Here is a 72,089-nt window from a genome sequence, read left to right as displayed (position 1 = left end):
CACACACACACTCAAAGCCAACACATAAGGACAAAACGAACAACACACACGCACACAAAGCCAACACATAAGGACAAAACGAACAAACAAAGGAACACAGTGGGGCACCGCCTTGGAACGGTCAGTGGCAAAAACACCACGGGGGAGCTTAAACCGGTTTATGGTGCACCTAACCTCACTCTTACCCCCACCATGTTCCAAAGACATGGGACAGTGTAAATAAAAGTAATCCCCTCCAGGTGAATCTCTTACACACGTAATGGAAACAAAAAGGCATGGCATGTAAAACACAAAAATGCTCGTGTATAAATATATAAAAAACAAACCTTAAGAACCAAAAACGTATGTACTCAATGCCTTTTCAGAAGACAGAGCAACAAGAGAAACACCCTTAAGGGCCCGACGAAACAGGCCAGAAGACAAATATCAAAACAGTTCAGTCCTGGTAGGATTTAAAAACTGCTTATCAAAGAGTCCTCCCCCTCTTCCGTCAGACGCAATCAAAGAGGGATGCGTAGTGTCCAACTGTAAACGGGTTGAACACTAAACATGCGGTATGTCTCAAAACAGTTGGGTCGTAACCTCTTTTAATAAAACGTTTGATAATCTTTCCAAATACATTTGGAAAATTACCATGACCCAAGATCTTACGAAGTTTGTAAACCACATCCCCATAAAAAATGGGTTTAGAAATACCTTCTCGCAGAAGTGTCTTTAAATTACTATTGAATTTTAAAACTAAATCAGAACTACGATAATAAAATTTAGCAAAATATTTACGCAATTTGTAATAACGGTAGCCTTGCTGAAGAAGTTTACCTGTAATATATTGATTACGTTCATTGAAATGCTTGACATGACTACACGCTCTGGCAAACCGAATTAATTGAGAAATATAGTCAGATTGTATAAAGAATATCATAACCATTGCAACAATATTTTTAAAACATTCAGCATATATGAAATTAAATTAATTCTGACATTCGCAAGCTTTTCCTAACAATGGTTTATTGCCTCATTTGGATCCGTTAACAATGTTATGACTTTAATCTTTTACATGCCCCTGGCAGATAGTTAACTACTGTTTGAATCAACATGTGAAGCACAACTGTCTTGAATGCAGATTATTTACCAGTTTAAAAGTATATTCTGTGGTTCATATTCATATACGAATACGTACAAATCATCTATCAGCTGAGAAATATATATCACTGACATATGCAAACAACAATAAAGAAGAACGTCTTTTATTAACTAATGAATAAAACCAATGTATGTAAATGAGAAAACAAAAGAATTTGACGGATTAAATGTTCAGAAAAACAATTGATTATATTATCTAAAGTAATTTATAAGTTTCCGTGGTTAATTTACATAATGGCTATCGTTCACATTTTAAGTGAAATGGAGGGAAATCATAGTTTCGCTGAGATTTCCTTAATTCACGAGATCATTTAAATCTGATTTTATAGACTTGTTACAAAATTTGACGTTAACACCAATCCTTTATGGTTAAAGATGATAATGTTTGAAACGATTCAGATTTTTCACGGTTATCGTTTCTTTTCTCGCTACGCAGGCGCAGTAAATTCTCGTTTCACAGCTCTCGTTTAATGCAGCGCATGCGTATTTTATTTACACGTTTCACGGTTATCGTTTCATGAACACTTACCTAACGAATATCGTATTTTTTTACCGAAATCACGAAAATTTATCACAAGCGCCACTGTCGGGCACAGCCGCTAACTTATCCTATAATGATTTGACATTTAAGGAGTTTCATAACGGACTACCCGAAATCATAGAGGTAAGAATCTCCAATTTCAAACATTCTAAAGAGCGATCAATGGTCATTATGGTAATCAAAGCTAAGATAGAAAATGAGCAGTTTAACTCAGCCTCAAATTTGTGGCATCATGTGTCCCTATAGATATGTTTGTCTACCGACCGGTTTCGTGTGCAATCATCAGGGCTGACATATAAAAAAAGTCAATGGATATTTTTGTTTTTTATATATTATATACTTGTCCAGGAGTAATATAATTCTTGAAAACTACGTATTACACACGCTTCACGTTTAACAGTAAGTTCTATCTGATGACGCATATTCGAGCTATTATGGTAGGACATACATAAGTTGGCCAGAACTGCTACAGACGGCAATGTATACAGAAAACAATAAGGTTAAAGTGACCACTTTCTCTACCATTCTTTTATTATACCATCTTGGTAGATAAGCGCCCGAGAATATATTTCTTATAAATGAGATGAGCAATTAAGAAGATGCTGCTTGAAGATCTTCCGTGTTCTATCAGGACGGCAATGCCATTAAAAGATATCTGTCGGGCTTTATAAAGGGTTACCGATGTAACATTTCTATCATATTTTCAGCAGTTCTATTGTTAACATCTGAATATATTCTATTACTCAATCGAAGCAATGTTTTAACAGAAGCAGAATTACCTGGTAGACTTTGTGGGAGGGCCATGAAAAACATCTGCACAATTATTTCTAAATCAGCTATTTCTGACGAAACTCCTTATTTTGTTGGCTATAGACATATCGGGAAAATGTTCAACGCACTCTGGTGGCAATGCTTTTAAAAGTAGTGATATCGTAAGAATAGTTTTGATAAATGGTCTTCAAAGGAATATTTCATGAACTTATTCTGAAACGGTTTCTTACCAGAAGAATTTCAAAACTTTCACTTTGATACATTGTATACTCATATGATTGAACACACAGTGTCCCACGAAGAAAAAGTATATTAATGCACCAAAAAACGTGACTGCAATATTTCTGTAAAAATCTTTTAAATTTGGCCATAAAAATCAGTCAAGAAGCGTCTTAAATTTTTAAATATATAAAAGGATACCCGCCCCATCATCTGTTGGCTATGTGTCGATTACCAGAAATGTAAAGTGATGAAATAGACTGGAACGAGTATAAATCTCGACTACCTGAAGAAACATATCTGTAAACTTTAGTTCAAACTGGTATTGTGCATAGAAGCAGATATACTTAGAATAGATCGTGGACAACGATGGACGGGAGGCACGTCGAACATCCAATGATCCTAAAGGTGTTATGCTTATGTTAGCAACACAGCTAAACGCCGAACATCATGAATATTATGAAAGCGTTGATCTTGACCTTTAAGATTTAAGTTTTATGTATGAAGCATCATCATATTGAAAATAAGTGTGCCAAGTTTCATAATTTAACTTTAACTTTGGTGCAAAAATACTGATGGATAACGTTTTGACTTTTATATGCTAAATCTTAACTGCATTTTTTATTTCCTGTACCATTTTATTCGAAATAGATTTAAATTCACGTTTTACAAAGTAACTGAAAGAAGTTTGACAAACAAATCAAAGCCCTTAACGGACTGATAGCCAGAGCTTATTGAGTGATATTTCTAATGTGAATATAAAATTCATAATTACTCTAGAATTCGTTGCTGCTTATTTTTGTTGTTTAAAACAGTAGTCCTCAGTTGCTCACACACTCACACAATACCAGTATTATGATAAATAAGTGTGGGACTTCTTTTCACGTCCAGAATATATTTGTGTGAATATGTGGTCACATAGAAATAGAAGGAAATCTCAAACGACACGAGGTTGAAAGTTGGTAGTAGATACAGAGCTGTAGCCAGTTGATAAAGCACTGTCTTAAAACTGCTATTCATGAAATAACACCTCAAACGTTACAATTTTTACACTCTGCTGTCCACTAAAAATTTGAGCGTGGATTTTGAATTAATTATCAGTCCGAAGAAATACAACATCTGCATAATGTCTAAGGTAGGATATAAAAAGACAAACAGTCTGACTTACAAAGTATACTTCTACTGGTTTTTAACGTTGGATGCCAATGCAATTTCCTCTCAACTCTATATGTTAAACGAAAAAGGAACCGGGGAAGAATGTGTTGTTCAAGTAAAGACAACAATAAACGAGAATTAACTTATTGATCAAAGTTGACGAATGTACTAAGCTCAGTAATATTCTTGTTTTTCAGGAGTTATTTCTTCACAATTTAAAGTGAAAGAGAAATTCGCCGTATTACATGAATTGTGTCATTCTCACATACCAGAGGTCTACCATTGTTTCCTTTCATCTCATATTTTACCGATATTTTGTTTTACATCGGTTACATTGCAGGTAATTCAAATTAGCCTTGAAAAGCGTGACCGCATCCTTTCCTATATCGATGAATGTTATTATTTCTTGAAATAAATTTCTAAACATTCGAATGCAGGGATAAATCTTTATTTAATTAAAGTCAGGCAATATCATCTTAATTCATTATTAGCAATTAATTGCTTAGATGTTTTATATTTTTTTTTTCGGCGATGGGAATTTGGCGGAAACCTAACGCTGCAGTAATTAAAAGGAAATGCAAATTGAATGCTGTTCTGATGTGAAATCCGTCTGCTAGCATTTCGTAAATTAAGTGTAAGAATTTTTAAAACCAGCTTAAAAATGAAAAAGATATGACCAATTAATATATAAATGTTTGCCATTTGTTTCCATGGCAACAAGAAAGCAAAATGACTTTATTTTAATTTCTAGATTCATATTTGAATTGTATTTACTTATTTCTGCAAGATTGCTCTAATGCTTCCCAATTTCGCACTTAAGAAACATATGAAATTTATCTATTTAAGAAGAGATTTGCTACATAAAGAATTCTTTGACCTTGAGTTGTGACCTTGACCTTGACTTGACATGGCTCACTCATGAGCTCTTGATGAGGTGATCATTTGGCCCAATTTTGAAGAAAATCCTTGGGTTGAGGAGATACAGAGTGGACAAGAAAATGGAAGGCACAAACATTTGGCCTAAGTTGTGACCTTGCCATTGAGCCGGAATGACTGAGTCATGGGTTATGCACATTGCCTTGATGAGATGATCATCTGACCCAAGTTTCATGAACATCCTTGAAGGGGTTTAGGAGATATGGAGCGGACACGAAAGTGTTACGGATAAACGGAAGGAAGAAACGGCGGAGACCACTCCTATAACCCTCACCACTCGTGGCGGGGGATTAAAAACGGTCCGATTTTAAAAATTCCTTCAGCGTTATGCAAGGCTTGGGAATGGTTTTCGTATAGACTTCTTTGCGCTGAACGAATGCGCATTTTCATTATATAAACAAAACAAAATAAATGAGATATTCGTCTAGAATTTTGACAAAGAAAGGAACTGTATTGGTAACAACCTAAACAAACAAATGAACAAACTTGTGAAATGCAAGTTCACTGGTAACATTTGCTATTAAAACAACAAAATTAGAGCAACTGAAAGTTCATTAATTATCTTTCATGATACTTGACTTTTCACTGTTCTCATTTTATACTAGTTGTTACTAGTTTAATCCAACAGAGATTACTGTAATTGAAATACTAAAAATCACATCATTGAAAAAACCGATGCAGCGGTAAGGTTCTATTCTCTGTTTGTTGCAATTCCTTATTTACTTTCATTATTACCTCCACATTCTAGCATAGAAGATTATAAGTGTAATAAATTCTACTGATATTCACCTTACAATTTGTTTTTTCTTTGTCCTTTCTCTTTTAGGCTCAAATGTCTCTGTATGACAAAGACAGAATGGGAAGGCAAACTCGTAGTTTATCTTATCAATAATTGCCGTCGACTGATATGGAAAGCGGCATGTACTTGTCACCTGAAACATAATAGTGTATGATTTACATAGCATTCAAGACTTATCAGACGCCACGTACAATGTTTTGTAACAAAAGGTCGAGAATCTTTTTTTTTCATTATTCATACATTATATTTGCATCAGTCGGTCTTTGATATTTATGGACGTTAATGAAAAATAACACATGTTAAACATTATGCACATGATTTATAACCTCAAAAGTAGTTTTCTAGATTGGCACTGACAGATGTCCGAAACAATCCATCCATTTCGAAGATGCATTATTGTGAGACTTCTTATCCCGTTATGATAATGTCGTCATTTTTAAAATGTTTCAACGTGTATTGTTCCATTCTTTTTAAGTACTTATCATTTTTTGCCTCAACTTCCTCATACTTGAGTAATAATTGTCTTGAAACACCCCCCTTTCACTGGGGAATATATAATATTTACATATCGGCTATTTTGGCAATGATTTTAAATAAATCCGTAAAAAGAATAAGTATGAGCAATAAACGATCTTAGATATTTAATTAAAGAATTATTTGAGATGTTCTGTATCATCTAACTAGTGTCATTCGTTCATATATATGAACTTAGGCATGAGAAGTGGGAACTTGGGCATTTCCTAATCGATTTTCACTTCTGCTGCTAGTTTTGAAGGGCATTAATTTTTCTATACTTCTCTTTTTACACTCATAGTACAAACATTGATTAAGATACAATATATTTACTGAACACAGCATTTACAAAATGCAACGTCAACGTCCGATTGACGCTTCTTCAGAACCTTGCAATCGTCCAGTAATCTAAAACTTTGTACGTTTATTATTGTACATAACAAACTGATTTTATTCATGTGAAAATAGCATATTTTAGAACTTACAAAATGGTCTACGAAGAAAAGGAAGCAAAATGAAGTTATTAAACAAATTAGATAACAAAATATCAACACATATCTTTCGTGTTTAACATTTTTCCATTTCCATTTAACGTGTGTATAATATTTGTTATTTTTCTTATGTATTGTGTCATACAAATATATTATGTCCATCATTTCATTAAAGTTATTACAGCGTGATTAGTGTGAGTCTCGTTTATTTGTTAACTACTGATACAACTTACCTCTAGTAAACAATTGTATTTGCTTCTATATATCAAGCTGTGAACCTCGTAACTCAGTACCAGCGGCACATAATATGATTTCTGAGACCTTGTGTACAATACATCTCCTGCAACATTCACATCTATATCCCGAACTTGGAATGCTAATCTACCAGGTGCAGCACCCATCGATGAGAAGTCACAGAACACATATAATCCACTCGCCCAAGTTTTAAATCCTAAAATATGGCCGAACCTTGCAAACTTTAGTAGAAACCTAAGATAATACATTTCTAATCACATACCAGAACATAATTCCTGGATGTGGAAGACTCAAATCAGTTAATCATAAAAATATGGCAAACTGTTTTATGACGTTTTCATTAAGACATATGACCTTGTAAAAATATTTTAATCAGGTTCAGCAACATAAAAAATCTGAATTTCTAATTATCTTTGTGACAAACCAGTTGGGCTAAGTAGAGCTTCTCAAAGTTATTTAGTTTTAAGAAATATTAAAGAAAGGTTACTAATAATCTACATGAAAAGGGATAAATAATCTAAAACAAGGTATTTTACACCACTCTGCTTTTAAACAAAGACAAATTTTTAATAAGATAGTGTCATAAAAAACTAGAAGCATGTATTTATGATTTATTAGATCAAATCTATTTAAATTTTTTTGACTATAAATGCCTTTTTGGTCATTTTAAACTTGTCCACACATACAGGTTAGATCCCTCATTTTTTACACTTTCTAAAATGTGATATATCACTTTCTTGTGGACGTATCGATATAGTAATCAATATACGTAGATCTTAATTCAAATAAAAAAAGTCTTTATACTTGTGAAAAAGTCAAGGAAAGGTAGATAAAACTGTAAAGAAAATATATTCCCTTAACGAATACTTGTAGAGATATTTCAGAGATATTTTATTTATACTTTGATGTTGCATACAGCTACATGCAATTAACAAAATTAATCTGATAGCGTAATACTTAGACTGTTTCAACTACATGCCAAATTACTAAATGCACATTTTTTACTAATTTAGAAAAGTATATTAGAGATACAATGTCAAAACTACAGTTAATTAAAATTCGCAAACTCATATACTTTTATTTATATAAAAGTTTTAATCCATCTAGCAGCGGCCGTAAACTAACGAATCAGTAATTAGGTAGCTAGCATTATTGAACATTGTAGTAATTTAAATCTATTCTTCATTTCTTTAAAGTTGCATGTGAGATAATGTTTTGATGTAAACCAATGCTAGAATTGGCCCCTATAGAGTAAAATATTCAAAAAAGGTGGAAGGGGTTGGGGTGGGGAGGCGTAACCTACTCGAATATACTTTTTGACTGTTGAAAAGAACTGAACATTACGTATATTTGAACCGATTACCTTACAGAATGTCGGTGTTTGGTTTCTACCTTTCAGAGATTTGTTGATACTTCCTTTTCTCAAAGCTATGCTGATAAGATTTACACGTCTGTATAACTTTGTCAAAACAATGGGGTTATTGCATATTTCATGGTTTGTTTTTGTATTAAAGTTTTAAAATGTATTTCTGCAACATGTTTCTTTGACTTTAAAACACAAGGATTAGGTATAATAAAAAATGTACGGCGGCTTGAATTTGTTTTAATGGAATATCTGTATGGCATTAACACTACTAACTGTTTAAACGTTTGTCATCTTTTAGTAACGTTTAAGATATTTGCAAACATTAGTTGTTGTATAGAAGATGTATTAGAATGCCATGCCTTAGACAATGCCCTTATAATCGCTGTACATCGTTGTATTACCACACCATGTTCTTCATGAATAGCACAATTATAAATCTGAATACGAATATGTTATTTTGTACTTAATTATTATAGAAGAAATGCTTGAAAATTAATAATTTTCTTGTAGAGTTGCGACTTTTATATAACCTTTTTATACCAAACTGTAGTTCCCCTGTTAGATGATATACCGTGCTAGTATGTCGTATGACTGTCGTTATCCTTTAAGTTGGCATTGTATCGATATAGGATGATATACTACAGCTTGCATTGAAAGTGTAACTGTAGCTTACTATGTATAAAAATGAAACTTAAAACGGGGGAGAGGACCGATTCCTCTGTCATCCACAAGTGACGAAAATAACCTTGCTGAGCTGTTGAAAGCCACAGAATGCATCCCTTTCGCTAGAAATGCCATTTTGTTCAAACTCTAGTTTGATATGGACGACATAATGGAAAAATCAAAGCAAATTAAACGGAAAATATGTAAAGTCACTTACCTTGACACCCTTGTTATTTAGCGTTTTTCACTTTTCGGCTTTTGAAAATCATACGGGTCACAATAGCGGTAAAATAATATTATATGTTGCGGAGAATATAGTGCTACATAGTGTCACTTCCGGACGGTTTAAGATTCAGTGAGCCTTGATTTCGGACAAATTGAAATGTACTCCTTTTGTTTTAGCGTCGAAAAGTAATCTTTATGTCGCGCCGTAATGCTGTTGATTGGGAGTTACCTATTTTCGGTCAATACAGATGACGTTATAAAAGAACTTTAGAGAAATTAAGAACTTTACTTATCAAATATTTTCCTGATGTGTGATATCCTCTTTCCCACCAATCTTCGCAAGACGTCCCTTCCTTCATACCACAAAATGTTTCATCACTGCCGTCGTCACAGTCCGGAAAGTTGTCACATACAAGTCGATGCGGGATACATTTGTCAATATCGCAGTGAAATGAATGTCTACACATGTCTTAAAACAAAAATAATTCCATGGTGATTTTAAGAGCAGAATTAGCTTTCATCTTTTTTTATTTTTGACAATATATTTCAAACAATTTACTTTTTATCTTGATTTAATTTGTCCGAAAAATGTCAAAAATATATGAAAATGCAAGCCGTTTAATTTGCTTATTCGCCAACTTTGATTTTATTTTATCAAGCTATTAAAGAGACTGTTTTTATGAATTAAAAGTAAATATATAATATATTCAGCGCTCCGATCATTAACTTTAGTTTGGTCAAATGTATTACAGTATTTCATGAATAGATTTTTGTTTTTGTTAATCGAAGCGATATCAGAAATCAAAACAAATACATATTGTCAAACATCAAATGTTTGTCCGTTTTGGCACTTTTGAATGTTTTGTAGGCATTTAGAACCTGTAGGTAGCAAAGCGAGGTTGTTGATAGGAAAACTGGTTAAGAGAACTGTTTGTTCCTTGAAATGAAAGTGTAACTAAGTTCGGATGAGCAGTTTGTTTCGGCCAGTTGTTTTAAAAGATCTCATATATTTTGACATAAAATAGTGTACTGTAGAAAAATGTTTGAGATGCCTGAAGAGGCTGATAAGGGCTATGAAGATGAATCTAAACTGCTTTATAGTATGTACAGAAAAGAATGCTTTAAAGTATGTTAACGGGATACCACAGGCGGATCGCAAGGTATGGTGAAAAGGAGTCTCTGGAACAGTTAAGATCATGGATGACTCGAGAAAGTCAATTATATACAGTTGCATCTGAGACTATAGATGGACTTGAGTCTCAAAAAAAAGTTTTTTAAAGTTGCTGAAAAAGCAAGGCTCTATCAAACTAGCCCGCAAACTTAGAATGAAAAAGCATGTGGTGTATGTGACCGAGAACATGAAACTTATTAGTGTTAAGTATTTAAAGCCTGGGATATCCAAAGTCGATAGTTAAAAACAAGAGAACAAAATGCGTTTTAAATTTCTGTGGGATACTAAGAGAGGAAGGCTTTGTTCAGTTCAGAAAATGTAACATAAATAGGTTAAAAATACACACATGATAAACTCCTGCATACATATGGTGAAGATAAAGAGAATTTTGATTTAAATGTAAACCAGGTAACGAATTCAGTTCAAAAATAAATGAACGAGCGTTCACATACATACACAGAAATAGTAGAATTGCACTGAGAACAGCACCTGTAATATCAACAAGAAAGAAACATTCGAAAATAAATGGATTGTTGGATGACGGTATCTCTAAAGGTTATTTAAATGAAATTATCGCGCAACTAGGGTTTGACAGGGAAATTGAAACTGTAAAACTGAATCTATTGTATAGTGGAATTGAGGGTTTCACAACTGAAGTAGTAGAATTTAGCATAAATGTCAGTTGAAAATAAATATTTAAGAGAACACTTTAAGAAATGTAACAGAGTCTTTGACAGCTGTAGACTGTAAAGTGCTTAAGTTTGTGATAAATGGGAATATTTCGATGAAATAACATTTCCTTAAACGTCTGATTGGATTCACACCTACATAGAGCATTAAAAGAAGTGAAGGAGCTCCGGGGGGAAACAAATGCACTGTTGACACCACTAGGACATACCTGAATCAGCATTTTCGGAGAGTGTTAAAGAAAATATTAATTTCTTCTCATTCTTTGGTACAAGACTAGATGATACCTTAAACAGTTTTATGAAATCGAAAAATTAATGTGAAAAAGTCGAGAAATTGGAACTATCCAAAGATGAATATACCGCCGTTGTACAAAAAAACTATACATTATTACGGAAGCCTATTAGGGACATTTTGTCTTAGTTTTTATGCATTACCTCTTCTATGTGATGTATTATGCGTTACGTATTATTTATTACCTCTTAGATTACTGTACCACACGTAAGATAGAGGGGAAGCGGGAAAGCCTGATCTAATGTACTTTGTTACCAAAGTAGTTGATCGGTATGATTTTGGCAAGAAAGTACGCTAAGAAGATTTCAATATATGTTGTGAAAACTGTAGTTCCTGTAGGAAGATATATAGTCAGGTCTCAGAATGTCTAGTAAGACTGCTCAAGTCAATAGTGTTCAAATTTCCATACATGTACAATATGCTAAATAAAGAGCTATTGACACTGATTGAAGAAAATTTGATTTAATAGACTACTAACATAATGAAAAGATATTTCATTTCATTATATTATTTTTCCATGTATCTGGGAAAATAAAGGTACTATTGAATATGATACGAATCAATTCCTTTGCCTCAGGGAAAACTGTATGTAAATTTATGTTGGGCTTACGCTAAGCTTTGATTTGTAGCAAAAAGCGCACATACGTTTTAAGAATATTTTAATCGAAATTCCTTGTTGAAAAAGGAACACTAAACTGCCGAAGTAATGTATGTTTTGTTTTTAAATGTTTTCGTAAGGTGTTAAATAGCGTTTAATATTGGCGAAGTTATAAATACGCTTGAAGAAAACTTCAGTCCTTAGTGTGGCTCGAACTGCGAATTCCAACTTAAGTCTAATTAATCAGCTCTTGCATATTTAAAATGTACATAATTTTACATTAGGTATTTCATCTTATATCTAAGATATTAGGCATTAGGTATTTCATCTTATATCAAATGTATTAGGAATCAGGTATTTCACCTTATGTCAAAGGCATTAGGAGACTTGTATACTCTCTATTGTGGCTATCGTACTTTATAATAAATAAAGTATATAGTTTGTATGAATATAGTTTTCAGTTACAGACATAAGTTTGTTCAGAGAACACTAACTTCGCAGTTAACAAAAGGCGACGCACAAGATGTCAGGGCCCTATAAGTACAACTACGCATTTGGCGTTTGCACAGCCTTTAGCATTTATCTTTGTACTATCCTTGAAGTCTCCCTTAATGGCAGAGTGAAGGAGTCGTAAGCACCGAAAAGCCTTGGCAAATATCATTTCCTATGTGTATCGTAAGAGGCGACAAAACGGGCTGTAACAATTGAAATATGTCCTACACTAGATTCAGGCAGGAGGGCAGTTTTGATCCCGGGTATTGTATTGTCCAAAATCCTCCTCCTGTAAAACAAGGTGTCAGTTACTTTTACAACTGGTACTGATGTGTTAGTTTACCCAGGAAAGGTGTATAAACTGAATGCCTTAGCATGAGTGAAAGCGACGTAAAACCCAACATTAACTGGCCGGGAAACTAGTGCAATTTGAATGGAAACGTCGGTAAAGAAAAGAAACTAACACATTTTTATTGTAATATTAAGAATATTACATCACTATTGACCTAGGTCAAAATGAAACCAGACCGGCTAAAATCTTCTTCGTTTTGTTTTAAGTGTCTATTTATAGACAGTTATGAAATATATAATGCAACAAGACAACAAACCGGGAAAAAATATAAAAAAAACATAAAAAGTAAAGGCAGAAAATAAGAAATGAGTTATATTTAGTCTGTTTATGGGCAGTAATGAAATATATAATGCATCAGACTAGAAACTGAAATAACTCACTAGGAAGTAAGAAATGGGTTTTATCGAGTCTGTTTATGGACAGTAATGAAATATACATAATGCTGCATATGCCCTTTTGCACCAGTTTAAGCCATCCTCTATTTTTAGGAATAGCCAAACCCCAAATTCCTTTTACAATAAATATATTTTAACTAATATATATGGAAACGTAACTAATTTCTATGCCAAAAGAAAACGCTATGACTGAGCTAAAGGCCTTGACCTGGTTAAGTAGTCTTGCCTACATATGTGTACTAGGATGGTAAACAAGTGGTCATCAGAAAAAGTTGTTTAAAGGTATTTCTATTTCTGTCTCTGATGGCTTCAGAAAGGGATTAAATGCCCCGTGTTTACACTACAGACAAAGTTTGATGAAAATTCAGCAAAAGATTTCATGAACAAAAAAGGTATTTCTGTGTTTAGCTCTAGAGCGTCCTATAAGGGGACAATTGCGCGTTTTGAAACAAATTTGGAAATGACCTTATAATGGCGGTACAGACCAATTTTGATCAAGATCAATCATGCTGTTCACAGCAGAAGTCGTTTAAAGCTTTTTTTCAAGTTTTAGCTCTAGTGGTCATCAAAAGGGGTAAAGTGCCGCAAGCAGTAATCGTTAAGGTCCGCCAATATTGTTTCCCTACTGAGAACTAGGCAAATCTAACTTTTGATAAGTAACACACAAGATATAACACCTTAGAGGTAATGCGTAACATATAAGAGGTAACTGATAACAGGTAACACATAATATGTCATACATAAGAGGCTATGCTAACAAACTAAAACAAAACGTCCCTAATAGGCTTCCGTACTTTGTTGTATAAAGAAAATACGAAAGACCGGTGATGACTTTCGACTTCTGACTTCCGACTTCTAACTTCTGACTTCCAACTTCCGATTCCGACTTCTGACTGCCGACTTCCGAGTTCCGAGTTACGACTTTCGACTTCTGATAATCTGAGTTCGCACTTCAGACTTTTCATTCTGTACGCATACGGAAGTACTAATTTAAAACCTTTGGAAAATGCATTCGAGTTATAAAACGAGATGTCTGCAAGACAGCCAAATCTCGACTAATCGAATTATTGTCCCAGCATCATGGATATTGCGACTAGTTTGTTTTATAAAAGGGGCAAAAATACATTTCAAAGTTATGGAACTTGAACCAGTGAGGTAGGTACTTGATCTAGAAAAAGAAAATGTAAGTTTCAAATCTATTTGCCTGTAAGTAATAGCTATATGTACTTCCACGCAAAACCATAACAAGGAAGTCCAAAAGGGGGCATAATTTTACCAAAATGCAATTCAGAGTTACGGGACTCGATGCTATAATATAGTTTCATAACCCAAAAGACACAAGTTTTGATTTAATATCTGCATTAGTTTTGGTGATATTGACTTGCATGTAAGAATTTAACCAGAATTCAAGAAGTCCAAAAGGGAGCATAATTTGGCCAAAATAAATGTAAGACTTATGGGACTTGGCCCAGTGTAGTTTGTAATTGACTTTTAAAGTAAAAAATAAGCTTCAAAGCTATATATCTATAAATGATAGCCATATGTTCTTGCAAAACATTAACCACGCCGGGAAGTAGAATAGCTAGACTATTCTTTAAATAGTTGAGTAAAAATGATTTTTTCAAAGCAATATGCCTGAAATAGTTATGATACTTGTAGTTACATGCAAAACTTTAATCGGGTATTCTCTATGTCCAAAAGGGCGCATAATTTGGCAAAAGTGCAAGTCAGAGTTATGGCACTTGAGGCTATCATCTAGTTTTATAACCCCCAAAACACATGTGAAGTATCTGCATTAGTTTTGGAGATATTATTCCTACTGTACACAATCATGGAAAGCATACTTCCAAATTCTGACTTCCGATTTTTGACTGAATGATGTTGTCCTTGTCGGCCCGAAATTTCAGAATGATGTGTGAGACACTAATAATGTTTCGGAAGAAAGCCAGTGGCTATTTTTGCGATATTGCTGAAACGTCCTTTTAACAGGGCATTCTTCAAACTGATTCTCGTTTCCGTGGATTTCTTTGGAATTTAAAAATCTGAGCCACCAAAACAGTATGCATTCAATCAATTAGTGCTTGGGGTTAATGTTACCCCATTTTTAGCACAATTTTTAGCTCAAAAGAATGCAAGATACTTTAAAGGCAGCAGTGGAGTCTACATATATTGACGACACGATGTATTCAGTAGAAAATGAGATTGTTCCGATTTAACGTTATTACGAACTGACAAAACTATGGACTAGCGGGCATAAATCAAAGAAAGTGGATGACTTATTCAGCAACAATGCTGAAATACCCAATCATGAAAGGGCGAACTTTGCTAAAGTTAAGGCAAATAGTGAGATAGCAGCAATAAATACACAGAGTTTAAAATGAGACCCCTAAGAGGATGAGTGTTCTTTTTGTAACACTTTACCGCTTCTGTCAGGAGGAAAGTTAACTAAACAAAATCGCTAAATAATTTTATCCTTTGTGATTTTTCACTCCATTCACAGCACGTGTAAAAAGGACCATGCAGTAGGCATTGCAAATACAAATTTCAAGTAGGAGCTATCTCTATTAAATATAAGGAATATGTAGTTAACTGCACCAAAATACAAGGACTGAAAAAAAAGTAAAATATCATTTCCTGAAAAAGAGTTATTTGAGCTGTAAAAATGATCCCGGGTGAAATAGTTGGAAAAAAATGGAGACAACTCTGCAAAGACTTTATGATAGGCTTAGGTGATTATTGACCTAGAACCCCATGCCAACTATGCACATTTTACCTCTAATCATGAAATGGCATGCATACTTGCCACATGGATTAGCAGCCTGAATACAAAACATATCAAATAATTGATTGCCCTGGGGAAAGTAGGACATTTTTGGGTGAAATGTGTCAATAAACAGACGATTTTTTTAAAAGGCAAAACCCACAGAATTTCACAAGGTAAAAATAGGTTGAAAAGGCTACTGCTGGAAAGAGAACAATCTTTACCCATACATATGCGTCAAAATATGGGAAAAATATCTAGAACTATGAGAAAATCGAAGAAATCAATTTCAAGACTGTTAGATGCATAACTGTGTAATCATACATGGCATGTATCATAGATAGGTTACTTTTCCTTTGCACTGATATAACATGGGAAGTATTAGGATTAAGAAACGGTGTTCACTTAACAATTTCACTATACAAACGGATTGTTTTCCATATGTAAAGAAGGCTTAGGGTAAGTCTCTACATGCAGGATATATGGGTAGCTGGTGTGAATTGTGATGATGAACTTCCTGAATAGTTGTCAGAAAAAGACAAAACAAAATGGTTTGCAGTATTAAATCGTTTGTCTTGATTCGGGGTGGTCAAACCTATTAGCACTTAAGTGATAAAAGTGTGGTGTTTTGTTTAAAAAACGTAAACAATTAATTTTGTTTACCAAAGTGATATAGTTTTCTTAATTCAAGTTCAATTCATTCCATAAATGAGAATTTGAACGAGTTCACCCTGTTTAGAGCCTCATCTATGTCTTTTTTTTCAATATCTTATATATAAAATGCTTATATTAAAACTTAACTGAATAAATATTGTGTGAAAAATGACAAACGATTAGGAGAATTGTTTCAAGCAATACTAGTACTTAATTGAAATGAATAGAATTAAGGTTCTCGTTTGCGGCTTCATTTAATTGGCTAAATAATGTCAACGAATCGCGTATCTCTTTTAGCGTATTAAAACATACATGTTACATACATATAGGTTTCTTCTCGAGTATTTTCCCGTAAAACCGATGCATTAATGATGGTCTGTATTACAACAAAGTATCAAAAATAGCTATTTACTAATTCATTAGAATATCACATCGGCTTTGTTTTGCATTTCAAAACAAAGATTTAAAATCATTATAAAAAGGCTCAATACAGTTTTTAGCTTTTTAATCAAACACGGTGATCATTTTAGATTTAAATGTTCTGTCAGTGGTGTTGTAGATTTTAAAAATCATAAAAACATACCACAATCCGTTTCATCGCTATTATCTATGCAGTCTGCAACAGCGTTACATCTCTGGGCTATCGGAATGCATTGCTTGTTGTCACAGGAATATTCATCAAAGCTGCATGGTTGAAATTCTGTTAATAGCATTGACATGTAATAATAAACAGTTAAAGAATGTGTCTATCAGACAAAACTGATGCATGTATAAATGATCACGATGTCAAAATTCATGTATAGTTACCCCTGATTGTTCTTCATAAGATGTAACGGCAATTTGTACGAAGCTCAAACTAATCAACTACGTAAGCGATATTAACAATTATATATTTAACACTGTCAGGTACATAATAAGTCATTATTTAACTGGCACAAATGACAGTTCGAAAGAACCTAGATTTTAATAGCGAAATTATATTACATTACTTTTCAAAAATATATTTATTATAAACATAATTCTTTATTTTTAATTTTATTTTGATTATAAAGAAAATAATGTTCTGATGAAAACAGTAGCACCGTGTGCAGTCAGGCGAATTAAGTTAATGGTAGTGTGCAATTTTAGCTAGAAAGAGAAACACTGTTTCATCGACATCCGCTTCGAAAAAAGAAACAATTGTGTTCATGTTGATGGGCTGTTAACTTAATGTAAAAATAGTAGGCCGGTGTTTGTGCGTCCTTGCGTCCGTCCGTTTGGTCGTGCTTCCGATTTTGTTCGGACCATTACTTTGACATGCACGAACCAATCTTGCTTATATTTGGCACGAATGTTTATTTTAATGAGCAAGCGAGCCATGCGCAAACAATATTCCTATTTCAAAGGTCAAGGTCACAGTTGGAGGTCAAATGTCAAATTGAAGTTTGTCCGGAGCATAACTTTGACATGCATGGGCAATATTTGTTTATATTTGGCATGAATGTTTACCTCTATGAGAAGGAGTGTCATGCGCAAACTCCGTGTTCATTTCTCAAAAGTCAAGCTCACAGTCGGAGGTCAAAGGTCAATATGAAGCTTGTCCGGAGCATCTCTTCTTCTTCATACATGGTTGGATTTTGATGTAACTTGGCATAAATGTTCACCTTTATAATGCGTAGGAACCAGGTACCTAGGTCAAAGTTCAAGGTCAAACTTAGAGACCAAAGGTCAGATACAAGAATAACATTGTCTGGAGCATGCCTTCTTCATGCATAATGTGATTTTGATGTAACTTGTTGACGGCATTCTGGGTACACTCCTTTTATCCCTTGCGTGACATCATGACTCATTGTTTTTATTCATATTCACCTCAATTCTTAGTCTATTCACTGTAACATACTTTACACTTTATACTTTGAATAACAATGATTAAGATGTTATAATATCTTTTACATCAAAATGTAAACGTAATGATCTAAAGTTTTGTGAAAATTCCATTTAATAACTACTCTTACTTATTTACATTTGAAGCAAAATGCTATGTTTTTACCTTAAAATAATGTATTTTGACTTGAAAAATGTAATGTAGAGAGAAACTGTCAAGGTTTCGATTTCTTTCGTACACTATTATATAAGCAGTGCACGAATCGTTTGTTGTATTAACAACACATGAGTCATCTGGCATGAGGTGCCAGATGGGTTTTGCCGACATTGATAAAACCACTGTAAACGGAAGTCTAGTGAAAGAACAGTATTGTATAGGAGGGTCTTAGAGACCATACCCTCTAGAGGGTTCGTTATTGTTTTTAGTGGTCTATGACATGTTGTATGTTTTGTCATAAACTAGTTGTTTTTATAGACGCAATAAAATAGCATATTTTCCGTCAAAATTAAGAATTTTGTCAGTCGTTTGTGGCCCTGCACACCCCGTAACCAAAGAATATAGAAACATTAGGCAGCTATAGTCCATTTATGGTAGCAGAGCGAGATTATTCTCTAGTTTGGTCAACTTACGCGGTGTGGGGACTCTGTAATTAAATTAGAAAATAACTGACATAGTATTCGGATAGTGGTGAAGGATAGACAAAATGAGTGATAAAGATGAACAAGCGGAGAGTGGAGCGATGCATGCTGCAGAGACAAAAATAATGGAACTGAAAATGCGTAAATCTAGATGTAAGGCAGCCTTTACGCGAGCAAGAAACAGGCTGAGGGACGCTTGCACGGATGAGGTTGATAAGTATTAATGTAAGGAATCGATAGACCAATATGAAATAGCGATGGACAATGAATCGGCAGCAATAGATGAATTAGCTACATTTTATAGTGAACTTGGTCGTACAGCTGAGATGTCGGAAACTATGAAAGAAATAAGTGTGATGGAAAAACAGTACGATGAATCAATGGCGGAGTACCATAAAGTTATGGTGGTCCTACAAGTCATGAAGCAAAGTCAAGCGGTAGTACTATAGAGACAGATTTGTGGAAACAACTGAAACGCATTTTCCATTCCGAATTTTAATGGGTCTCGCTGAACGATGGAATAAGGCAAAAGAAGCAAGATTGTGTTATAGGTGGTTAGTGGAAAATCATGTCGGAAATGATTGCAAGTTCAGGGGTAGATGCGGAATAGGCGGATGTCAAAAAACGCACAATAGAATGTTACATAAAGAAACACCAGAATCAAATGTTAGTGCACAAGAATATAGACCCCAGTCATTTAGTGCAAATCAGACACATTCGTATGTTGTAGGTTTGAGGACAGTTCCAGTAATTTTAAAAGGCAACAAAGAACTGAGAGTGAATGCATTACTGGATGACGGCAGTACGAAATCTTACATAAATCAGGATGTGTCAGCTGAATAAGGAATCACTGGTACAAAACAAAAGGTTAAAGTTCATGTTCTAAATGGAAAGATAGAAACATTCGAAACAATGCCAGTCAGATTAGAAATCAAAAGTCTAAACGGTTATGTGAACATGTCTATTGATTTACATACAACAGCGAATGTAACTGGAAATTTAGAAGTGGTGGACTGGAATAAACATGGTCACAACTGGGAGCATCTAAAGGGAATTGACTTTCCGAAACTTGATCGCACGCGAAAGGTAGATCTACTAATAGGTGTCGATTACGCAGAATTACATAGTGCACTTCATGAAATTAACGGAAAACCAGGTGAACCAGTAGCTAGGCTTACACCGTTGGGATGAACGTGCACTGGGAACCCAGACAGGAATAAGAACTTAGATTCTACACTCTTTGAATCATATTTCCTAAATGGCAGTTGTGAAAAAGAGGAAATGGGTAAATTGATAAAGAAATTTTGGGAAATTGATACGGTAGGGGCTGGTGTTAATGAAGGTCAAGGTGAATATTCATTGAAGGACAGACAAATATTGGACAAGACAAAAGAATCGGTTCAGTACAAAGATGGTCGGTATGAATTTTCCATTCCATGGAAAGACAGTCAAGAAAATGCGCGTCTACCAGACAATTATGAAATGGCATTCAAACGTCTTCAGAACACTGAAAAGAAATTGAAGAATAATCCTGAAGTTGCCGAACTATATAGAAAATGTATTGAAAACTACCAGAAAAAGGATATATTGAAAAGTGTACAGAAAAGGACAATGGTGATAGGTGGTTATTACCGCATTTTCCGGTTATCAATATGTCGAAAGAAACAACCAAAGTAAGAATAGTGTGTGACTCTTCGGCGCGGTACGATGGAATTTCGCTAAATGATGCAATGGAACACGGACCAAGTTTGCAGAACAGTCTGTTTGATGTACTCCTGCGATTTAGGAAAAATAGAATAGCTATAGCTTGTGACATAGAAGAAATGTATCTCCAAGTAGGTATAGTACCACAGGATAGAAGATTTCATCGATTTCTTTGGAGAACATCAGAAGATCTAGAGCCAGAAGAATATCAGTTCAACAGACTTGTGTTCGGGGTCAATTGTTCTCCTTTCCTTGCCCAGTTAGTTTCACAGGAAAACGCTGAATTGTATGAAAACCAGTATCCGTTAGCGGCAGAAACAATAATGAAATCAACATATATGGACGACAGTATAGATTCGTTAAAAACTGTCAGTGAAGCAATAGAACTGTACTCTGAACTATCTGTGTTGTGGAGAAAAGCAAGTATGCATGCGCGTAAATGGCTTTCAAATTCAACCGAGGTGCTGAATAGAATACCAGTAGAAGATCATGCCTCTGAAATCAATCTTAGCGCGGAATATCTACCAACTACAAAAACTCTTGGTGTACTGTGGATAGCTGAAAAGGACTGTTTTTCGTTTCGGTTACCAAAAAAAAATATTGAAGAAAGTTAAACAAAACGCAGTGTTCCGAGAAATATTGCCAGACTATTTGATCCGATGGGTTTTTTGTCACCTTACACGATCGTTGGTAAAGTCTATTTGCAGTATATCTGGTCAGGTGGATATGATTGGGACGAGGAGCTAGACTTAGAACTTGAAGAAAAAACCGTTAAGTGGAAATCTGAAATGACATTCCTGAATGATATACAAATTCCAAGAAGTTTGGATTTTACAGACGGCTATCAGACTACCATTCACACCTTTATCGATGCATCATCGAAAGCATACAGAGTAGTAGTTTACGCAAGACATGAATTAAAAGATGGACAGATATTTGTGCGTTTCATAACAGGTAAAGCGAAAGTAGTTCCGTTAAAATCGGTCTCTATTCCGCGTCTGGAATTGATAGCTGGAACTTTGGGACTGAGATTAACAAAAACAGTTGTAAAAGCTCTTAATATTCCCTTGAAACAAGTCACATTTGGTCGGATAGTATGAATGTTTTGTGGTGGCATCACGGACAGAGTCGAAAGTTCAAGCCATTTGTGGCCAACAGAGCTGGTGAAATCCAAGAGCATACCAATCCAAAGCAGTGGCGATATGTACCAACAGCGCAGAATCCAGCTGATTCAGCTACAAGGGGAATTAGCGCGATGGAACTTATGGTGGTTGGAACCGGCTGAAATACCAGAAGAATGGCCGCAAAACCAGTTTCAAATATCAGAAGAAGCTACCGTAGAACTTAAACGGAAATCAGACAGTGTCAGTAGGTGCTTTAGTGTTCTAACGAATAAAACACAAGATGAAATTCAAGATGCTGAAAACAGATTGAATCCAGAACACTTCTCAGATTGGAACCGGCTAGTTCGACTTCGAGCATGGGTAAACAGGTTTATAGACAATTGTCGGTTACCACCAAACAGTAGAGTATGCAGTACTGACCTCCATGTTGAGGAGATAAAGAATGCTGAGAATTCTGTCATTCGATCAGCTCAGATAGAAAGTTTCAGAGAAGAGTATAGCTGTTTGAAAAAATGACAGGACGTTTCAAAATCTAGTAAGTTGTTAGCACTATATCCGATATTAGACTAAAACGGAGTTATGCGATCAGACAGTCGGTTGGAGTTTGTGGAATATTTAGCCTACGATTCAAGATTTCCTATAATTTTGCCGCGGAAGAATCAGATAACAAGATTGATAGTAAAGCATTACCACGAGTCGCAAAACTACGGAGGGACTAATCAGACTTTGGCAGCGTTAAGTGCTCATTCATTACTGGATAATGTCGGCACGCGAAGAGATAAGAAGCTTTGAAAATGAGTCCAGAATGTGTAGAAGAAGAAAAGCAAAAGCTGGACAGCAAATCATGAGTACAATTCCAGAATATAGATTAGGAAAGTCAATGCGAGCTTTCAGTCAAACAGCAGTGGACTACGCAGGACCCTTCATAACGAAGCAACGAAGCAAGGCCGTGTTAAAACAAAGTTGAAACATTACATTTGTGTTTTTACTTGTATGTCGACGCGAGCAGTGCATTTAGAATTAGCGTATGCGATGGACACGGACCCATTCATCAATACCTTTTACAGGTTTGTAAATCGTAGAGGTTTACCAGAAGTCATTGTTTCTGATAATGGTTCGAACTTTGTCGGAGCGGTTAATGAATTCCAGGCACTTTATGATCAACTAGACAAAGACAGTGTATGTCATAGTGCGGCAAATAAAGGTATTAAGTGGAGTTTCATTCCCCCAGGAGCTCCTCATTTCGGTGGCATCCATGAATCCATGGTGAAATGTGCAAAAAAAAGCATTGTTCGCAAGCTTACACAAAGCTGATATAACAGACGAAGAGTTCATAACGGCAATAACCGGAGCTGAAGATCTGATAAACAGTCGCCCGCTTACTTACCAAACGTCACATCCAGAAGATGACTGTTCTGACTCCTTTTTTTTATTACATGGTCAGATTGGTGGTCAGTTTGCTTCAGAAACAATTAATACAACAGACTTCAGTGTTCGGAAACGTTGGCGTCGTGTACAAGAACTTGTTAGACATTTCTGGAAACGTTGGTTTCAAGAATATTTGCCAACTTAAGTTCTCGTAAAAGTGGCAGATCACCGCACGGGATTTCAAGATAGGGGACGTCGTGTTAGTCACCGAACCAGACGCTTCACGGGGACATTGGCCGCTAGGTCGAGTGGTGACTGTATTTCGAGCCAAGGATGGTCATGTGAGAGTCGTTAGTGTCAAAATTGGCAATAAAATCATTAAAAGACCTGTTACGCGTCTGTGTCTGATAGAAGAAGATCAATCTTAAGTGTGGAGCCATAATAATGCTCAAAGTAGTCGAGCCATAATAATGCTCATAAAATCAACAGACGCTAAGGAGAAATTCGTTAGACATTCGTTGGACGTATATACAGACGAAGAAAAAAGAAGACTGATGTATAACTGTTATACATTGTACATTTTTATAAAATTGTTGTTATTGATGAAAGATCAATGTTGTAATCAGCTAATATTGACTGATAGAAAATATATTTTAATTGTTTCTAGACAGAATCAATTCATAATAGTAAATACTGTAAAATTTATATGGGAAAATGTAAGGTTTTTACATGATATTTACACAGGTTTATAGTAAATGGCAGTTTCAGATTGAAATATAATGTACATGTATTATATTTATGTCATTAATAGAAAGAAATACAGTAACTCAAAGTTAAAGTTTAAAGGTGGTTTATAGCTATTTAAAGTTTGAGTCTACAAATAGTGAATTTGACGTTCAAGAATAGAGTTACTTGAATTTTCAGAATGGGATAAATAGCCAATTGATTACAATGTAATAGTAAAATACTGAGTATTTTGTACATCATACATGTATAATACTTTATCATGTTTGGTACATTAATTATTAAATACATCAAATGTTTAATAGAATTTGAACGAAAACAACTATTTGTTGAACTATATATATGTATTTGTGTAACTATTTTACACTTGTTTGTAAGCTAGGTACTAGTACATGAATAGTCTGCTGTGTACTTTTTAGGCTAAGAGACAGTTAGTATATATGTCAAGAATTACTTGTTTATTGACTTACTTTGTTTAAGTAATTTACACGTACATGTATCTTGTTGAAAATAGCAGATTTATAGTTTTTCGACAAAATTTGTAGTAAACTTTTTGTCGTAAAGGAGAAAATTGTCAAGGAAGGGAGAATGTACAGGAGGGTCTTAGAGACCATACCATCTAGAGGGTTCGTTGTTGTTTTTAGTGGTCTATGACCTAACATGTTGTATGTTTTGTCATGAACTAGTTGTTCTTATAGACGCAATAAAATAGCACATTTTTCGTCAAAATTAAGAATGTTGTCAGTCATTTGTGACCCTGCACACCCCGTAACCAAAGAAAATAGAAACATTAGGCAGCTATAGTCCAAGTATTTCATTGAGAATTTTTTCAAGGGGTATCATCAAATCAGAAGATGCCTTACAATGTTAATTTCATTGGCTGTTGAGAGCTTCTCGACATCCGGACAGAAGCTGTGCCAAAACAAATGTATGTCAAACTATCAGAAAAAAGAATGATTTTGAAGGAAGCGCATTTCTCCCTAGCTATTTGAGCAACACTTGAGATTGAGAAAAAATAATTTCGAACAACGACGGACGACGGAGATGATACAATCAAGGACGTCGTACTTACATGAGCTGAAACATTTACTCCCTTTTGGTGCATAATAAAAGACAGGCTCAAATATTAATCGCTGCTACGTTCAGTCAGGAAAAATACGACCTCACTTATTATAAATCTAATACCGGCGAAATATAACAAACCATATATTTTGTAGCTCTGAACAGATACAGTTTGGAAATATAGTCAAACCATTAAAAGCTTACCACAAAACTCGTCGTTTCCCTCTGCACAGTCAGATATAAAGTCGCAGACTTGACTGAGTTGAATACAGTGACCGTCACCACATGCAAACTCGTTTTCCTGACATTCTGTTTTACATGACAAACATAATTACATCAGTAGATATGTAATATCCCAAACTTTTAGTGTAATGTTGTATCTATTGTGTGTTATACAGTTACACGCACTGAATTTTTTTTATGACATTTGTCTTTAAAATGACACTATTAAATTCTGTCTTAGCTGTTACTGATTAATTTTCAATTTCTGTTACCGTCACATTTCGAAATGAATATTCTTCTCTTATTTCTGCGAGAACTACCTATACGGTTTATATATATTATGGGTCTCGTTGCCTGCCAACAAGAACTTTTTAAAATTAAAATATCTGGATTTTGTTCGAACAGGTTGAAGACTCCGTGATAGGTGCTAAACTCCGCACAGGATATTTATGTACTAGCTGATAACTATTCAATATGTGAACCAGCTGGCTCATTGACGGTCGGTGAATTTACCCAGGTAAATACTCATGTCTTAATCAATAACAAGGGTACATTGGGTCATTCCACACCATCAAAAGCTAAGAAAGACACCATATTGTCTAAATTATGGCGATGTGACTATAAACCTAAACTAAAAATTGATGTGACATCCATAATATAGAGAGTACATGTGCAGAAAATGCGTTCAAGATTGCTTTTTATACAACACATATACACGAGTATTTTATATATTTACATATTACGCATTGTATATGCAGCTGATACATTCTCTCGAAAGGGAAAAGTTTTATTTACTCCGTCTCGTAACTCTACAGCATGGTTTTGATTTATAATGGCAAATGGTGTACCATTAACCAGTCAAAACTCACTATTAATGTTTTGGTGTCCAACCTTTATTAGTTCGTTCCGCCTTCGTTGTCTAAATGTTTTATTCAGTGTATTAAGTTTTGTTGCGTATATAGTAATTATGAACATCCAATGTATGATTTGAGGATGATGTGTTCTTAAAATGCGACGTTTTATACAGGATTTCATGGAACAAAACATCTATGTGAAAATTTTCAAATGTTGTAGAACTCAAATTGTAAATTATAAAAAATAGATACATTAAAGGGTATTCATTTTCATCCAATTTATATAGTTTTATACTTAACCTATGTGGTCATAAGAACAATGAACCTCATCCGAAGCATCTAGACAGTCGATTACGCTATCACATTTGGCTAAAATAGATATCCATTCTTTGCTTCTTTCACAAAGATGATAGGCCCCTTCGTCAAGCCTTGTAGATGAAACTGATGTAGATGCCGATCTACTGAAGTTTGTAAGGCTATGATCTAAAAGTTCGATATAAAGATGTTTCAATAAAATCAAATTTCGGATGCGTTTAGAACAAAAGCAACAGTTTTTATATAAATGCAAGTACAAAATTCACCTTCCTGCTGTTTCTTTATTTAATATTATCATTTTGAAGATATACGTTAAGCTTTTTTAGACAATGATGTAGCTTAGGGTAAATGTGTTCATACATCAAACTTGTCACAACAGCCTAGGCCAATTTCGACGGTAACATATTTTGATAGGATGAGATAGTTTGAAAGTTTATAACGGAAACTTATACTTTTATTATCTTTTTCCTTATGTGTATTGTCAGAATATCACATAACGTCAGAATGGTGAAAGGCGAACAGTCAGTATATACTGATAGAATATTCTTTCAAAGGTTGTAGGTGCAGATGGGAATCATCGCCAGTTACCGCGTAAACATGTACCCGAGAGCTAGATATTCCAATCCGCAACTACAGCCAGTGATAGAATCTACACATGCCATACACAACAAACAATAGAAAAACAAATGTAAACGAATGACAGTCTTTACATCATAACCTAAATAAACAAATAACGGGTAAACCGTAAACTGAAAAGAACATATGCATAAAGATGAAAGCTCCGGTTTTGTTTTATCATTTGCAGTGAAACGTCATGAAGGATTCATTTAAAACGTTAGCTTTTTTATTTTTAAAAGGAGAAATGAACGATGAGGAACAAAAAGAATTATTAAGGTATTTGACTTTTATCACGTTATATAAATATAAATCTATAATACAAATGACTGCACGAATCTTCTACACAGATGCAGTTTTTTATATATCATTAAAGCTTGAGAATTATCTTACACTTCTGGGGAGCTAAATGGAGGTTTCCATCACCGGTGGAATCACCGGAAAAACACAATCTGGTATGCAAGAACAATTAATATGATCTAATAAATTACATCTGAAGTTACTATAGTTTCTATAAATGATACAAAATGGCACTGACTCTCAAATGTTTAATAGTTTATAAAACCTTTAATTTCCTCCATGCAGGAAAGCTCATCCGAAAAGTCCAGACAGTCAAATGTTTTGTCACACTTATTAACCGCTGGTATTGTAGTTCCACTCGAGCAATTAAAAACATCAGCACTTGTTTGTTCTGAGATGCTAGAAACGATGTCTGAAAAACAGAAATGTATCAATGATTCTAATTGTGAACTTTTATAGAAAGCAATTCTACTCGGCTAAAAATGATATATCTGATATAAAAGAAAGTAGTCTTCAATGTAAAGCTGCTTTGGAAATTAGTTACAACGAATAATATATTCTGTAGCTATATACTATAAATTTTTCATAACAATTTACATAATATACAAAAGAATTGTCATCGATTTTCTATATATCTAGAATCAAAGTGTGTGTAACTTTAAACTAAAGTATATGCAAACACCGCATTGGCACATTGGTGTGTAGATAATAGTTCTTTGATTAGTATCATTGTAAGTATTGCACCATAAACCAGTTTAAGCTCCCCAGTGGTGTTTTTGCCACTGACCGTTCCAAGGCGGTGCTCCACTGTGTTCCTTTGTTTGCTCGTTTTGTCCTAATATGTTGGCTTTGTGTGTGTGCGTGCGTGTAAGTGTGTGTGTTTGTGGTGCACGCGTCTGCGTGCTGTGGGTTTCGTTTTGGTAGGCTGCGTTTTTGGTACGTGGCACTCCCTGTTTGATATTTGTCTTTGTTTTCTTTGTGTCATCAAAGAGGGACAGCCGATATTTCCAGGAACGTCAATTAGAAATAAATACATCTCAGTAGTATAAGGAATACAGCATAAAGCATATTTTTGATCCCCGACCCCATACCCTTGGCCATAGGTCTAAAGAAATCAGAGAGCAAATAAAGTTATATAAAACTAACAACCACACAATGCATGGTATTACAAACAACGCATTGTGTATTTCCAAAAAAAAAAGAAAAAAAGATAACATGTCCGATGTGTGACAAAAGACCACAGGATCGGGCAATGTTAACCTCATTGCACCACCTCGCCTCTCGTACACAATTATCCTTGCGGCCCTTTTAACCTGCCCGGCACAGCAAGTGCCGGTTGCAGGTTCAATTTCAATCTATCGCATCTACACCTTTTGGCGGACCTTCTTTAGTTTTTTTAACTTTATGGAAGGTCAACCTGAAGTAGTGAAATATATGATTTGAACCTTGATCAGAGCACTAATACCCAGGTCACAAGAACGCTACGAGCTACATACAAGTAGGTTTTCAGTCGAATTTGGCAAACACGTACGGCGTCCGTACGGATATCATTGACTCTTACGGGTGTTGTATGGGCTTTGACTCGGGAACTCGGTGAAAATATTTAAACGGTGAAATCACTAATTAATATTTGTTGTTAACAAACTGAAAGCTGGAGATAAGAAGTTTTTCAAAACTGCATAATCACACAGACAAGTCGCACAGATATAAGTATAGGTCTTATATATGGCGACTTTTCAGCTTTGACAGTGGATGAAGATACCAGTGCTTCTCCTTGCATCATTTCATCACGGGCAGGTACCTGAGTAGAACCACCGACCTCCCGTTAACCAGCTGGATGGCTTCCGCACATGAAGAATGAAACGCCCTGAGTGAGACACGCACTCATATCTATGAGGAGCAAGTGATCTGAAGTCAACGACCTCAACAATTCGGCCATTGAGGTCCCCAAAACTTATATTGAACGTGTAAAAGAAGAAAACAGTAATGTTGTTTAAGAATTGTTACAGCACTTTTAGAAATACAGAAAAATAATATCCAATGCTTTCTGAAATTGAAGAAATTTAAGTTGAATGGATACAGTGAAAGTAGTTAGGATAGGAAACCCTGAGAGTTAATTATCGTAATATGTTTTTTTTTTTTTTTAAACAATTATGTTTTCATTTACTTTGATATATAGAGATGGTTAACAGATGTATTGATTTCATGACTTTAACAAAATTGACGTGAATTTAGCTGAAATAAGGATATGAACAATGAAAAATCATTTATAAAGATATGAAGAAATAGAAACATTATTAAATCTACACTATTAAGCGATGAAATTAAAGAACTTGTTATTGATCAATTTCAAAATGCTATAGATTCATATTTTTTTAATTAAGACTATTTCAATGAAGTTTCTGTTGTTTTTTACCAGAACAAGAAAATAAAAATAGGATATGTGATCAAACAGATGAAAAACGATAAGTTAAGAAGAAACAGTTCCAAAGTAAGCATTGCAACAGAGTGTGGAAATCGACAAATGAAGAAAAAAATGGAAGCTCTTATTCAACAACAAATGACCTTAGAATATATTCAGGCTTAATAAAAATGTGCATTGATGGTAAAAATCGAGTAAAATGAGGAATAATATTAATTGATGGAAAAAAGATAAAATTCAGTTCTACTTTAATTTGTCAATTTACTTTAATTATTTTATACATGTATCAGCAAAATGAGTTTTGCTCAGATATTTGTTAAATTACGTACTGTAGTATCTGGTAAATAAGAGCATATTCGAATATTAGCGCATATCAAAAGTAAGCGCATACGGCCATTCCATATGGGATAATAAGCGCATGTCATACCCTTATCATAATTTTGTCTCGAAGTAGGCGCATATCCGATTACTGGTAAACAAACAACGGATGCAGAAAAAAAGACGTAATTAAAGGTATTATACCGTGATAATTGTTTATCAAAAATACAGGTGACAAGTTTTCTTAACTGTTGAATAGCCGATAGGTGTTAAAAGATTATAATCTCTATTGTCTGATAAAATATAACTGTTTACGATAATCATGCTTTTCGAATTGAAATGTTTTCAGTAAATTAAAGTAAAAGTTTGAATACCAGAAAAGTTGTTTGCATTGTCATAACAGTTTGTCATTCTTTTGTAAATTTTTGAAAAGGGTATGGATAAAATGCTAGAGTCTTAGTGTTAAACAATTATTAAATGGTCTGAGAGATTGGCCATATTTTACAAATTATGAAGTTTATTATGCTTTCATTATGTATAAATACTGAAGGCATATGCAATAAAAGGAAGTAGTTCACTGCGCACGTCCATGACCATGTTTTATTTTCGTTTTCTCAACCAAGGTATGCACTTTCAATATTTCTAATATATCAAAATATAGGCACACATGGCCTGTCTATGAGCGCATATCAAAAATAAGCGCATAGTTTTGGCTTAGGTATAAGCGCATATCAAAAATAGGCGCATAAAAGTGCCACTAAAATTATTATCAGCGTATACGCTTATTTACCAGATTTTATAGTATATCATATATAGATCTTGTGAGAAAACTGAGGAATCTTCAAGACGATACTTAAAAATGAAATTTAAATTGATATAGATATGAAGTCAATAACTATAAATAAATCAAGTTATTTTCAATCAGTCATTTGATGCAATAATAAGTAGAATTGGTAACTGATATGCAAAAGGTAGAAGATGAAGGATAAAGTTTTATTATATAGAGAAAATAAAGCTTTCTTGAAATGATTAGTACCACGGATTTCCGCCAAAACATGCCCGACACAGTTATGTAAAGAATGTACTGGAAGCAGTTGCTAGTGAACTATCCCATTATGCAATGATCATGTCCAACATGCATGTGTAATAACTATAAACGCAACTTTCTTGCAAAGTGTGCGCCGTTTACGAGTTAAAACTCCAGCAATCATTTGATGACTAAAACTTGGAAAGAGTTTAACAATATGCCTTGTTTAATTTGGCCGAGTCAGTCATCTAGCATTAACATTATAGCAAACCTGTGGGGGACAATTAAGTGTTGCCTTGAAAAGATACTCGACGAGGTAAAAACAGGTCTGACCTCATTCGAGTTGTGAAGAATATTTGGTACCACATTGATCCAAATGCAAACGGATCTATTACAAATCATTAACAATTAAGATACTTTGATTGACAAAGGTTTGAGTTATCGTAGTTCATATGTTACGTTATTAAAACGTTAACATCGAAGTTAAGTCGATTTTGAATACTTTAATATGGTCACACGCTGTAGTTCTTAATATTATTTAAATATCAAGTGTTTATGAATCTTCAGTGTGATTTGATGTATCAATGATAACTTTAAATGTTTGACTAATGAACAATATTAACATGCATTGATATAAAATTTAGGAATTAAAATTTAAACGGACAAACAGGTTTCAACTAGTTTTAAGAAAATAACTTAAAGTTTAATTAGCTGATTTAAATATAGCTCACTTTGCAAGAAACATGGCTCCCACATATCCTGCTCAGGTTCTTGCACATAACACCACAAGAGACCAATTGAAGAAGGATCTGCACAATGATTTGGCGCATTCGTTGGAAGTGGAATGTCAGATAATTCCTCATGAAAATGACGCATAGCGTCTTCGCTAAGATTATTCCAACTCTGGCATTTCTTTCCGGAGTATGAAGTAAATACCATCTGTTTCTCCTTGGGAACAACACTCTCACAAATGTCAATTTCTTTTATTTCGGCTAAAAAAATATGTTGAAATTTAATTTCAAACATTAAATTTTAATCTATCTTGTAACTTGATATATCAAAATCGCAGTGACAACACAAAATGTGTAATGCTAGTCATATATTCAAAACTTTATATTACCTCTTTATTTGTACTCAGTTGTTTCTTTATATCAAGAATAATTACAATGGTTTTATCCTCGATACCAAATTTGAAAAACTGAAATGTTGTGTTTATATATATATATCGAGGGTAGTGGGTAATTGGGCTGAGAAGCAATTCAGAGTTGCAAAAAAAAAAAATAAGTTTTAAAGTTAGTTATAATAGTAATTTAGTTTAAAACTACTCAAATTTACGTTGCGTTTCATTTCCCTCTTTTATCTGTCTTTGACAGATAAAGTATTGTGCTAATCCAGTTGTACAGTCCTCTGATTCCCAAGTATTGTCGGTATTGAAAGGCTGAAAGTATGTTTGAGTGCAGTCCCCAAATGAAGGGTATCCACCTTTCCTGAAATAAAAAGTGATGAACTAGAAGATAATTATGTGTTTAATATAGTTAAACTTTATTATCATTATATCAAATAAAAACATTGAAGTTTGAATATCAACAAAAAATGCCTTTAAGCTGTAAAACTACCATTAATAAAGCCAGAAATTGTAATAATTCATCCAAGGAACATGACTATTATTATGTGTTTCAATATGCATTTACCGATGTTGGATATTATAATCCAGTGACAATTTTTAAGCTAAATAGCTATTTAATTGTATTGAATAACCGCGTTTATGTTGTCTAAAGAGTTTTAAAACACCTGTAAAGTAGAACGCAATAGATCAATTGTCAGCAGTTGTCAAAACAATGGAACAATGGACTGTTGAACATGTTGATACGTTTTCGGACGCATCTGAGTTCGTCTGGAATAGCTGTCGTATTTCAGTCGTTCATTTTTTCGTCTTCATTTAAGCTATTTTAATCAATCAGCATAAACGATGCAAAGTACATATAGTTCTTATACGATCACGTGTAGTTTAGTTACACAAACAATCCAGTAAAGGCGGAATTACATTCCACGAAAACTTCTTGCTGTCGACGATGTCAATCAATTGCCGCTTCGTGGAAATTACATACGAGGAATGAACGCTTCAGTTACAATACTGATATTCCGTATCAAATACACTTAACATGTGAACGTGACAAGCAGTTAATTTCAAATAATTTTATCGCCATTTAAATAGATTTTAACGTGTGAGAGAAGAATGAGACGATTTTCACAAGAACTTTCAGAAACATTGTATTTTACAAGTTAAACAAACCAACAACATAAGTTTGAACAAAATAAAAATGGCATGATAATTTACAGTCAGCCCGAAAGACAATAGTATAATTAAGATATACAATTATCTATTACCATGCTGTAAAAGTAACGTCAATGTTGTTCATCCAAATGTATTTTTTTCTTCTATGTTTGTCTGTAAAACGTTTCAGGCCTGAATAAGTAAAACCAAACAACAGAAAAAGAACTAAATATACTGGCTGGTTGGCGAGGGGGTCGGCGCATAGATAAAATTGGTACTTCATAAAATAATCTGTAAAACATTCTCTCTCTTATAATCATGTTCAACATCGACTAGAAGCATTTCAGCTTTACAACTACTGTAAATGTTGTAGTGAGTAATGTAATTATGATTACCATTTTTTATTTTGTATACAATATTAACTGCCAAAATTTCTAGGTAAACCATTACAAAACAGTTATAGTTCGACACTGCGTACTGAGCCGTGACGGTACTGTTTCTGGTTATGACAGAGTTTGGTGCTGTTAAACATATATAAAAATGTAATCATCTGATGGAAGCGCTTCATATCTCAGACGATATGTTATAATCTCATAACATGCAAGCTAGAATTGTCGATCCAGGGTTCGAAACCCCCTCTGCGTCGTTCCTTTTCAATATTTGTGTTTAAGTTTTGACTTATTGACTTTTCTGTTTTGTTTTCGAGATGCTTTATAATGAACCAGCGCTGCAGAATGGGGAAAATAGGTTGAACATATTTGCATTCAAGTTGTTGAAAACAAATACAACATGGAAGAAATTTCTGCATACCAAGTTTCAGAGTCCATTATCATCTGTCTAACAGACGTTACAGAGTTAAAGCACTATAGAGCTATCCGTCGTTTCATATATAAATATTTACAGAAAAGAAAACAAATAATGAAATAGCAAAAACCTCATAATCTAAATAGACTGAACATGATAATGAATACTGTATTTCTTGAAAGTACTCAAACATGAAAATGTCAAGTACATTTCACTAGACTGTGTTTCGAACCTTTTTGTATAGATCCAAAAGCTTATCATTTAAGTTACTATGCTATAAAGTCATGTTCGAAATATTACCTGATAATTTAAGAGATTTTTCATACATCAGTGCGCATAACTGACTACTATTTAAAATAGAATCGTCTAAAGGTCAAGCTGCTCAGAGGTCAGAGCGAACCATACCCAGCGGATTGTTATAGAGCAAGTCAATAAGTACGCGGACCCAAGCATTAAATTATTAAGGATTGAATGCTATTTCTTGTGCGTTTATGCTGATATAAACAAAACTAGCTTTTAAATATAAATCTCTTTCTAGGTCCCTTTACAGAACATGCCAATTTTCAAAATACAAGTTTTATGGTGTCATGGGACAAGCAAAAGACTAAAAATGCAAGGATAAATATCAATAATGGAATGCCACGTTCCAAAAACGCAGCCTCCAAAACAAAACTCATAGCACGCAGATGTGCATACTACCAACACACACACTAACATACAAAGCAATCACATGAGGACAAAACAAACAAATAAAGAAACACAGTGTCAAAACAACCAGTTTATGGTGCGCGCCAAACCTCACTCTTACCACCACTATGTTCTAAAGTCACGCGATAGTATAAATAAAAGTATTCCCCGCAATGGAACCACAAAACATGACAAAAATGCTGTATATCAATACAAAAAGCAAATTTTAAGAACCAAAAACGCATGTACTCAATGCTTTTGCAGAAGACAGAGCACCAAAAGAAACACCCTTGGCGCTAGGGATCTGGACCTTGCGCATGACAAATCAATTCATTATAGAAAACATTTTTTTTAAGTAACTCCACTCGTGATGAATGGCAGTTTTATTGACTAGACAAGAAACACACCATATTAACATTTAACCTCTTAGTGTGACATTGACCTTAAAGCTAGTGGTCTGAATTTTTCACATGACAGGTCGTCTCATTATGGTGAACATTTGTGCCAAGTAATTTCAAAATCCCTTTATGAATGGCAGAGTAACGGACCGGTCACGAAATATACCTTGTTTACTTTTGACCTCTAGGTTTGACCTTACCCATAAAGCTAGGGGTCTGGTCTTGTGCACGATACATTGTCTTATTACGGGAAACATTTAAGTTATTGTAAAATCCCTTTATAGATGGTGTTATAGACCGGATACGAAGTGCGAATTTTGTTCAATAAAAAGGAAAAAGCTTTGCAAACTTCTCCACAGGTCCACATTTTATAATGTTTTAGAACGCAGCTAGTTAAAAAAGGCTTTTTTATAGTATATATATGCTCCTGAAGCTTGTTCTTTGTGCAGAAACGTATTTTTAAACATGTCAGAAATGCATTCCCACACTAGTGCATTTCAGTATCGAATTTATCAAACAGCGGTTAAAAACAGCGGCTATTTAATAAAGCAAACAATTTTTGACTTTATTTGTTTGATGCGTTGTTATAAAATTGTTGCCTGAAATTTTTTTATGTTCAATTTCGAAAGGAATAACGTTTGAAATTTTTAAGGATGGCTACCCGTAATAGGCCTCAGTTTCACCAAATGTAAGCTTTGAAAATCTCAAACGATAGAAAAATTTCCCTTAGATCCTTTAGATTACCTCCCCTGAAAATGTTTTGTTTTTCGTGAGTTATCTCCCCTGAAAACTATAAAAAATAGGAATTTTCTCCTTTTCCCTACGAGGAATTTTAGATTTCTTTTTGACATTTGTATCAGAATCATATAATGCAGTTTCCTACCGCAATATTTTTTCGAAACTCAAGCTCAGATTCTCATAATCAAAGAAATTATATATTTTCCGTAGGCACCAATGTAAACTTACCGATTATCCGCCCCAATCCCCCCCCCCCCCCCCCCCCCCCCGCCCACCACCAAAAAAAGATAAAATTCGAAAGATCTATCGGTGAAACCTTTTTAATTTTAAAGTGACCAAATTTCATTTAAATATTTCCATCCAGTTACAAGATATGAAATATGGCTATTACACCATGTTATCCTTAAGGGGCAAAAGAAGCGAAAATATAATAACTTTGTATGGTAGATACTGAAAGTAGCTTTGCATTACTAATAATATATTGGAATTAGCAGCATGGACCCAATTAAAAAGATGTTGGCGTATTTTCTTAGGAATAACTACCCTTTAAAATTGATTTTTTAAGTTTTTGTCTCACATTTTCTCATCAATTTCAAAAAAAAATGTTATCAAAATTGAAATTAAATACGTTTTTATATTTATAGATGTTATGAAACCATCAACAAACGTAGGTTTTTTATATGCATATTTTAATCCAAGTGTTTTGTTTAAACATGATATTGTATATATAGTACAATATGTTTTATACAGCATTGACAGATATCAATTCATTATTTTTTACTACAGTAGAAAAAAATAGGTGCCTTCCAGTAGGGGACTTTGTATTGCATGGAAAGTCTTCATTCACTTCTTTATCAGTTCTATTTCATCCATTGATGACAAGAAAGCTGATTCACTAGAAGTTAAACACAAAAAAAACCCCCAAAATTTAAGCACCATTACTGTTACATAACAAGATATGGTAGATGTTTTATGAAATCTGATCATTAATAATAATAATAATAATAATACCAGACCGGACAAAATTGGCCATAGAAAGCTTAAAGAAACTTCTCATTCGAATCGCAAGCCTTTAACAGCCTTTAACGATACTTTTTAAAAGATCCATTCAGCAAAATGTATTTCCGGGACACTACAGTTTACCAGCATATAGATATTTATAATTAAATTAAAATGTTGCAAAATATTTGAAGATTAGTTAGCAAGTTATATAGTTTTCTGTGATATACGCAAAACATTCGATAGAGTATGGTATAAAGGTCTCATTTTCAACTTAAACAATATGGATTTTCTTGTAATGTTTAAACTGGTTTTCAAATTATTATATATTATAAAAAAAAAGTAGGAAACAAACAGCTGTTGTCGGTTCCTCATATTCAGATGAGAAGTGCATAACGGCCGGTGTGCCACAAGGCCCAGTATTAGGGCTTCTGCTATTTTTGATATACGTAAATGATATAGCTGATTCACTGACAAGTGTCACACGTTTATTTGCAGATGATAGTTTACCAGCTGTAAGTTCTCATGATATGTACAATTAACTGTGATCTTGAAAAATATCTATCTGTGCAACGCAATGGTTGGTGCAGTTCAACGCTGCTAAAACTAAAGTAACGTACTTTTAACTATCTAGAAATCATGGCGATTCTCCTAATATATATTTTCAAAACACAAAACTAATTTTCGTTCACTTACATAAGCATATGGATGTGACATTTAAAGATGATGGAACATTGGATAAACACATTTCAGATATAGCACAGTCAGCCTAAAACATCTTGGAACAATATAAATGCTGAAGATTAAATTAAAATGAAATACGCTTTATCAAATTTACATATCGTATTTAAGACCGGTTATTAAATATGCCTCCTTAGGCTGTACTTTGTACGAAAAAATATTCTTGAAAGTATTCAGTATGACGCTGCGCGAAAAGCGACTGGTTTAACTAGAACTGATTTTATAGATAAACATCTCCGCAAAACTGAATGGTCTCATCTCATTGTCGGACAGGCGGAAAATGCATAAATAATTTTAGTTTATAAATTCAGTCATGGCGGATTGCCTGATTGCTTGAATGATATCTTTCAAAAAAAACAGCTCGTGGTACTTATCCATATTTGTTAAGAAATAATGACAACTATGCCACAGGTGCTCGATTTTTCGAAATTTATTCTACATTAGTTTTACCATCATCAACTGAAATGTGGAACAATTTAGATATGGACACACATAATACTTAAACACAGCGAGAATCAGAACAAGTGTAGCAATATAAATACGGACTTGCATTACAATTACTTACGGGATAATTCAACATTTAACTGCGAATTTCATTTTAAAAAATGCAGACCATTACTTTTTCAAACGTCCGTTGTACAAGGACCAGAGGCGAATCTTATTTACAAACTCTCGTGTATATCATCCTCCCAATGCTAATAAAGTACCCTTTAGAAAAAACCATTGTAGTAATGAAGAAAATAAAAGACACTCATCATTCTTCGCTAATAATTTCGGACGTTTTCGTTACTTTACGCAGTATTGTATCCTGAAAAGATCTAAAATTACACAAATAACCTTTATAGTTAACTGTCTGACTTCCACGCACGTTACCACGGGTACGAAATTACCGCAGACCATTTTGTAAATTCAATATAATTAAGTATTACCGTATTTGTTTTTATTCTTACAATATCTTTTGCGACGATTTTTACGAATACTAATTGTTTTCTCTTATAGTTTCTATTTTCGGGAGTAATTTGTCTTTTTATCTAAGATACCTTTAAATATTTTACTCGACACTTGCTACAAAATATCTTGAATACAAGTATATTTCTTTCAATAAATGAACTATAAAAATAAATAGATAAGTGTATTAATTTTCCGTCCTGTAAAATTTGAAGATAAAATTTGAAAAGAAAGATGTTAGACTGAGGACTACAACACAACAACTCCGAGATTGATGGCTAATCGTTTTGTCCCCGCAGCTACTTGCACATGCGATATTATTTTTCAGTCGTATAAAGAATACTTACGCAGTAGTTATTTCTCTACTGAGGGCCATTTCAATACTTATGGACAATATATCCACTTTTACTATACATTTGTTATTTCTATTGATAGTTTCAAAATGCAGATTCAACGCTTGAAGAATAGATGTTAATAATCTTCTCAGTCTAAGACAAAATGCTAATTTAGCTTTGTAAAAAAGCTAGTATTCGGTCAGTTGATGATTTAATTTCGTAAAAATAGGTACTTAAGTATGAGTAGTATAGGCGTCACTTTGTGTCTAAACAAACGGGCGTCATCTTGGATGACCTAGTTACTATAATTAGTTACTCATTTGCATATAAGAATTCGTAATAAGTGCGCGTGTGCGGCGGCCATTTTGAATTCTAATGACGTATTTATGAAAATGCTTAGGAATGTCTTGTATACTTATCTAGGGCGTGTTCGCGCATATCGAGGGTCAGCCCTACAGGTCACAATAGCCTAAATAGTTTTCCCTATATATTCTATATAAAACTGACCTTTTTTCAAAGAGCTAGCAAACGTAGCTTGACCCATTTCAGAGAACAAATCCTTTCCTCATTTTAAAGAGTTATGATAAAACTGATATAAAATGAAGAGAAAAGTAGGGGTCATGTATCTTCTAAGACAGATGTCTCTGGTCACATTACTGTAAACTGACATCAAAATCACACTTCTGTGACCCGGAAGTACTACTCATACTAAAATTGAGCTTGACTTCACCGAATACGACCTGCTCTCCCACGTTTCCTATCAAAATGTCAACAATACATCCACAGTGAAATTTAAACAAAAACTAGCCTCAATTTAGACCTCTGTTAAGCGAAAAATTAGTATTCAAATACTTGACAGCCATTACGCGACTAGACCAGATGGCTCACACGCTGGTTCCTTTTAGTTTAGTTAGGCCGGGAGATAACACGAAAACAAAGCTATACGCATGCGTTATAAAGAACCTCTAGTATAAAAATCATTCGAAAGAAAATGTATAATATAATTACGTACTGCTGACCAGTCATTAAAACTATACGAGAATACCTATTTATAAAATGAAATTAAAAGACAAACTATTACGCACTCAACGGATGTAAACCCGTCGATATCCCATGCTAAAATGAACCAACACTCTTTATCCGTTTAGAATACAGAATATTACCGTCGTTTCTAAACATAAAATAGCCAATCAGAAGGCAGGAAAACGAACCAATGTAACATCTCCAATAAAGTCGTTTTGACCAATGAAAACGTCGAAATTTTAACCAATCGGACGCTCAATATTATTAACGAATGACATCGCGAATTCAGAAAGCGAATCGTATATAAGAGAGTGCACAGCCGTCATCCATTGGAATTCATACGGGTGCCAGAAAGTTATTATAAGAACCTCACAAGAAAGAATCTTAAGCAACAACAACAATTAGCAATAGCCATTAGTCAATTGGCAGGAGTTTCTTTGGACAGACCAGCGAGTTTAGAAGATTTATCGGCGTTTGAAGAAGTCCTTGGAGTACGAGTGATGGTGGTTAGCGCCGCGCTGGCCAATAAAATCATAACAAGCCCCAGTTCCGACGAGCGGCCATGCATTTACATATACTTAGTGGATGACAGTCACTTTCACGCCATAGCAAGTATCACCGGTTTCTTTAGCGCCATGTATTTTTGCGAAAAATGCCTCAAACATTACGACCACAAAGAAAGACACCATTGCGAAACACACTGTATCATCTGTAAAAGAGACCAATGTCCCAAAACTGAAAATGAAGTGACTTGCGGAGATTGTAATATGGACTGTAGATCAGAAGAGTGTTATCAAAAACACAAACAAATACCAATACATAAGAAAGGAAAAAACAAAGGAAAACCCAGCGGAACCTCACAATGCGACAAATGGTGGAAGTGCCCTTCATGCTATAAAGTAATTAGGTTAGATCAACGCAAGAAAGATGAACACCAGTGCGGAGAGTATATGTGTAGTTCGTGTAACGACTTTGTATTAGAAGGACATTTGTGTTATTTAAGAGCCACCCCGGCGAAAGAAGATCACATTCCGAAGTTTATTTTTTTTTGATTTCGAGTGTAGCCAGGATGAAATATCAGTGTGTGAAAATGGATATGTACCTAATAGAAAAATTGATTGTAAAGACTGCCAATCGCAACAGGTATGTAAATCTTGCTCCAAATGTCAAAATTGTAAAACGTCATGGTGCGGTAAAACCACGCATCGTCCCAATTTTGTAGTGGCCCATACGGTGTGTCCCGAATGCATTGATAAAAAATTAACGCCCGATTCTGTATGTTAAAAATGCGGTACCCGTTGGGACGAATGTGACAACTCAGAGTTGCCTGCTAACGAAGATGAAGGGCCATGCCCCGGAACATGCGGGTTTAGAGAAGTCACGTTTGAAGGAAGGGATACCGCGGAAAAATTTGGTCAATGGTTGTTTTCTGAACAGCATCATATTTTTAAAGTTGTTCCCCACAATATGAAAGGCTACGACGGCTATTTCCTTTTAGAATATCTTATAGACCAATCCCTTAGACCAGACAAAATCATTTATAGCGGATCTAAAATTATGTACATGACGTTGGAGCGAGATTTACATATTAAAGTGATTGACAGTCTCAATTTTTTACCCATGAAATTATCTGCGTTACCGAAAGTCTTTGGATTAGATGAATTGAAAAAGGGGTGGTTCCCTCATTATTTTAATACGAAAGAAAACCAAAATTATATAGGGTCATACCCAGAGGCTAAATATTACGGGCATGATTTTATGAGTGAGAGAGAGAGATCTGATTTGTTAGCATGGTTGAGTGAGAGAAAGAATGATACGTTCAATTTTAAAAAAGAAATGTTGGAATATTGTAGAAGCGATGTTGATATTTTGAGACAAGCGTGTTTAAAATTTAGAGAATTATTGATGAATGCTACGGGTGAAAGAGAGTTTGAAATAAATGATAAAGGGCAGGAAGAAGAAAAGTTAGTACGGGCCGTAGATCCATTCGATTCCGTGACCATAGCTTCCGTCTGCATGAACGTATTTAGAACCAAATTTTTAGAAGATGAATGGAAAGTAAAATTAGAGGGCGAAAATGATTGGGTACCCGCAAAATTAGTAGACGGAAAGCTGTATGTATTTGACAAAAACGAATGGATCCGCGAAACTGAACTGACGGAAAAGGAAGTGAGATAGAAAAAGTTTGTACGTACATTGATAGCGAAAATTCCTCCCGGTGGTTACAATGATCAATACAGTAAAATCTCTATCGAATGGTTAGAATGGTTGGCGCATACGAAAAATATCAAAATTCAACACGCGCTAAATATTGGCGAAAAATCTTTACCAGGTACACGATATAAATTAGATGTGTATTGCGAAGAAACAAACACCGCGTATGAGTACCACAGTTGCATCTATCACGGATGTAGAGATTGTTTCACCGATAATCGCGAAAATACGTGTCATCCGCTCACCAATCAATCATTAGACGAACTATTCGCGTTGACAATGAAAAAGAAAGCTTACATAGAACAATTAGGAATGAAATACGTTTGTATTTGGGACCACGAATTCAGAAAACGAAAGAATCAAAATTCTGAGATGAAGCGTTTTATTGATAATTTAGATTTAACAGACAGATTAGATCCTAGGGAAAGTTTCTTCGGGGGACGCACCAATGCCAGTAAACTCTACTACAAAGTTGATGAAAGTGAACGAATCAAGTACGTTAATTTCACTAGTTTGTATCCTTGGGTCAACAAGTATTGCCAGTATCCTGTAGGTCAGCCCGTCATAATAACGAAAGATTTCAGTGACATAAATGAGTACTTTGGCATCGCCAAAGTTAAAATTGTACCACCAAGAGGTCTATACCATCCCGTCCTTCCTTATAGGTCAAATGGCAAACTGAAATTTCCTTTATGTAGAACCTGCGCGGATACTGAAAACCAAAACAGTTGCGATTGCCCGATGATTATAGAGCGTTAACTGGCACGTGGTATACTCCGGAGATTCAGACCGCTTTAAGACTAGGTTATACCATTAAGAAAATATACGAAGTATACCACTGGGAGGAAACTACTCAATATGACCCTAAAACCAGCAAAGGGGGACTGTTTGCCAATTAAATAAACACGTTTTTAAAGTTTAAGCAAGAGGCAAGCGGCTCCCCTGACTGGATACAAAGTGAACAAGACATGATGAATTACATAACTCAATATATGGAGAAAGAGGGTGTTTCGTTGGATCGGTCAAACATAAGGAAGAATCCGGGTTTAAGAGCGCTGGCTAAACTATGTCTCAATAGCTTTTGGGGTAATTTTGGTCAACGTCTCAATATGCGCCAGACAGAGTTCTTTCACGAAACGCAGGCAAACCTTTTCTTCCAATTGTTTTCCGATCCGACGAAAGAACCGCTTAATTTTCATATCCTTTCCAATGACATGTTACAAGTAGAATGGCATTCAAACGAGACTGTAAACCCGAAGATAATAAAACGAATATCTATTTAGCTACGTTTACAACTTGTTGGGCCAGACTTAAACTTTACAGTGTGCTCGAAAAGCTCGATAGGAGGGTACTGTATTATGATACGGACAGTGTGATATATGTAAGTCGCCCGGGACAGTATGATCCTCCATTAGGTGATTACTTGGGAGAACTTACGGATGAGCTGGACGGTGGGGAGTACATTGTAGAGTTTGTGTCTGGTGGCCCTAAAAATTACGCTTATAAAACTAGTAAAAACAAAGAGACGTGTAAGGTTAGGGGTTTTACTTTAAATTATAAAAATAGTCAGTTGATCAATTTTGAAAGTGTGAAAGACATTGTTGTCGATCCAAAAGCTTGTCCGAGCATTACAGTAACAAATCCGCGTAAAATTTGTAGAGATAAGAGAAAAAGGAAAATAGTCAATCGTGAAGAAAACAAAAAATATCAAGAGGTGTATACAAAACGTAGAAAAATTGCAGATTTTGACACTGAACCGTACGGGTATTAAGTTAGATTGATGTTCATACGTTTTAAAATTAAATTTCTGTGTTATAGTTTTTGACATCGATATTTTAGTTTCTGTTATCTACGTTTCAGCTTTTGCACTTTAACATGTAATTTTCCATAGGGTCTGTTCACGTTTTTGTCAATGCTGTTTAAAAAAGTGTAACAGCCGTTTTAAAAAATGTTACGGGCGTTTAGATATTTGTCAAAGGTGATTCGATTTTTGCACTTTAACATGTAATTTTCCATAGGGTCCGTTCACGTTTTTGTCAATGCTGTTTAAAAAAGTGTAACATCCGTTTTAAAAAATGTTACGGGCGTTTAAATATTTGTCAAAGGTGATTCCATTTTTTGTACATTAATGCGTAATTTTCCATAGGGTCTGTTATAGATTTTAACATCTGTGTTACTGTTTCTGTGATCTAAATTTTAAGTTTTATCTACACTGTTTCAATTTTTGATTCAAAGAATTGTATAACTTTGTTATTGTCTCATGTCATGAATAAAAATATGTAAGAATATGATGCGTTTGTCATTTCATGGTAAGAACTCCCATTCTCGCCTTAATCAACGTAAGAATATGAATCCCGCAGGTACTCACACCCCGGAAAGGGAAACGTTTATACGTTATCCACATTCTAATGAAGAAGAAAACAGGTCCCTTAGTGACCGTTGGCATTTATTAGGCACTCGAGTACCTCAAGCTGACATCGTATATTTTTGTCAAATGATCATTGTTTATGTGATTATCATTACCTCCATCATTAACCTATCTCTTCAAAACGGTGCTAGCGAATTGTGGATCAGTCTACTCAGTAGTTGTATCGGATACGCCTTACCAAGTCCAAAGCTCAAGAAATAATGAAAACATCATTACCTTTTGAACCTTGCTCCAGTATGTGTATTAGTGGTCAAACCGGAAGCGGTAAAACGCAATGGGTGTACAGGTTTTTGAAAAATGTGAAAGATATGTATTCGAGAGAACCGCCTTCGCACATATTATACTGTTACGGTATACATCAAGACTTGTTTGACGACATGGAAAGGTCTATTCCAAACTTTTATAGTAAACAAGGACTGCCAACGGGTGAAGAAGTGGACGACTTTACCCGTGACAAGAGGCACAAGTTGATTATTATCGATGATCTCATGCACGAAGTAATGCGAAACAAAGACATGGAGTTGCTATTTACGCAGGGCTGTCACCATAGGAGAGTATCTGTCATACTAATTACACAAAACTTGTATCCGGGAGGTAAACACGCCAGGACTATTGCCTTGAATACGTGGTATATGGTACTCATGAAAAATTTGAGAGATGTATCGCAAGTAGGAATATTGGGACGACAACTCTACCCTGGTAAAACAAAAGGATTCATGAAAGCTTATGAAGACGCATTAAGCACGAAACACGGTTATTTTTTGGTGGATATGAGCCCACACGCCAATGATAAATACCGTTTAAGAACCCTTATTTTTCCGGGGGAAGACCCTATAGTCTACAGATTAACGATTAAAGAAGGAAGACCAAAGCGGCGTAAGAGTAACCATGGTTGAACTAATCAAACAGCAACGTCATTTCTTAAATCTTCTTAAAAGCACTACAGCCGCGCAAAGGAAAGCATTGTTGAGTACAATTACCAGACATCAACTGAGAGCTCTCACCCAGATTGCCTACAATATTCTCAGGTTTAAAATACGCCTTACACCTTCTGAAAAAAATAGGCTTAAGCGACAGACACGTTTTATTCATCTACTGGGAAACAGAAAAATTGGATTCAATCAAAAGAGAGAAGCCATCCAACATAAGCCACGAGTGATCTACATCTTAGTGAAAATTGCGTTTGTGTATCTAGAACCCGTATTGCTATAATGGAAAAGTTTATTTTGGTTCCCTACGAAAAATATCAGCGTATGCAGCAGTTCAAGTATACAGGATCTGGAGAAACAAAAGATGATGAGTCCATACCTCCTAAAGTGGCCAGAGCCTCATTAACTCCACCGGGGGAACGCGTGATCAAGAAAGAGAAAAAAACTAAAAAGACTCATAAAGCAAATATAGACTGGATCTCGTTTTAAAACAAAGACAATATTTTCTTTTGATTTCTATTTTATTGTTATATACATACAAAATAAATAAATATAAACAGATTCTATAGTTTGTTTTTGTTTACAATTCTGTCAATACAGATATCATTCCATTTTCTATTATACGCATTAAAAGGTCTGACAATGTCTTTTAAAGTCATTCCTGTACATCTAGTCATGACGTAATACACGCAATAAAGTCCACAGGTATCCGATTTAGAGTCTTGAATAGGATCACCAATCATCCAGTACTCGTTCGTTAATACGTTTTCAAAGCCGGCATCGTAGTCGTTTGGCATTTTTCCTAGCGAATCAAAGAATTCGTAAGGTCCTTGTATCGGAAAGAAAAAGGTCACCCAATGCTTCCCAGTTCCATCACTGGTATCCGTGTTAGAAATAACAAACTGTCCCTTTTGAACTTTCATTTGATCAGAGGCGCACACTGTTACTGGATATCTTTTGAGTAAACGTTCAAGTTCTAAATTATTCATTTGAAATAGACGCCCCTGGCACTGTTGATATGCAGTACTTCCGGGAAGGTGGCGTACATAATCAGTGTCACACTCTCTGGTAATGCCTCAGCAAATTTGATTTCTAGTCGACAATGTCCCTTCCTTTTAGTGCTAAACGAGTAGTAAGGATCTACATCAATAACGTACAGACAATATCCCTTCTTATAATCTTGGACCGAAATGTTCATGTCGTTCCTAAACAGAGTCAATGTTCTGTAACACTCCGTGTATTGATCCGCCGAATAATTTGGTTGCATCGGTTGTGAGGGCACCGATTGTCCATCGACGTATAGGCCTATGGAACTACAGTTATAATGCTTGAAGTTGAATGGGTTTTGTGCGCGTAATCGCCATTAAATGCCGCACTAGGAACCAGGCCTACTATCAGTTTACATGGAACCAGTCCTTTAAATATATCGTCAGCGCTGTAACTAAATTGACCCGAAGCAATGGACGTTGTCTTGATCTCTGTGCGTAGGTAAGGGTAAATGGCTGACATGTCTTGAATGAGATTATCGTGCGCTACTAATACGTCACTTTTCAGCCGCTGAATACAGAGTTTGAAATGAGCGTCCGCTATTTTCACGCGATAGTCAGGAGACGGGCTGTCAGTGATTAATGTGAAGGCGTCGCGGTTAAGATGTAGTTTAATGCCTACAGCGACTCCATTGATGAGTAACTTGGGTTGTTGAAACAAATCGATATGTAAGGGTCCTTCCATTTCCACAATTTTACTGCCTTTAAATAGCGCACATCTGTAAAGCAACCCGTAATTATTTCCTGTTTTACCATCATTGGTGTCAACGTTTCCTGTATCTTTATAATAAAGTTGACTCGTTAACAGATTTTCCTGTATGTCTCGGTTTGACTGTAAAATCGTGTCTATGTAAGCTTTATAGGGATAATTGATTCCTGTATGCGACAAAGGGGTCTGCTGTAAAGATACATCAACCTGGCTGAAAACGGTGTGAAATGTTAGATTGATTGGACCAACTATTTCGTCGGCGCTAACAGGGGCGCCATCGCCTTTCACAATTTGCAGTTTAAGGTTCAACACGCTTCTTTTCAGATCCAAATACGTTGCAGACTGACCGGGTATGTTAAATTCGAGTGCCGATAAGGTGGTGACTTGATTTACTGGACGGTAAGTGATCCACTCTCTCGATTGTACTGACGTGGCTGCTGGGGGTGAAATGAACAAAGACAACTCTTCTTTATGAAAATCTTCCATGTTTCTTTATAGCTGAAAGTCGGGATTGATAAACCTTGGTCTCTTTGGTTTAGTATACGCTATTGGCGACGTATTCTTACGTTTTTTAGTGTTTCCACTGCCCTTCTTACGACTTTCACCCTCTTCTTCCTTCTTACGTTTTACTTCTGACTTTGCGATTTCGGTCGCTTGTGCTACGGGAGATACCAGCTGTACTGTTGGCTGCTTTTTCATTTCGGCCATTTTCCTAAGATGAGCACCGCTACCCACGATGTAACGGCCCATATGATCAGGTCGTACGTATCCGTCCCTCAGGTCTTTGAAATGTTGTATCCATTTTTCCGGGTCCGGTTTATCCGGTACCCATTTTTCTTGTTTATAATCGTATACTTCTATGGAGCCCATACCTTTTTAAAATGCAAAACGCAGTGAAGATCGTTTGCTTTAAATTCCACAGGTTGTAAGTCTTGGTCTTTCAAATACAATCTCACCGAATTAAAGTAATTCACAGTCACAGGCAAATACACCGGACGACTATATTCTATAACTTTAAGTTTCTTGTATCTGGTTTCTATTTCTATGTTCCTTAGAACGGGCAACAAAGTGTCTCTAACGTAAGACTCTTGTACAATATCGCAGCACAAATACAGTCTTTTACTTCTCGGCGTAAAATCGCAGGTAAGAGTAACTTCAGTCACAGCGCAGGTCCAACGATCCTCTAAAGCGTATGACTGGGAAACTGAATGTAAAAATCTGAGGGATTGTTGTTCTTACGTTTGATTTGCGAATCGTTACTGCTAAGATAAAAGGTAAAAGTCGGTCATGATTCGTATTCGTTTGATATTTGGCTTCTTACGCTTCTCTGTTCGTCCTGACTTCGTCCAGAATAGTGTCAAAAAGATGGGGAGCTCTCAACAATACGGGTATAAGTGAGTTATGGCGTCTTAAAAATGTTTTCTTTCTAGATAATGATACGTTTCCAGAAGCCAGAGACCGTAGCAAAAGTCTTTTCCTTTCAAGTAGCTGTGCATATCTTCTTGCTGGATTAATCGTTCCATTGATCACTCTTTTGGCTACTTGAGCTATAGCCTGCATTTGACTCGACGTCATATTTATGATCATGTTTTTTCTAACTGCTACAGTAGCATCTTTCAGTTGGAGAAGATAGTTGAGTTTAAGGTACACTTGAGACTGATTCATGTTTGTTTATTGGTTTCTTTACTTTCACTCCTTCTTACGCGTGTAGAGTTTCAGTTCAATTAAGACTGGGTAGACCGCTTCATCTAGTTGAGCGTGATCTTTGATTCCAGTTATGACCACTTTACCGCTCTGAAAACAACAAAAATTGACTCCATCATATTTCAAATTCACCGCTGAAAATAGTTCAGGTTCATACACGATCTGTCTTTCTTTTACCAACTGATTTAAGTCTAAGGCGGTACTTAAGGTGTGACTTGCTGACACTGTTAAGCATTTGATATCTTTCAGACACACTGTGTACCCTAATCGCTGTATACGTCTGGCATAACGTCGTAGTCTTTGACGTCCCTGCTGAATACTGGTCGCTTTTCCATTACAGTTGATAACTCCGTTGGAGAAGACTAAGCAATTTCCTCCTATGGTCTTGTGTTGCCAGATCAGTCCTGGAAATGTTCTAGGATCGTAACGAGCGTTTGATATACGATAACACAAACGCCTCAAGTCAATAGCGCAGTCCAAATGGGTACTGAACACAACGTTTGTGATAATCATAGTGTTGACTTTTCAATCGCCCGGCTATAAATGAAGATAAATAAACTCTTATCTGTCATATGAATACATGTCAGGTCACGTGGTCTAGGAGTACTGCGTCACGTCTTGTTCGGGTATCCAACTATCGTATTTCGCTGGCCAGTGTAACCACCTTACAAGGACTTGTCTTTGTTTGTTTCGAACTCTTTTCTTTAGTATTTTTTCAACATGGTACTCTGTCGTCTCGTCCACGTTGACCGCTTGTAATTCCTGTTAATAAAATGTCCCGTCTACCTGGTCGTTATTATCCCAATCAGCTATAGTGTACACAGGTACGCCTTCTCTTTTGAAACGCGTTTTAATCTTAAAGATTTCACCCGTCCACTTTTGCGAGTATTCCCTATCGAACACACTTTTCACGTGAGATACGCGTACCGTTTGACCTATTTTGAATTTGTAGCTTTTTCTCTTGATTAGTTTCGTTTTACCCCCTTTGGTTCTTAGTAAATATTGCTGAAGCCTACTCTCTCCTTCGTTCTCTGTCGTTATGTCTATGGGTTTCTTTCCTAGACTGCTATGAATTGTGCGGTTATATCCTCGTACTATTTTTCCAGGATATTAATGTATCGTTGTGTTCTCTTTTTAACATGTACCTGAACAGTCTTCTTTTCAGATTCTTAATTAGTATTTCGAATAGTTAGCCTTTGTCTCAGTGTTTAGGGCGTAGAAATGATGAATTCCTTCATGCTGAAGATACTTATTGACCTCCTTGCTTCTAAATTCCATACCCCTGTCGGTTCTCACCGTATTAGGTTTTCTCGTTCCTGATAGTATTCGCTCTAACGCGTTCACTATTTCCGTACCTTTTTTACTTTTGATGGGTTGACAAAAAGCGAAACGGGGAGAAAATGTCTATGGCCACCAACACGTATTTGTAGCCTTCATTTGCTCGGCTAAGTCGACCATGTCCATCAGATCCATATCCCATTGACTGTCAATGCCTCGGACAATCACGCGAGATCGGAGGAAATCGACGTCTGGCCCCTCTAGTCAAGGAATAAGACTGTTGACTTTGAAGCCATTTCCTTATTCTATGCCTACCAATTTTATATTTACCCTGAGACTTGATATATTGGTACACTTTTTCAACTCCAGCAAAACTAACCGGACAATTTGGGTCAAAATAAAAAAGAAGACAAATACTGCTTCCAGTTAGACATTATTTTATTGATAACACATAACAAGTATATTCGTACAAATGTATAACATGTTCTTACAAATTACAATACAGTAGAATACAAAGCAGGTGTTGTTCTAGAGTTTTCTAAAAACTGTTCCAAAATATCGAGTAAATGTTCTGTAGCTTCGCGATATTCTCTTCTAAACTGATACCGCCTAATCCAGTCATTTATTAATGTCACAGTCATATACACAAAAGCAAACATATCTTGTTTTTTTATAAGTTTGGTAGGTTATTTGTACTACATCTATTATTGACAAACAAATTTGCCCCCGTAGTAGTTGAACTGAACGCTCCAAAACCCACCAGATGGTCTCGTTGCAGTTATTGTTCCAAAGCCACTATTCTGTATTTGTTGAGGGCTCCCACTATTCTTATGTATTCGCAGTTTGGAGACCATTTAAAGTGTTCCCTCAAAGCGCAGTCCGATCTTTCCCAAGCGCTCAACTTCACGTGACATCTAAAACATTCGCATACGTCCGATTTTCCGCTGTAAAACAGTCCGGCACTTGCCAGCTCATACTTATTTGGAAGCATTTGTTTCGGGTATGTTTCGAAAGTCTTCAGTCTGTTTTCGTAATATTCCATGTTTCGGTTCATTGGTGTGCAGTCTGAAACGTTCATTTTGTTATTGATACAGATTTCTAGTACATTCGTTTATATACCTTCAAACCCATTTCTGATTGGTATCTATTTTAGACCTTTTGTCCCATTGGTTGCTATTTTTAGACATCATTGTAATTTTTAGAATATGGCCTCAGTAACTCCCACATTCATTTGGATTACATTCTGTGCACTGAAGCGCGCCTAACTGATTCATGTGATCACTTTGTAAATAACAGGGTACCACCGCGTCTAATTCAGGGAGTGATGTTCCTATCTGTGACACAACTTCTTTCAAACAGACATACTCTTTCGGTCGTAAACATATGCCTTTCTTTGTCGGTACCACTTCTTTTTCTGGCTTCCAATACTGTCTTATGTCCACGCACACACTGTTTTCTGTAATGTTACAATAAACATTACCTCCAAGGTGACTCCAATAGGACTGCTTATCTTGTAACGCCTTATCCGCATAGGTTAGTTGGTCTACAAAATTCTTCCATCGCATTAACGTTAAACTGATACCTTTCTTCGTTGGTTTGTCGCCTTGCCACTCTCTAATATCCGACTCTCATATCTCCTTTCCACTCGTTGACCTGCACATAACGATCATTTCCCAGAGCGAAATAACATCTGGAAGTTGCCATGTTTCTTGTTCGAGTATCAAAACTCTAATGACGGGAAGAAATATTCGAGCGTATTATATACAATGAGCTCGCATTTGATTGGTCCATAAATACGAGTATTTGATTAGTTGTCTATCTATAGGTTCCGTTCATTCATTGGTGGATATCTTTAGAAACAGATGTCATATCTATTTATAAAATGACAAGTTTAAACAGGTCCTGACAATAAAATCAGACAATGGGATAGGCCGTAATGACAAAAAGTACCTTCTTTGTTTTGGTGTACACAACTTTTATTTTGTGAGTTGGCTCATGAGTGTATCCCCGAATTCCAATATCATAATCGAACCTTTTTGTTAGTTCAAAACGTTTACCACACTGTGTCACTTCATCGGGTTCATCCAAACATTTCTGAATAGATTTATTCATTATGTCCCTGTTAAAGAACACAGAAGCGTCGAGATTGCTAGCATCTAAGTGCTTTTCCATAGCGTGAGAAGACAGAACAGTTTTCATCTTGTAGAGCAAACGTCCGTTTAATCACCCACAGACCCATATCAGCGATTAAGTAGATCGAATACCCAATCAGAAATAGACATTCGTGTCACGTTTTGATAAACCAATCAGAAAGGAGCATTTCATTCAGTCGACATATAGTAAGTATACGTGTTACAACGAGTATTATTAAAGAACGTTACTAATCATGAATTTATCAGTTGAGCTATAAGAGATAAAAGTTGTACTTTACTCATGAGGATTCCACTTTAGTTTTAACACCGCGAGCTGATAGACGTTGTCAAACCATTGCGTACGATACCAAACACGGGTATATTCGGTTGAGTAATTAAGGAGATACTCGATATTTTACGCACGAGTGTTTTCATTTCCGGTCGAATGTCTGTAACGGTTAGTTCTTGTCAAACGTAAGTATAGCTTTGTTTTCGTGTTATCTCCTAGTGTAGGGTTGACCCTCGATGTGCGCGAACACGCCCTAGATAAGTATAAAGGACATTCCTAAGCATTTTCATAAATACGTCATTAGAATTCAAAATGGCCGCCGCACACGCGCACTTATTACGAATTCTTATATGCAAATGAGTTACTAATTATAGTAACTAGGTCATCCAAGATGGCGCCCGTTTGTTTAGACACAAAGTGACGCCTATACTACTAATATGTTTTAAACATTTAGAACTTTCGTTCTTACGTAATATTATGATATGAGGGTTTGCCTGATTTTACCAGAAATATTCATCTACGCATGTCGGAATGTTGCTCTATTTCAGATGTGTTATCAGCACGAAAACAGTATACCAGATCCTATATCTGATATTAAATTAATATTTTTACACGGATTAATTTATTGTAAATCATGAAACAAATTCTACCAATTTAGACATCAGATTACGAGTTGAGAGAAGAGTCTGTTCCATACGCATAATGCTGAGCAACTGGTATCATTTTTATATCCTTGGTATACGACTAGCGATCAAAGCCCCGACCTTCCGCACGAGAAAGACAAAGAGACAAAGACAGTGAGGTCATAGTAAGGCAGAGTAGCTAGTCCAGCGAACAGACTTTATTCTTAAAGAAAGATCTTCAAATGACTATGACGTATTGCAGCTGGTCAGACGCAGAAAATTTATTCTTGAGACGGTGTTTTTTTTTTATTACAATCAAGCACAACTGCAGGTCCGATGCAAATATTTTTTTTCTTGGTGGGAGTCTTCTGAACAAGTGCAAATACAAACTCTTAATAATGAATACTAGAAAATATTTCATAAAACCCTCACCAGTTGCAGCTTTCAGATTTAAGAAGTAGAGAAAAAGTGAAAGCCATTTCTGTTTCTCCAGATACCCTTGATATAGATGTAGAAACTGTAGTTTCGTGTTCACAATCACTTTAATCTAAATAATTATAAGTCATTTCAAGGAATCAACACACAGAATACATGTTGATTAACCAATGATCAAAAGTCGTTTTCGATAATATCCTTAGATGGGAAATGTCATTTACATAATTTACACCCTTTATCAAATATCTCATTGAGATATTTCAGGTCCGTAATCACTTGAATGTTAATACATGTTTTAAAAGTCGCATTTTTCTTTAACACTTTCTTAGCAAATCTCACCATATGTCTCTCAATACTTTCATGTCAATTCGTTTCATCAATTTATTTCGAATTTACCGTTAATATATGCAGCTTCGCATATTCTTTAGATTATTTTGTTAACAAATGATGATTAAACGTTTCATGTCTTAATGGGGTAAGGGTAAAATATCGTCAAATATTGAAAAATTAAAGTAGGTGACCCCTAAGGATGTATGTGTCTACTAGATGTACACACACTGCAAAACAACATTTTATGTTTTTTTATCGAGTCGATTTTTTATAAACTAGATTTTAAGGCAAAATTTGTAACAAAACCTGATGTGAGTTTTTCCGTTCTGACGTCACAATATTGTCTCTGACGTCCTAGGCTTAGTCGTTTAACTTCGCTGAATTTTATACCATGTAGTAGCATTGTCTGAATGCAAAATGACAATTATTTTGTATTTTTCATTGATGTGACATTCAGAGTGCAGGAAAGGAAAAATACCGAAAGCGTCAGGGGTCATGTTTGTGACACAATAGCAAAAAACACGAACAATATGGCGGCAAACTACAACCGAAGCTCAATCGCATAATCTTGAACTTTATACAGTATAAATTTCAGACGAAATTTGGAAAAAACAATATTGGTCGCATTCCACCTTAAACATAAAAATAGGCAAAAATATCAATAACCATTTAACTGTTAACAAAAAGTCGATCGGCGTTAATAACAATACAGTCAAAGATATCTTAAAAGCCACCTCTGACAAAACATTACTACTTTGCCTAAACCAATTCATATACTAGTATCTGAACAATCTTTCAAACAAACATTTCTTGGAATCATCTTTACAGATAATATTCAATTCATTTCCCGTTTCATAGAATGGTCATTGAAAGAAGCTAAAACTTGTAGTTTTGTTTCATTCTACTTTCTCCTAGTCCATGGTGCGTAATGTTTTGTCCAAGCTGGTTTATCAGTTTCAGACACCAATTTGTATTTAAAATTGAAGCAGAAAGACAAAAAAAACGATATACGCCAAAAGAAGAAAACAATATCTCATACTGGCACCGTGTGCCGATATGCACAGGAAATATCTCAATAATATTCAATTTGACACATGTTCAGGGCAAGTGAATGTTTATTCATAATAGTGAGACGTAGGATAACCACATAGCGTAGGGGAGATGTATGTCATGAAAAGGTCTATAAATATATAAGAAACAACAAAACATTGTTTTTAAAAGATAGCAATTTTAGTTATCTTATGACCACTTTACAGCCTGGATGGGTTATTATTTACATTTTGATATGTTGTTTTTAAAAGAAATTTTAATTAATTACTCACAAATGATTTCATAATTCAGCGGATTGAGACGACATGTCGTTTCGAAGCAGATGTTAGCTACCATCAATAACAAAGACGACATGCGACGGACAAGACTGTACAGACAGGTGAATTGTAGGGGAAACAACCTTTTATGCAGTAAGTTATAAATGACTTAAAAAGCCTACAAATTTTATAATTACCTTGTCAAATTTTACACTGTGCAAGTGTTTTGTCTATCGCAACATAACTAATAGATAAACAAATAATGACTGAAAAACAATCTTATAATCTATTATATGTTAACGTTTACATTACAAAAGTCTGGGGAAAATACTGAGACTGTAAAGTAATTGATTGTTCGTTTTCTTTAAAAAATATAATTTTAAGGTCATGCTTTTATTCTAAGTTTATATGAGTACTTGAAAAAGAGACCCCTCTGCCCGACCACATTCTTTTTTTTTATATACATAAAAGGCGTTAGCGTCCACGTGCTGCGAGTTTCTATTTGGGGAGGATGCGGTTTTTTGTTGTTTTTTTTTTAGACATAATGTCAGTTTCGCTATTGGATATTTATTTTTTGTTTTTTACCCGTACAAATACACAAAAATGGTATTCAATCCTTATGTTTACATATTGAAGGTAGCTATCTACAAAAGCGTCACTAAAATTATTATAAGCGTATACGCTTATTTACCAGATTTTACAGTAGGTCACCAATTACTCCTTTAAGCTTAATCATTAACAGAGCTTATTTACCTGTGTGTTCCCTGCATAAAAACGCTGAAAATGAATGAATCTTATTAATAGATTGTAAATATGTTGAAAAATATTACTTAACACTGAACACATTGCTCTGTTCAAATGTAGGCATTACTAACCAATATGTGCTCTAAAGCTTTCCTCTTGGTTCTCGCTCACTTTCCGTTTGTCTTTGTATCTCTGTTCGCGTAGTAAGTAATGAATGTACTGCAGTTCATTCCTTGAGTGTACAGTTACAAGATGCTGATACAGTTCCAGACATACTTTGTTTGCCTCAGTCCAAGAACTCATCGCAGAAAATACATTGTAGCATTTCTTGAATGTCCGTGAGCACACTGGAAACGGTAATTTTATTTCGGATAGTAAGTATCGTGTTGTCATTTCTTTACTTAAAATTATAAGTTTTGAAAATCAGATTGTATAAGGAAACATTAACTGACTAATTTACAGGTATTGTTTTTGTTTGTTTTGGGTTTAACGCCGTTTTTCAACAGTATTTCAGTCATGTAACGGCGGGCAGTTAACCTAACCAGTGTTCCTGGATTCTGTACCAGTACAAACCTGTTCTCCACAAGTAACTGCCAACTTCCCCACATGAATTATCAGAGGTGGAGGACTAATGATTTCAGACACAATGTCGTTTATCAAATAGTCACGGAGAACATACGCCCCGCCCGAGGATCTAACTCGCGACCCCGCGATCCGTAGACCAACGCTCTTATCTACTGAGCTAAGCGGGTGGGCTTACAGGTATTGTAGTGTACATGTAAAAAAACCTCTACTCATTTCCATCCTTTATTTTACCTTTATAATTAATGATGGCTAGACGTTAACAAAAAGTGCTAAACAGAGGTAACAAACATTTTAACTACATTTTATTAGATATCTCAGTATCTCATCAAATATTAAAAGATGTCTTTTATTGTTTTTCTCAGAATTTATTAAATGATAACATTCTAATAGTATGCAGAAAGTTAAGTTTTTTCTATTATGCCTTAAGAGAGAGCTTGAATTTTACAAACATGACTATAAATAGATTCGATGTATCATAGGGAATTCAACATTTTTGTAACTTGTTAGAATCTAATCATTTCATGCATTCTTATGAAGTACACATAAGAGGTAAATCATACTATTCATATTCATTATAAAACTTTTGCCGTGTTGGTCCGAAACTCAGAGAGGACAGTTATTTTAATTATCATTTTGTTTATTTTTTATTTATTTATTATATTTTTTTGCATAAAAGTTTAACATTCCTTCGTTTTGTCTGTGACAATATCTGAAGCCGATATCGTAGATGAAAAAGGTTTAGTAACATATTAAAGATGATATTAGTTGAATGCATGTACTGGAGCGAATAATAAACACAATGTTATATAAAGAGATACATTGTATATGTAATTACAAGAAAAAAAAACCCGGAGAATACGGGAACAGAAATGAAAATGTATATGTGAAACGAAACAAAACTATCTAAATAAATAATGAGAATTTAAAATCATTATAAAACGGTTAACTGAATACTTATTGTTATCTGCATATTACCAGACTGAGCTATTTTGTCGTATACGTTTTTGGACAGTTAAAATGAAACAAATAATATTGACTTATCAGGAAATGTACAAGAAATATGAATCGTTATTACATCAGTTCTCATGAAGTTGACGCGTCCGCGCGTTTACGCTGAAATCACGTTATCACTGGAGGTTAGCGCCCCTGTCCGCAAAAATTACCTTTCATGCTATTCGTCCTTCCAACCATTATCTGCTTGTCACGCAAAACAATTTCATCTATAAAACAAAACAAACAACGTAAGTTCGGCTGCGTTTATCCGTGAAAGCTGATACAAAGCTTATGTAAACTGCATATTCAAAAAGGTACAAATAGTGTTGCAAAGTATATTATCTTGTTAATCGGACCTTGAAACTAATATCACAAAGCCTGTTGGACAGGCTTATAGTACCTCAAGCCTTAACAATAAGAAAAGATGGCCCTTACAGTTAAGTGAAAAAAAGTCGACTATTTATAAACTTATCCTGACATTTTCATGGCGGAAAGGCTGATGGAATTGCATTTGTTGAGTCCTTTCCGTTTTAAATCAATGATTGTGCAAAGCTAAAGCAAACTACTAATAAAACGTGTAAAGATACTGAACCGATAAAATGCCAATTTACTCTTAAGATTTGGCCCACGTTGTATTGTTAACACCTTACCAAGTCAGTTTACTATATATAAGACATAAAACTACTCAAACATCAAACGACAGATTATTTGCCCGTTTGTTAGGATCATAAGAAAAAGACACACATAAGCCGAAATCCGGGCCTAGGAATACTATTCCCATGCTCTATTGACTGAGCTACCGGATTAAAATGTTCTGACCGTAACATAACTCCCAAATGCAACTCGTCTTTGAATTTAAACAGTGACAGACTGTAAAACATCTTATCATATTATGTATGTAACGGTTCCAGGTTTGGCACTATGTGTTCATATGTTCAGAAAAACTGGAGCTTGACCGGGACTAAAACCAGAGGTTTTAAATTACCGTGATACGGAAAACAATTTCATCAAATAAGGAGATCCTTTGATGGAGCAATACTGGTGATTTCACTACATATCACAAACACCGAAGTGGTTTATCAAATTTCTTTTACGACGGACAGCTCCTATTCTTAAACTATTTTAGAAAGTAAGCTATTGTGTATTTGACTTTAACTTTCCATTCCTTATCTAGCAAAGCATCAGTAGAAATTGATACTCTTAGTCTTTCTTCTACGTGAACGTGAAAGCCATTTGCAACTCGCAATCATACAGTTCATTTACTTACCAATGACTGTAGTTTGGTACAACATTAACGGACTTTAACTTCACAACTGTTTCAGCCACCATTTCAATGCGGTATCCTACCTTCTTCCTTAAGTTTATTTGTTTGTTTCGTCCCCGTTGAGTATAATGATTCACTTTATCTGTGTATTTTGTGTGTATACATTTTAAACTTACACGTCAATATGTACCCTGATGAAGGATTTCGGCCGGTCAGAGGTAGTGCGTTATAAGAACGTGACTTTTCCAACGAAATCCTGACTTTATTTCTAATCATTCCTCATTTATTGATGTCATGCTAGTCAATGTCAAAGTCCAGTCTTATATAAATTTGTGACCAGCTGATTCCATTATCTGCCGCGGTAAATGAAAGCCCATGGGCAATAGTGCAAACTTTTCGCTACACATTATTCGTTATAATTTGAACCCATTTTGTTTACCTCTGACCGACATACCGAACTAAGTTATATGCTATTCTTCGACACTAGAAAGAAGCCGGACTTATGATTATTTATGACCTAAGATTTGAAATAAATCTTTGAAAAGAACGTCACAAAATAAATTGTTACAAAAAGGTTGAAAAGACACAAAAAATTACTTATCGGTACTGTGCCTGTGTAATCAGTCATGTTTTCAAATGAATGGTCAGCTGTACAATACTGCAGACGAAATCCCTCTGTTCTCATGAACATTTTCTCGGGATCTTCGTACTTTCTAAAGATAATCGAGACGCTTGATCCTTTTGAGAGTATAGTTGTCGGTGGCATGTCAGTGTTGCAGTATGTTTTGTCATAGTGAAGATGATCAATTACTGTAAACTTTGAGCGAATCTCTGCTTGATCTAAAACAAAATACAATAATGGAAGTCAGACAAGGAAGCTAAAATCCTTATCAAATCAAGAATTTCAAAGTTTGCATGTTTATAGTACATTAAATGTGTAGTATTCGTTTATATATAAATACTTTTATTCATTTTAGTATATTTTCTTTTCATTGTCAGAAAAAAGAACTTCTCTGTGTACTGACCATTGTAGAAAATCTTCCCTGAACGTTTTATGTAAACGTTTATATTGTTTGGAAACAGTTTTTGAAAGGTAAGGTTCAATTATGTTTCTATATGTATTGTTGTGTAGTCTATACATAAATGAAAGACAACATTATAACGGTTGAAATCATTTAATGAACCAATTTCTGAAACAAAGGAAACGAAAATACATGTACTTATTGTATGCCACTCTAGCGTCGACTGTTCAAAATAGATCTAATTGGTTATAAAATATAAACTGGGTTCGCATAGGTGGCACACACACACACACACACACACACACGCGCGCGCGCGTGCGCACGTACATACGGACACACACACACACGCACACATAAAGTGGGGGTGGGGGGGGGGGTCCCAGTTAGGTGTCTGCGCAAAATGTTTTTTGATTTTATTTATACTACCTAGTAGTACATGTATTAAGTTTCATTAACAAGTGTTACTGTTACCAGTTTTGACTTACTTTTATAGATATTCACATTTAAAGTGGTGGGGTAATCTGACATGTGACCAGCCAGGAACACAATTTCTGTTATTTTTTTTTTAAATGGTTCAAACGTTTTACCTGAAACTTTCATGATAAAATAACTAAGCAATGGAAATTTACACAACATGTTGCATTTTAAGTTGTACTGAATACTTTTTTCATTACAGAGCCACAAAGTGGTCTAATCAAATTTACTGATTTTCAATTGAAAAACTTTACCAAAAAGCTAAAACATTTTTCATTAGCTGAGATATTAAGGTGTTATTTTCAGCAGATATTGTAAACTAAATAAACATTAAAATGACAGTATATCAGTACACTCTGATTAATATTGGAAGATTTGTACACTCTCAAACTGGGAAAAAGTGGGTGGGGTAAATAAATATTCGAAGCAACACTACAAAAATTGTGCAGTTGTTAAGAAATGGCCTCAGATTGTCTATTACTATCATAATTTTATTAAATACAGCATTGATTGATAAATTTTAACAAACAATTCTCACTTTATACATGTGTGTCATGGAAAAAGCATGGACCTTGACATGACATGTAGACAAACCAAATTAACCCTGAAAGCTCAAAGTATTTAACAAAAGGTTTTGCCTGAGGCAGTATATTTTGAGGAAAGCTATTGTTCAAATTAACATTGAATTTTCTGCATTGATTTTTCCATGGCACACATGTATAAATAAAATCTGGAAAGTAGATCCCTCGGAAGCACCGAGAACAAGGCAAACAGTGAAAATTGCAGACTCGGTTTGATTGAGTCTGTTCATGAGCGGTAATGGAAAATGCAACACTGCCCACGCCCCCTAGCACCGGCTTAAGCAGTATTCAATCTTCAAATCTAAATGAGTTGAAATAAATGATCCCGAAGGACCAGAAAATATAACAACACTGAGATGAAGTCGGGGCGACTTTTTACGACCGCCACACAGCACTTAACACCCGCTGTTGTGAAGTAAATAAAATCTGGAAAGTAGATCCCTCGGAAGCACCGAGAACAAGGCAAACAGTGAAAATTGCAGACTCGGTTTGATTGAGCCTGTTCATGAGCAGTAATAGAAAATGCAACACTGCCCACGCCCCCTAGCACCGGCTTAAGCAGTATTCAATCTTCGAATCTAAATGAGTTGAAATCAATGATCCCAAAGGACCAGAAAATATAACAACACTGAGATGAAGTCGGGGCGACTTTTTACGACCGCCACACAGCACTTAACACCCGCTGTTGTGAAGTAAATAAAATCTGGAAAGTAGATCCCTCGGAAGCACCGAGAACAAGGCATCAAGTCTTAAAGAGAATTTAAAAAAAAAATTATCAACCAAGTCTGTATTTAATAAAACAAGAATGTGTCTGTAGGACACAGGGTGTGCCCCCACCCACCCCCACCCGACTGGTATATTTGTCAGAAATAATGGGAAATAATTCAAATGTTTTTTTTTTTGCAGTCTTAATGGGGTATAGCCTCAAAAAATATGAAAAGGATTCATTATTCTATACCATATACTTTTTGAGCTATGAGCATCGCAAACAAAAATCCACTATTTTGGCTATTTTAAGGGCAATAACTCCGTAATAAATGCTAAAATTCTCAAGAAGAATACCATGTGTGCAAAGGTCACATTATGATAAAGATTCAAGCAAGGTTTCATGAATTTACATTTAAATACTTCTGAGTAAGGCACCGAGAATACTTCTGAGTAAGGCACATAATTAGGTAAAAATATGCATTTTGTTACTATTTCAGGGGCATTAACTCTGGAAATAGGGGCAGACCCAGATACAAAATAGTAGGTGCGCAAGTTCATATCGTGATAAACACTCATCAATTTATATCAAATACTTTTTGAGCTAGACGTGTCACAAGGTGAAAATGTGCATTGTTGACTATTTCAGGGGCCATAACGCCAGAAATAGGGCGCTGACCCAGATTAAAAATAGAAGCTGCGCAAGTTCATATCATGATTAAGACTAACGCAAGGTTTCATGAATCTATATCAAAAACTTTTTGAGCTAGGTGTGTCACAAGGTGAAAATGTGCATTTTTTACTATTTCAGGGGCCATAACTCTAGAAATAGGGGGCGGAGCTAGACAAAATGTAGGAGGTGTGCAAGTTCATATCATTATAAAGACTCATGCAAGAACTTCGGACGAACGCACGGATGGACGTTCTCACGAAACGGTATTTATGTGACACCCCCATTGTTCTCTCTATTGTTCTATCAGTCACATAAAAAGAAAAAGGTCACATAAACAGAACGGAATGAATGACATCAAAGAAAAAGTACCGTTATGCAGTCACTTAACCATCATTTCGCGGGCACGGACAGACGGATTGACGGACGGAGGCACGGACAAGAGCAAATCTATATGCCCTCATCACTCCTGGGGCACAATTAAGATAGTAATAGACAATCTGAGGCCATTTCGTAACAACAGCACAATTTTTGTATTGTTGCTTCGAATATTTATTTACCCCATCCACTTTTACCCAGTTTGAGAGTGTACCACTCTAACTCCAATATTAATCAGAGTATACTGATATACTGTCGTTTTCATGTTTATTTGGTTTACAATATCTGTTGAAAATAACACCTTAATATCTCAACTAATAAAAGTGCTTTAGCTTTTGGGTGAAGTTCGTCCATTGAAAATCAGTAAATTTGATTAGACCACTTTGTGGCTCTGTGCTGAAAAAAGTATTCAGTACAATTTAAAATGCAACATGTTGTGTGAATTTCCATTGCATAGTTATTTTATCATGAAAGTTTCAGATAAAAAGTTAAAACCATTTAAAAAAAAATAACAGAAATTGTGTTCCTGGCTGGTCACATGTCAGATTACCCCACCCACTTTAAATGTGAATACATGTATCTATAAAAGTAAGTCAAAACTGGTAACAGTAACACTTGTTAATGAAACTTAATACATGTAGGTATATTACTACAAAGTATAAATAAAATCAAAAACATTTTGCGCAGACACCTAACTGGGACCCCCCACCCTTTATAAGAAATTAATACAAATATTCCTAATTTCAAACTTTTACCTTTACAGAGACAATAGAACAAACGACTTTGTTACATCGAAAAGGCAAACCTTCACATGTTACAGATTTGTTTTGTTTTAGACAGTAATAAAGGTTTCAGATGTCTACTAACCTCTTGGGCAGACAATGTAGAAGTCCATAAATTCTATCTGAATACTTTTATGCTGACCAGCAAAAATTTCAAATCTTTCTTCGACATTTACAAATGGAAGATTAAGAATGGAAAGAGAAGTGAGAATCATCTTCGGTTCAGTGCATTTTTCATGTCTTCCTTTTCTTAAGCGGTTACGCATATCTAGATCGATCGAAAAGCAGGCAGGTGTTTCTTCAGTAGAAAACAAAAGAGTGATGTCATAAATAACAGTGAGTACTTACATTTATATTATCTCTACAATTGCGGAAAATTACAAAACTATCTTTACGCGAAAAAAATTAGTGTGTTTTAAATGTCATTACAGTTACGCTTTATTTCATTTTAGTGTAGATGCCCCAGAATTAGTAATGTTACGAAACAATACCATTTACCTCTTTCCTATATGAAGCTTGATGACGTCATCATTCTATTTATTGACAAAAATGGCATGCTCTTTATTTTAACCTCACTTGCCTAGATCGTTATTACTGATATATATTAAATTAACTTAGATTGCATTTAAGCCATATAATATAGATGTTTATTTGCTTTTTTGGACAGAGAATATGTTTTAAAAATATTTAACAGTAGGTTGTGCTTGAAAGCTACGAGTCATATTTCATCGTGGTCGAAAATGAAATAAATACAATTATTTATTACCTTCATCAGTAATGACTGCACGGAATTTGCTAGATGTGCTTACGTGAAGACATGGAATAAACGTCACAAACACAAGACTTTCTCTTGTTTCAAGAGCAAATACAATGTCATTAAAGCGGTCATCTATTGTTGATCCTTTTGTGTCGTCTTGCAAATATGTTCCGATGTGAAGTCTGTCATTACAGGAATCCTTCTCAGATGACTGTGATTTGACATATAATAGTTAACTTTAGTGAGTAAAAGCATTGAGTTGAAGCTGAACAATAAACAAAAGTTTGTACTGTTAAAATATGGACTCACTGTCATATATTATTTTTCCTGCTAAATTGACTTCTAGTTAAAAGTACCCAGAATATTCGATGGGAAATACTTATTTTCTTGTTAGTTCAAAATAAGTAGGTTATCTGTATATATTAAAAGCAATCCAGGTCACCGCCCTTCATGAGGAACACTAAACAAATTCATAAAACCTACGTTACATAGGAATTTTCCTGGCTTTTATCATAGATTGTTAAAGAAATGTATTAAATATTTTATCAAATTTTCATTTTGACATTTTCATACATTAGAGTTTAGTTTATAATAAACAAGATATGATCTTAACACCATACTCTCTTGGTTCAAAACGTTTATTAATGATTACATTTATGCTATACTTTCAAAAGTACGGAAATGTGTCAGCTCCTAGTATTGTCAGCTGAATTAAGGTAGTTCTGCACGTTTGATTAACCGGAAGCACATGGCGTAACGTCATTTATCCGGAAAACGTAGAATAATGCCTGGATTCGGCATACGGAAACGAAAATCAGTTTATGAATTAATGGCAACCAGTGAGTAAATTTGTTAAAATGGCACGGTTATTATCTTTCTAAAGTTAAAATATGAAATTAAAACATCTGAAACTTTAAATAATTCAAAATAATGTCTTAAAATTAGCTTGAAATAGGCGGTTCATTTTAATTATAGCCAAATATCTCAAAAGTAAGCACACGGACCTATACATCTAATTTCACCATATTATAGGCCATTTATTTATTTACGACTGTGTGAAGTTTCATTAAAATCTACATTGTAGGACAATTTCTATTCGCAAAAATGTTAGTGTTAGTGAAAGTTGCGACTCTCCCATAGACTCCCATTATAAAAACTTGCGTGAGATATAGGAAACATCAAGCTGAATGTTTTTAGTATATTCCGAAGTTTTGAAAAATCAGAGTTTAATCAAATTCTACATTGTAGAAAAAATTTCGATCCTTAGGTGAAAAACTGCCTTAATTGGGATTATACCTATACATTCATTCGTCTACAAATACATTGTGTAGCTAAGAGTAAAATGTACGCAAACGTTCAAGTGGTTAATTCGGTTACTAGTTACAGGTAAGTGTATTCCTGGTAATAAGGTATTTTTGTCCGTTCTGATTGGTAAGTCATGTAAACAATCCCAAAAAGTGATTTTTTTTAAATTGATTTTTTACTGCATTTACAGTATATTATACATTTTAACAAAATTTGCTACATTTTATATGTATTGAAAACCATATTATCAAACGAATTTCTCCAGCCATGCCAACAATGTAAACACGGAGCCATCTCATTCACAGGAAAATTACTTATAAGTATCACTTTTCATGTGCTTTTCGTCCGATAATTTGGCGGAACTTAGATAGTTCTTACAAAAAACATGTGTAAATATACATAATTTCGATTTATTGATTTATGGAAGGCCGAACACGCCATAATGTTATAATGGAAGTCTATACGAAACAACTGGTGGTCTCTAATCATCAAACAGTTCCAAGATGACAGCAATACAGCTATAAACAATTCAAATTTTAATGCTCTTTGACATAGTTACTAGAAATATACTACTTTTCAATAAATTATGAACTTTATACGGATCTTGACAACGACTTTAAGCATTAAGTGTCTTTAAATGCTATTAAATAATATATTACCATCGATACATTTGTGAAAATGAATCTCACGTAACGATGTTTATTGAAATTTACTATCCATGCGTATTCATATGCTATCATCGTTGAGAATGGGTAACCAATAGAGGTTATAATTGAGGCTGTATAGACGTATTGCACGTTTCTAACGACTGTCCCATTTCGATCTTTGAAACCTGGAAACAACTCCACAATACCTGTCATTAATAGAACAAAAATGAATATCATTATCATCAGACTTCATCAGTGTATAAACAATAAATATCTATATACGTTACATCGCTAGCTCGGAATGAAAATAGCTCGTTCCGCTTAACGGAAATTTTTTCGACCCTTAAAGATTGTTAGAAAAGAAAACTAATGGTATTTGTTGACAACCGGATGCAGAATAAATACCTAAAATAAATGCGCTTATGGAACCAAATGTTAGATCTAAATAAAGTTTTGTTCAGCACATATTGTCCTTTCCGTGAAATTTGATAATATTGTTACTGTTTAAACTGAGATACTTGCACCTCAATCATGCCATAAAGATTAGTTTATTTGAACGTTTTAACATATTGTTTTACATTCTTATGTTTCTCAGGTTAAAAAGTACAATTTAAAGTAGCAGGAAAAATGTTCAATTATTTATTGGGACTTGTGTCTAAAAACTTTGTTTACATTCTACGCTTTCAAAGAATACATTTAATAGATTTTTGTAAATTATATCTCTTATGAAGTTAATTTAATGGCATGTACTTTTATCTAAATTATAACAGAGGCTTACATTTTCCACATAGATCGGTCCAGGTTGTGTATGCTGAAGATCGTCAATTTTGTCCAAAGTGTAAAATAAACATTACACCAATGGTTTTCTTTCAATGAAAGCTAAAAAGTCCCAATGTGACCTAGAAGTGCGTCGGTGTGCCTTACAAGCCAACAATATACATCATCATTATCCTGTATTCGTACATTCCAGTGATGTGTAAAATTCACTCACATATCAGAATTCAGATTTAGCGGAAAAACGTACAAAAAGACAGACGGACGTATGAATGGAGCAAACAAACTGTCCCCGATGAAAATGTAAGTGAAATGTCGGAGGCTGTGGAACAATTATTTTAGTGCTTGCTATAGGACAATATGCATACCCAAATACGTTTGCCTTGAAATAATATGAATTATGTATTATTATTAAAATAATATCTATAGCAAATTATTTTCGTGCATATATACGTTCAAAGTTGCTTCGATGAATTTTACGACGCATTATCAATTTATAAAGACGATGAATTCACTCAATCTTTAATTACAGTAGACAGAACCATCTTACTTTCAAACACATAGTACACTAACAAATTCAGTTATTACCTTCACTACATAGTTTGGCAAACCAGTGGCCAGTGACGTCATGACTCATTTTCCATACCCCGAGCTGACTTCTCATGTATTGAACACAGAGTCCTTTATCGCTTATACTGGCAACGGAACAATTATCATTTCTTTGGCAAAGATTATTGCATTCTTCAATATTTTTGTCGCCAACTATTAATTGGTTTTCAGATTTTATTTCGGTCTCTACTGGAAACATGTCAAACCAATTATGGCAGTTTAAAGCTGGTACACCTAGCAATAGAAAAGTTAAATTTTTACTGCGACTTTCTCATAATCAGGAAACGTCATACAACCTATCTCAGTTGTACATTCATAGGAGAAACGGTTCATATTTTGCATAATATCTGGCAACACTGGATAAAAAGGACCAGATTTCAATGTGTGTTGTTCCAATCAGCGACGTATGAACATATAGCATCGAAGCAATTAAGGACCAAACCTACATGAAAAGTGTATTTCTGAAATGCACAGCCAGCCGGCTTAACTCAATCGGGAGAGCGCAGACCAACGGATCCCAGGGTAGTAAGTTTGATCGTTTGGTCCCCGGGCTGAAGATATGTTCTCCGTGACGATTTGATAAAATATTTTGGAAATAAGCCGTGTTCCACCTCTGATTCATGTGGGAAGTTAATTGTGGAAAACAGCTTTTGTACACTGTTTTACATCTTGCACTGAACCCGCCCGCTTAGCTCAGTAGGGAGATCATTGGTCTACGGATCGCGGGGTCGCGAGTTCGATCCCCGGGCGGGACGTATGTTCTCCGTGACGATTTGATAAAAGACATTGTGTCTGACATTATTCGTCCTCCACCTCTGGTAATTTGTGTTGGGAAGTTGGCAGTTACTTGCGGAGAACAGGTTTGCACTTGTACAGAATCCAGGAACACTGGTTAGGTTAACTGCCGTTACATGACTGAAATACTGTTGTAAAACGGTATTAAACCAAAAACAAACAAACAAACATCTTACATTGAAGAAACATATCAAATTGATCTATCTAAAAAGATGTTTGTCTAATAAAGAATTCAGCAGTGTTTAAATGACGTCATAAATATACTAACATGGCTGACTCTATGAACAGCCACTTTCATAAACTGCCATATGTGTCCATTAGCGGTCCAAATTTATAAAACTCTTTCAGCGTTATAAAAGGCTTGAGGATAGTTTTAATACAAAAATTACTTATAGTCAGGCATTCCTTGCTCTATAATTTTTTTCAGTCTTGCTCTGGGCTCATTCTTATGTTCTGTCGCAAAACGGAAAAATATCATCATAAAATGCTACAAAATAATCCCAACAAGAGATGTTACTATTGGTGACAAATGCCCCTGAAGCGTGCCAATGAATGTTACAGTTGTCTGACAAATTATCACACATCATGTCGTGATCTTGACCTTGACCCGAGAGACCCGATTCATAAGCGTGACACACCTTTTCAATATGGTTAACATTTGTGTCAAATTATTTTCAAATCCCTTGAATATGGTCCAGACAAGAAACACCATTGACTTCTAAGTGTGACCTTTACCTTGGAGCTAAAGATCTGGGTCTTAGCATGACACGTCAACTCAGTATAGGGAACATTTATGCCAAGTTATTTTAAAATCCCTTCATCAATGACAGGGTTATGGACCGGGCAATTAACAGACTTTAACTTTTAACCTCTAAGTGCGACCTTGACCTTAGAGCTAGGAGTCTGCATCTTGCGCATGACACGTCGTCTCATTATGGAAAACATTTATGTCAAAGTATTTTATAATCCCTTTATGGATGGCAGAGTTACAGCCCGGACAAGAATTAACACGGACGCACGCACGGACGGACAGGGCGATTTTAATATGCCCACTTTCGGGGGCATGAAAAGTACGAAGCTTAAAGACTTTATTGATCGGCATTTTGAGTATTTCATCGTCAAAATGACTCGTTATCAACTAGGCAACATACCTGAAAGCTTACAACCTTGCAATTCAAATCTTAAGCATTTCTCTTTTCCAAATGTATCATTCTGTGCACCCAAAAACTTTATGAATCTAGCTTTGATTGGCTTCGGAGTCATAAGGATCTGTACCTCATACATAGATGCGTCTATTTTGAATAACTGTAAAATTCGTGAATACCTCTGAATACCTCATGTGACTGAGTAAGTAATGAGAAAGAAATACACATGGAAATAAACTGTTTCTAACTAAAATTCTTGAAATGCCACCGTCACTATACATTATATGATATCTTATAATATTGTGTTCCTACAACTAATAACAATTATTTCAGCCTTGCTTTATCAAATACTTGTATACAGGTTAATATTTTCATTAAATATATTTCAATTTTCATTAACATTTTACACAATAGCAAATTTAGTAAAAAACGTACATTGTATTAAAAATTTCCCCTGAAATGAAAATATTCAAGTTCGATTGTCTAATTACGTTTTATTCAGCAAATTAAGTATAGAGTGATCGACAAGATAAGAAATTTGTTTATTAGTAATGTCCAATTCAGAAAATTTGAAAGTAAAGGGAAGTCGGCAAGATAAAAATCGTTGCAAAGCTGGTAAGTAACAATAAACGGAATATACGCTGTCTCAAAAATCTATATCAGGCGATCATTACATACAGGTGAAAGATATCATGAACCATTACACCGTTAACAAAGAGTCAATTATCGTAAAATAGCAATAAAGTAATTATAGTAATAATAATAATATAGAAATAATCCAACCATTATTATGTTTGATCTGACACCAAGCCTATATTGAAAACGAAACCAGGAGGGAGTGGAAAACACTGCCATGAGTCGCCAGCTAAGAAACAAAAATCATCGTTCAAGTCAAATTACAAGTCAAGACTAAAGGCAAGACAATTTCCGCGGCGCCCTTGAGGAACTCGAAAATCGTGGTTACGTTTTGGAACGTGGCTTTCCCTGTCGAATACTTATCACTCAACGACAAAATCTTACACCAAGACAAGTCTCGCCTTTCAGACCACTCAGTCGAGTCTCTGATATGTTTGATCGGACAAAACCAGTGTCAACTCTCTCATCCGTCAGTATCGTTTCTGGATTTTAAGCTCCAAGTTCCATGAAAGCGAAATCAAAGAGAGCCACAACACCCTCCATTGGACAAACTCGCATTCTTTCTCAGTTGTAGGATTTTCACCAAAGAATCGAAAAGTATCTACTGTCAGATCAGCTTTGATCAGTGATACCGCAAAAACAATATTTGATGCCCTGTCACCTTTTTAAACCCAAGTATTCAGAGAGGCAACATCATTTATTGTTTCGGCAGTTATGAAGATAGACACAAAATAACTGCAAAGCTCCTTTGATCAAGAATCAAAGTACGATGAGGGTAGCTTTAAGCGTTGGAGAGTACTGTCAAAATATCTATGTCAAAGGACCAGAAGAGACAGCTGCATTCAAACCGTCAACAACGCCGGGACTTCTCAAACAAAAAGATTCCAGTCTAGAAGAAAACAACATTTTTTAAATCAGAAAGGATGATTTCAGCCACTAGTAGCTAACTAAACAATGGTCTTACAAAGTTGGTAGATAAAATATGAAGATGACAATTGTTCCGTTGAAAATACTGGAGGAGATGTAGAAAGCAGCAACAGAAACGTCCAAGACATCTGCCTAAAACAAACAAGGATAAATATCAAACAGAGAATGTCACGTTCCAAAAACGTCATTTCCCCAAAACGACTAACAGCATGAAGGTGCGCACAATACCAACACACATACTCGCATACAAAGCAAACACACTAGGACAAAACGAATAAATAAAGGAACATAGTGGGGCACCGCCTTGGAACTGTCGGTGGCAAAAACAAAAATCTTAACCTAAACCTCCCTTACCCTAATATTACACAAACATCAGAGTTGCAGAAATATTGGTGATATGTACTTCACTGAGAGGATCTGTTTGAAAGTGAAAAAGCTCAATTATACGCTCAAACGTTACAATATTTTAGGTTTACTCATAAAAAGGCAACGAAACTGTAATCAGAATTTCAACAAAAACAAGCTGACGGGGTCTTATTTAAAATAGTGTTTCAAAAGTTCTACTCATTTTTTCACCACAGAAAGTCCTGACACTAAATCATGCATTATTGAGAGAATACAAAGAAGTTTTGCAAAGTCGCATGTGGAAATACTTCCCACATGAAGAAAAAACGCGAATCGATGTATGTGATTGTACATGTCACTTTACTAGGCGACAAGAGCTCTTTGACTAGGTAGAAAAAATAACTGGCTACATTCGCTAAGGCTTTAGTCTAACCACATATCAAGGTTGCGAAGAAGGTCATCTTATAACAAAAGGGTCATGATGACCCTGGATCGCTCACCTGAGTAATATGAGCTAAAAC

General features: G+C 35.1%; 3 protein-coding genes across 3 annotated transcripts; 1 reads left to right on the top strand and 2 right to left on the bottom strand.

Moving 5' to 3' along the window:
* The first annotated feature begins 20,264 nt into the window (after positions 1–20,264).
* On the top strand, positions 20,265–20,660 carry LOC128557264 (uncharacterized). Its single transcript, XM_053544461.1, has one exon. It carries the CDS (start codon positions 20,265–20,267, stop codon positions 20,658–20,660), a length of 396 nt encoding a protein of 131 aa, XP_053400436.1.
* Positions 20,661–46,882: 26,222 nt separating this feature from the next.
* LOC123540055 (uncharacterized) lies at positions 46,883–47,818 on the bottom strand. The gene has a single exon (XM_045324844.2). The coding sequence runs from the start codon at positions 47,816–47,818 to the stop codon at positions 46,883–46,885; it is 936 nt and encodes a 311-aa protein (XP_045180779.2).
* A 19,870-nt stretch (positions 47,819–67,688) lies between these two features.
* Positions 67,689–69,815, bottom strand: LOC123558159 (uncharacterized). Its single transcript, XM_045350035.2, has 2 exons — positions 69,667–69,815; positions 67,689–67,954 (listed from the first exon to the last, which is right to left on the bottom strand). The coding sequence occupies exons 1-2, from the start codon at positions 69,797–69,799 to the stop codon at positions 67,689–67,691; spliced, it is 399 nt and encodes a 132-aa protein (XP_045205970.2). The 5' UTR covers positions 69,800–69,815.
* Positions 69,816–72,089: the final 2,274 nt, after the last annotated feature.

This window comes from Mercenaria mercenaria, chromosome 5, assembly GCF_021730395.1.
Source record: "Mercenaria mercenaria strain notata chromosome 5, MADL_Memer_1, whole genome shotgun sequence".
In the NCBI taxonomy this organism is placed as follows: domain Eukaryota; kingdom Metazoa; phylum Mollusca; class Bivalvia; order Venerida; family Veneridae; genus Mercenaria; species Mercenaria mercenaria.
The sequence above is the reverse complement of the archived record's forward strand: the minus strand, read 5'-3'. Positions and strand labels throughout refer to the sequence as shown.

What these genes read in the sequence shown, in the direction of transcription:
- LOC128557264 (XM_053544461.1), top strand. Translation starts at nt 20,265, where the DNA reads ATGGGTAAATTGATAAAGAAATTTTGGGAAATTGATACGGTAGGGGCT.
- LOC123540055 (XM_045324844.2), bottom strand. Translation starts at nt 47,818, where the DNA reads ATGGAAGATTTTCATAAAGAAGAGTTGTCTTTGTTCATTTCACCCCCA.
- LOC123558159 (XM_045350035.2), bottom strand. Translation starts at nt 69,799, where the DNA reads ATGTATGAGGTACAGATCCTTATGACTCCGAAGCCAATCAAAGCTAGA. An exon ending in GCAAGGTTGTAAGCTTTCAG is followed by an intron (nt 67,955 to 69,666) that starts GTATGTTGCCTA and finishes TTCTATTGCTAG; the next exon opens with GTGTACCAGCTTTAAACTGC.